Here is a 72,089-nt window from a genome sequence, read left to right as displayed (position 1 = left end):
TCTACCGAGTCTAGGCATTGCTTTGGAAATGGCACATATTTCTTACCTTTTATTGTCCCTGTCAATCATCTGAAGAAGGTCAAGGCAGAAGAACCATGGACTATCCCAAGGGCACACAAATAGTAAGTGGGAGGGAGGGTAGTTTTTTAGGTTGTGAGATGCATCTGAAGGGTTTGCCTTCCTCTTCTCCTGCAACTTTGCTTCCTTTTACCCTTCCTTCAGTAGTTCTTCATTTCCTAGGTGAATTTGGGAATCTGTTTCATCACTAGAAGTCTAATGTGCTGTCCATTGTGTGACAGAGCCACCTAAATTTGGGAAATCTGGTTTTTTTGTGGGTTTTTTTTTTTTTTCACTTTTTAGGGCTGCACATGTGGCATATGGAAGTTCCCAGGCTAGGGGTTAAATCAGAGCTACAGTTGCTGGCCTACACTGCAGCAATGAGGGATCCAAGCCACATCTGTAACCCATACCGCAGCTCACAGCAAAGCTGGACCTTAACCCACTGAGAGAGGTCAGGGATTGAACCCAGGTTCTCATGGATACTAGTCAGGTTTGTTACTGCTGAGCCACAACAGGAACTTCCTCAACTTGGGAAATCTGATGAGGCTTGGTATTCAAGTGATCAGGGTGACTATCCATACAAAGAAAACACTGGGATGATAACAGCTTGTCTTTCTTTCTCTCCTCTCCCTGTGCGTCTCTCTTCCTCTCTCAGACTTGAGTGTTATCAGCTGGTAAGTTATGATTTGGTCCCATGGGGTTGGAAGAGACCTCTGTCTCCCAGGCTTTAGGTGAACCTTTTATTATCCAGGTAAATTTATCAGATTTGGTCCCAGGGTGTTGGAAGAGACCCCTGTCTCCCAGGCTTTAGGTGAACCTCTTATTATCCAGATAAATTTACCAGAGAACTCTGCATGTGGCTTTAGGCACAAGCCCAATAGTCAAATTCTACTGAGTTTCCCCATTTGTCATTGTCCTTTATGAGTATCTCTCCTTTGGGATGGAGCCAGGATGCTTGGATCTGAACATTCCTTTGGGTTCCAAAGACTAAAACTTTATGATGAATTCTTGAACATCACGTCTGGCAGGCTTCAAATCCAGTGCTCTGAATGTACCAAACTTAGTATAACACAAGGCATTAAATGCAGCAATAAAGGCCTTTCCAGCACTGAACAAAGCCGAGCTCTGATGGGATCTCCCATGTATAATAAAATGTTAAGCATTTGCTCAAACATGCCTTTAATCTCAGAAAATTCTATCCGCACACTTCCTCTGGATATTCTACAGTGGCTTCAAGTTTCTTAGGTTTGGCTGAATAAAATACCATCACTTCAATAATGGGAAATACAAAGCGTTTTCAAAGGAATGTGCTGTACAAGAAGCGTTCGTTTTATTTTATTTTTTAAACTCCAACCATGGACTTTTAATATCTGATGTTTGAATTTGTCATTAGGGGACTTTTTTTTTTTTATCATCCTACATTTCCGTGGCAGAAGAGAGAAGAGAGACTTAGGTTTATTAAAAGAACAGTAGGAGTTCCTGTCGTGGCGCAGTGGTTAACGAATCCGACTAGGAACCATGAGGTTGCGGGTTCGGTCCCTGCCCTTGCTCAGTGGGTTAAGGATCCGGCGTTGCCGTGAGCTGTGGTGTAGGTTGCAGACGCAGCTCGGATCCTGCGTTGCTGTGGCTCTGGCGTAGGCCGGTGGCTACAGCTCCGATTTGACCCCTAGCCTGGGAACCTGAACAGTAAAACGTCTTGGAGAAGCTGTTCTGTGTTGGGTTGGTTAGAAAACGAGGAGGCAGCAGGTCCAAAAAGAAAGAGGTTATTCTACATCTCAAAGGCACTACCCTTGGCAGAGGCAGGGGACTCACCCGTTCTTGTGGAGAGTTCCCTCCAAATATGTCCCTGGATTCACCCTCAGCAACAAGGTTCATGCTGGTTCGTTCACTCAATCCACTTTTCCCGTTTTACTCTGTGACCCACGTTTAGCCCTTGCTTTTCTGCAGCACATCCATCAAACTCAATTTCCTAAGAGATTTCAGATAAGCTCTATTCCAGCTAAACACTCATCTTGATTCTGGCCTGAGTCCAGATCCTGCTCCCTTTCGTATCTTGGGAGAGGAGAGGCTGGTGGGAAGAATGTGGAGCTAAAAGGAAGGTTCTGGCGGTATCTCAGCCCACTCCTGTCCTGACTTTGGGTAGGGTATGACTTAGGGTGATAACAGCTTGACCTCTGTGTTCCTTGTTATTGGGTGGTCTTCCAGGCGGTGACTCAGGCACTCAGGCTCTTCCCCTATGGGGCCTCCAGCCTCTCCTAGGTCCTCAGGACCCGCTTCATTCAATCTGCAAACTGGGCCATTAGAGGATAGAAGAGGTGTAACACCTTATTAGCCAACTCAGCCTGGAGGTGACACACATTCCATTGACAAGATCTTTTCAAAGGGCCCCATGAGATGAAAGGAGAACTTGAAATGTAACCTTTGGCTGGTCAACTACCTTGAAGCAACAAGCTGTACCATTGAAGAGGTAAAACTCTTTGGTGGGTGGTGAGCTATTTCGAAACCTCTCTCAGCCTCCACTTCCTTCTCCGAGACATGGAGCCCCTAAAGGTGTTAAATAAATAATCCAAGGTCCCACTGTTGGTTGAAAAAAAAAAATGCAGTTAATACTAAAAGCATTAATACTGGCAGCACAAGCATCTCTCAGCTCCTATTCCATATTATCACCAGAACACCTCTCAAATCACAAAATCTTTTCACGTCACTGCAGACAATGTCCTCTCCTCTTTGTCCTCATGCCCTAGTAGGAAGCGTAGGAAAGAGCTATGTCGAGTTGACCAACATCTAGGTGTCTTTATAAAACAGAGAAATAGATGATGGGGTCCAGGAATGGGTTGAATCGTATCACAGCAAAATCCATCCAGAACATCAGAATATGACCAAGTTTGGAAATAAATATATAGTTAAGTCTACCTAGATGAGATCATCTTGGATTCAGGGATGGTCCCACATCCAATGACTCATAGCCTTATAAAAAGAAGAGAGGACACAGAGACGCAGGGAAGAAAGCCATGTGAAGATAGAGGCAGAGATCGGAATGATGCAGCCATAAGCAAGGAACAGCCACAGACACACTAAGTTAGAAAAAGCAAGGGAAAATTCTTCCTTAGAAACTTCAGAGGGAGCATGGCCTTGCTGATAACTTGATTTGGGACTTCTGGCAGAACAGGGAGGCAATACATTTTTTACAGTATATATATATGTATATATATATTGTTTTTTTTCCTTTTTAAGGTTGCACCTGCAGCATATGGAAGTTCCCAGGCTAGGGGCCGGATTGAAGCTGCAGCTGCAGGCCTATGCCACAGCCACAGCAATGCTAGAGCCAAGCTACACCTCTGTGACCCATGCCACAGCTTGTGGCAACACCGGATCCTTAAACCAGGGATCAAACCCGCAACCTCCAGGATAATAGTCAGGTTCTTAACCCGCTGAGCCACAATGGGAACTCCTGGCAGTGCATTTCTTTTGCTTAAACTTACAGCCACAAATGTGTGGCAACTTGCTATCATAAGTCTAGAAAACCCATACGGATGCTTCCCAGGAAAAAAAATGGGGGAATCTTCCATTTTACCCAAAGGGGAGCTGGAAACAGAAACTCACTCTCCAAAGCAGGAGGCTTCCTCCCGAGTCAAGGAAAGAACAGGACACCTGTTCATTCTGTGCTGAGTCATGTCCATTTCAGTGACCCTTGGTCTCAAATGAGGAATTCACTTTCCTAGGACCACAAGTCTGGGAGCCAGTCAACTCTTGGGTCCCTGGATCCAGCATCTTAAGCTGTAGTACTTCTACTATTGCTGAAAGAATACACACTTGGAGGGAGGCCTGGGTTCAGATCTGAATTTTGTCACCATTCTTTTCAATACGATCTGAAGTCAGTCAATTTCTTCACAAAGTGGCGCAATCTCTACCCCTTCCTTGTAGAATTAAGAGGATACAGGACATGCGAAGCATCCTTCAGAGTATTGGCACAGAGCAGGCACACCTCTGCCAAGGTTATGATCAACCTCTCTGTCCAAAACGTCGCTCCCTTTCCTGTTCATCATGGGTCCCCTTCAAGGGTGAGGGGCGTCAAGGGAAACGGGGCCTGAAACTGCATACAAACCTCTGTGCCCTTGTTCTTCAAGGCAAAGCCTCTTTGCTTTAGTCTCCCAGACCTCCCTTGAGTCTCAAAAGGCTGGCCCAAGAGTTAATGAGTAGGGAATGTGAAGATGTGGAAACAAAGCATACTTCTTGGGCCTGGAAACCGCTAACAATCTAGACTAAAAACCAGCCATGTAAGCAGAGTTACCCGACGCCCAGGTCCCTGAAAGATATAAAGGTCTGACGTATATTCCTAAACTGCTTTTATAGAAAGCAGACCCTCAAGAGATGAAAACTTCTGATGGCAAGCACCTTGACCCCAGCGGTTGAAACCAGGAGACTGGTGATGCTCAAAATTTCACCTTGACGCCAGCTAATCTGAGAATCGTGCCCGGGCTGATCCTGCCCCCTGTAGCCCCTCCCTCACACTCCTTTGTCTACTGACGACAAGTTGGAGATGGGCTTAGAACCTTAGTCCACCATCTTCCCAGGTTGCTGGCCTCTTTTTTTCTTTTTTAATCTTGAAAAGCTTTTTAAAAAATTATTGTTATACCTGATTTGCAATGTTCCTTCTATTTCTGCTGTACAGAAAAGTGACACAGTCATGCATATACATATATGTGACATGAAGACAATGAAGCACTCTGGTCCTGAGAACCAGCAGCCCTTGACAATTAATATATATATTATATATATTCTTCATATATATTATATATATTCTTTATATATAATATATATTCTTTATATATATAATATATATTCTTTATATATATAATATATATTCTTTATATATAATATATATGTGTGTGTGTGTGTGTATGTATTCTTTTTCTTTTCACACCACCTTCCATCATGTTCTAACCCAAGGGATTGGACATAGTTCCCTGTGCATAAAGCAACTTTCCTTTCTACCCATGTCGTCTCTTGAGTATTGGCCTTTCAAGCGGCCAGCAACTGAACTTGGGTTCAGTACCAGCCTTGTCCAGTTATACTTTCAGCTTCTTTTCTTTCCTCACCACTTATCTGGGCCCCTCAGTTTAACTTCAGGCTTGCCCATTTCCGATTTTCAATAATTTTTAAGATTTTAACCTCTATATGGATAAAGACTGTGTCTATATAGGTCATGACTCTTTTAACTCTAGCACCTGACAGTCCTGGTGGGGTCAATAATCGAATTGGCCTTGCCCCTGGTCTAAATTCGTAAATAAGCCCTACTGTTTTATTTATTTTGTATTCCCTGCAAAGTTTTCTTTGAATGGGACAAGAAAATATATATGCTTAGGGGCTGCTTTGATTGAATTCTTAGGGGAATGCTTAGAGGCTGCTTTGATTGAACTCTTAGGGGAATGAGTGAGAATGGGAAGAAAGATCTTTGGATCCAAGAGGAGAAGAGTTTGAGATGAATGCATTTTGGGTCTTTTCATTGTCAAGGACGGCTGGTTCTCAGAACCAGAGTGCTTCATTGTCTTTTTAACTTGTACATGTCTAGATGTATGAGAGCTTGTTTCAAGGAATGCATTCCGCATCCTTGATGCCAAAGAAAAGGGAGAAGCAACAAGACATATTCTATTTGGAAGGATGGATTAAAAGGTCAGGGCTTTTCAAGTCATTGAAAGAGTGCTTTTTCTCTTGCTCCCTTTTTCTCTCTAGCTCTCTCTTTGCAAAAACTTTCTGGGAAGAAGAGTCCAGGAACTCGCTGGGACAGAGTGAGCATGGCAGCATGTACTGTTCTCGGAACCTTGGGTTCTGACTTCGCGTCTCCTGGAGTGTCGTTCTGGGCCCCCTTGTCTTTCCCTGCCTGGGGCCACGTGCTCCTGTCCGTTCCACGTGCCCCCTAGAAGGCTGTGGAACTTGGCAGTCACATGAGGGGCTGCTGACTGCTCGGCAGCCACTGGTGGGGAAGAAAGTGGGGTTTCCTCACCAGCTAACCCAGCAGCTCTTGGGATGGTGAAAATCCCTGAGTTGGTGTCAGTTGGAATTTGATCCAACTGCATTCTCCTACCTTTGAAATAATGACTATGTTAATTCACTTGACTTTACTAATCCCTTTACAACGTATTACATCAAAACAGCAGGGAGTTGCCATTGGGGCTCAGTGTGTTAGGAACCCAACTAGTATCCAGGAGGATGCCGGTTTGATCCCTGGCCTCACTCAGTGGGTTAAGGATCTGGCCTTGCCGCGAGTTGTGGCATGGGTCACAGATGTGTCTTGGATCCAGTGTTGCCGTGGCTGTAGCATAGGCTGGCAGCTGTAGCTCTGATTTGACCCGTACCCTGGGAACTTCCATATGCCATAGGGATAGCCCTAAAAAGAAAAATTAAAAAAGGGGGGAAAAATATGAAATAAAAAAGGGAGTTCTCTGATGGCCTAGTGGGTTAAGGCTCCTGCATTCTCACCACTGTGGTTCTGGTTGCTGCTGTGTATCACTGATTTAATCCCTGGCCCAGGAACTTCCACATGCTGCTGGTTTGGCAAAAAAGAAAAAAAAAAGGAAAAGAGAGAGAATCTGAAATAAACGTTGCAACTCTCAAAACCAAAAAATGAAGAAACAAAAAATACATTGTATACCTTACATACCTACAGTGTTTTCTGTTTTGTTTAGTGTTTATCAAGTATACCTCAATATTAAGCTAGAAAAAATATAGTGCATTAACAAACATCTATTGTGGTCCTACAATGTGCCAAGCATGATGTCACGTGTATTAAAGCACCTTTTTTCATTTAACCCTCATAATTATCCCCTGAATTAAGTATCATCACTATCCTTTTTCATAATTTTATGGATAGGAATCCAAGGCTCAGAGAAGTTAAGTAACATGCCCAATGTTGCACAGCCCAGAAGGGAAAAGGCAGAACTTGAACCTAAGTGTTTCCACACAGGGGCGCTGAGAGGAAGAAAGGGGCATCTAGGTGCCAGGAGCTAAGCCCATCGCCCCGAAGACCCCCATTCAAAAGGTGTCACTTTCTACGAAATGATTAAACGGGAAGAGCCAAGTGGACCCTCCCTCTGAGCATCCTGATGGCAGCGGGGGAAGGGAATACATCAGCACAAGTGGGATTTGGTCAACTTCACTTCTCCCCTTCCTTACTGACCTCTTGGTTGTTGCACGATGTCCTCATTTGAAGTTAAGCACATTTCCTGGGCCACCGTATGCTGACAATGTCTTTAATAACTTCCCATTCTTTGTCCCCTACATCTTAGGCCATTTCGACCTCAAGCTTGTCTGCCAAAAGGGGGTTTCAAAAGGTCAAAGTTGGACTTGTCGTTGTGACGCAGCAGAAATGAATCTGACTAGTAATCGTAAGGTTGCGGGTTCTATCCCTGGCCTCGCTCAGTGGGTTAAGGATCTGGCGTTGCTGTGAGCTGTGGTGTAGGTGGCAGATGTGGCTCGGATCCCGTGTTGCTGTGGCTGTGGCTGTGGCTGTGGCCAGCAGCTGTACCTCTGATTCGACCTCTAGCCTGGGAACCTCCAAATGCCTCCGGCGCAGCCTTAAAAAGCGAAAAACAAACAGACAGAAAAAGTCCGAAGTTGAAAATTCTGGGGACTCAGCATTAAGATTAAGTCTGACTCTTTCTTTTGTATCAGGTTGGAGTCCCAAGTTTCATGACTCAGGCTTCCAACTTCATCTGGAGAGAGTGAGGTTCCCAGAGCAGTCACCCATGATATGATCTAAATAATTCTGGGTTGGGATCCTGCTTTTTGACCTTTACTGATGTTTCTTTACCTGGGTCCAAACTCTTCTCTAGCCAAACTGAAATCCCCCTGCAGCCTCTGAGTTCTACCTCTCTATACAACCTGGAATGCAGATTAAGATTCTTAATCTTCACCCACTTTGCCACTTTGGTGCCAAAGGTTAAGGATTTGAGGTTGTCTTTGAGGCAGCATGAGTTTGATTCCCGGCCTGACACAGTGGATTAAGGATCCAGCGTTGCTGCTGCTGAGGTGTGGGTTTCAGCTGCAGCTTGAATTTGATCCCTGGCCTGGGAAATTCCATATGATGCTGGTGCAGCAGAAAGAAAAAAAAAAATGGAGCAGGTCTTGGGTCTTGTTGGGGTTAGAAGTATTTAAGCTTATTTTGCGGGAAAGAGTTCTGTACATCACCTGTCCTTCTTTCTTTTCTTTTCTTTTCTTTTCTTTTCTTTTCTTTTCTTTTCTTTTCTTTTCTTTTTTCTTTCTTTCCTTTTTTTTTGCTTTTTAAAGCTGAACCTGTGGCATATGGAAGTTCCCAGGCTAGGGGTTGAATCAGAGCACCAGCCTGCGCCACAGCCACAGCAACTTGGGATCTGAGCCGAATCTGCCACCTATACTACAGGTCAGAGCAATGCTGGATACTTAACCCACTGTGCAAAGCCAGGGATCAAACATTCATCCTCGTGGATGATGGGAACTCCTGGGTTCTTTCTTGATCCTTCTCCCTCCCATTAAACATTGCAGAAATGCTATGTAATCAGCTGACACAGGACTGTGAGGCAATCCCTTCTGAGTCTCTCCTTTCATAACCTGGCTCCTGCCTAGGGAAACAAGTCCTGCACCTCCTGAAAAAGACCTTTCAGAGAACAATGAGCTCTTCTGGGTTTTAGAGGGGTCAGCCCAACCTACACCACATGGGCATTTGGGGGTGAGATTAGGTTCGCTCAAGAAGGTTCATGGGTAGTAAGCTGAGAGGGGATGTTTAGAAACAGAAGGAGTGGGAGAGACTGTGAAAGCTCAGAGGGAAAAGGGCTGTTTGATATGAGAGGAGATGTTTGCCGTTTATCTGTGTAGCCCTCAAAATCTGTGACAGAGTTCCCTGCCACCCACAACAGGGCCACTGGGTTTGCTTCTATTTCTTTTACTCAATCCTGGAAGGGCGATGCTACCACCCATGTAGACGTTGGTTAGAGAGGCTCACTTTACCTTCTTGGCCACTTGGTCTTTCAAAGGATCTTGCCCTGAGGTCTGGTGTTCTGGTCACAACGAAAGGGAGTGTTGATGAACAAGAAGAGGTGGTGGCCTTTGTGTTGGAGTATCATGACTTCTCTGGGGCCATATTACAATTGCTACCCTGGCCTAATCCCTGTCAGGGAGTTTTAGGGCCCCACTCTTCTAAATCCTTCTATCATTCTCTGCAGGAGTCCATGAAAGTGCCTCATAGGAGTCAGCAATGGCTGCACCCACCATTTCCTTTCATTGCTGGCATCTGCTAGCTCTTCCTCCCTGGATAAAGATGACCACCAAGGCACCCTTTAGCTGAAGGCTTATCCTCACCTCTGCTACTGAGGTGAGATAATACCCCACCTCCCTAACAGCTTAAAAAATTTTTTTCTGTCCCCAAAATTGTCAAGTGAATCCCAAGGGATTCACCTTCCATTTTAGCCCTGTTGCCTTTGCTCATTGGATCATACTACTTTGGTCTCTATCAAAAGACACAGAGATATAGCTATTTCATCTGATGCAACTTTATTGTACCATCAACCACTTGACATTAGTTCAAGTTTCTAAACTAAGTCACTGATTGTTTCTATAGGAGCCTTGATTCCCATATTTCTTTGATGTTCACTCATTTCTTGCTCCCAATTTCTATAAAGTAAATCCCTCTCCAATTTCTTTACCTATCAGGGATGCCAAGCCCGAATATATATATCTATGGTTAAGTACTTGGGTGAAACTTCCGTGAAGATAGATAACCATGTTTATTACAGTAACCTTATATCCCCAAGCATTAGCAGGGTACCTGGTACCTAATATAGTCTCAGCAAATACATCTTGAGTAAAGTAAATATTTCCCCAGATGTTCTTCTTCCTCTTAATTATTCAGGGGACGAATTCTCACTCTGCGATACTTGAGCTAAGCCCCATCTCTTCCTGGAAGGCTTCCCTCAGTCCCCTGAGTCTGACAAGGATGATTCTCCTCTGAGTCATCATAGTAACATGCTTGCTGGCAGTGTGCAATTTGCTCCAAGAACATATGCATTTATTTACATATCTGTCTCTTGAAAGCTCCTTCAAGTCAGGGACAATCTTTTATTTGTCATGCTTGATAAATGAAAAGTAAAAAGAATGAACCAGTGCATGGCCTTGGCCCCTTATCACATCACGGGTTCAATCATTGGACCTCCCGTGTACTCCTTGGAATCTCTTATAAATAGATCCTCATCTGGAAATGTCTAAAAATTTAGGGGGTACAGAGCTCAAGATGTCGTTCCAAGATTCCCTTCCATAGCACATGCATATCCCATCAGTTACTAAGGCAAGGACATGACTTGTTTTGAACTCAGTAAGCATCAGATAGCTTTCTTTTTCGTGGGGATAGGGCAGACACAGGACACAGAAGATGGAAACTCCTGAAGGTGGAAACTCCTAACCACCTGGAGGAGCAGCCTGGTTGATTCTGAGGCTTATAGGAGGCTGGTGGGGAGTTCCTTGGACTCAGCATCAAGAAATTTTTCCCCTGGACCTTTCTGGCCCCCACTGACTCCTCTTGGGTCAGTGTGGCTCAGAAACTTCCTGTAGCCTCGTTCTCATCCCTGTCACAGCCTGTGGAAAGAGCGGCTATCACTTTTAATTTTTTATTTATTTTTATTTTTCTACATTTTTGAAAGATTACTTTCCACGTACAGTTGTTACAAAGTATTGGCTATATTCTCCATGCTGTACAATACATCCTTGAGCCTATCTGCCAAACAGTTCTTTGTACCTCCCACGTCCCCCACCCCTATATTGCCTGCCACCTCCCACCACTGGTAACCACAGTCTGTCTCTGTATCGGTGTGTCTGCTTCTTTTTTGTTACAGTCACTAGCTTGTTGTATTTTTTAAGATTCCCTACATAAGTGATATCGCACAGTATTTATCTTTCTCTTTCTGACTGATTTCACTCACCCCAATGTTCCGGAAGCATTATTTAAAATTGCCAACATGTGGAAAAAACCTAAGTGTCTGTAAACAGATAAATGGATAAAGAAGATATAAATGGAAGTTCCCGTCGTAGCTCAATGGTTAACGAATCTGACTAGGAACCATGAGGTTGCGGGTTCGATCCCTGGCCTTGCTCAGTGGGTTAAGGATCTGGCATTGCCATGAGTTGTGGTGTAGGTTGCAGACGCGGCTCGGATCCCGAGTTGCTGTGGCTCTGGCGTAGGCTGGTGGCTACAGCTCCAATTAGACCCCTAGCCTGGGAACTTCCATATGCCGCAGGTACAGCCCTAGAAAAGGCAAAAAGACAAAAAAAAAATATATATGTATATATACACATGCACACACACACACATTTATATAATGGAATACTACCCAGCCAAAAAAAGACTAAAATATTTGTCACTTGCTGCAGCGTGAATGGACTTGGAGGGCATTATGCCAAGTGAAATATGTCAGACAGAAAAAGGCATTTTTTTTTCTTTTTTTTTTGTTCTGTTTTTTTGTTTTTTTGCTATTTCTTGGGCCGCTCCTGCGGCATGTGGAGGTTCCCAGGCTAGGGGTCCAATCGGAGCTGTAGCCCCTGGCCTTCACCAGAGCCACAGCAACGCAGGATCCGAGCCGCGTCTGCAACCTACACCACAGCTCACGGCAACGCCGGATCGTTAACCCACTGAGCAAGGGCAGGGACCGAACCCGCAACCTCATGGTTCCCAGTCGGATTCGCTAACCACTGCGCCACGACGGGAACTCCCTCAATAGTTTCTATGTCAGCACTTCCAGGTCGAGACTTTCTGACGGGGAAGGTACCCAGAAGCGTCATCATCTCATGGTCATCACTGGGATAACGCGGGATAACGTTAACCATCCTTTATGTCTTCAGGGAGTACCGTTTCTGCCTTAGCATTTTCAGCTTTTTAATTTTTTTTCTTATTTCACTCTCAAAAGAACCTTGAAGAAAAGGAAGGGACAAGTGGTTTCACTGTGGTCCAGTGGTCGAGTGGTACTGTTCTTTTCTACTCTCTGACTCTGATGATGCATCCTCTCTACCTGCAGGCACTGTCCTTGCCTTACTGCTCCGCACCGCCTTTCATCTCTCCAAGCCATCCCCCTCCACCGCAGGCTACTCCGCTCCCTTCCAGCCCGCTCCACACCAAAGCTTCTTATTGAAATAACAGTCATGCATTAGAAAAGCCACGAGCTTTGATGTCAAACTTAGGTTCAAACTCCCGCTCTACCCGTGATGTGGGGATCAATACACAGTCCATAGGGGATGGTGAGAACCGAAAGATGGATGCTAATGAAAGCTTGATGGAAGCAAAGTTCATACACACACGTTGTGATCATTATCATTATAATACGGAAAGCACGGGGGCAAATTCAAACATTAGATTACAGGGTCTTATAGAGGCTTGCGATTTATAAAAGGGGGTGACATTAGTGCCCTTCTTAACTGCATATCCTAAGATGTCTTAGGATAAGAACAAAAGACAGTGAAAGGAAATTTTACCTCTAACCTGGAGGGTGTGTGTGTGTGTGTGTGTGCGCGTGCACGCTCCTGCGAGAGACTGCACACATGTATCAGAAGGAACGTCACAGAGAGGGGAGGTTTTGTGTGGGGCCAGAAAGTAAGGCAACGTTTTCTTTGACAGGCAGAAAGTGGCAGCAGAAACTTTGGATAAGTGACTTTACTTCTCTGAGCTTCAGACTTCTCAATTGTAACTTGGGGAAATAATGTCCTCCCCGTATTCTTGAACAATAATAATAGTGAATGCTCATGCAGAACTTAATTTTGCTTGGACCTGTTCTTAATGAAATATGCACATTATTTCATTTAATGCATATGACATCGTTATGGAGCAAGGACTATTTTAATCCCAATTTTCTAATCAATGCAACAATAACACCAAATGGTTAAATCCATGTCCGCGGTTGCATAGTATTATGGAAAACTGGTATATGAATGTGAAGTGTTTATGCTAGGCCTGGATGCTCCAGAGAACCATGCTGCCTTCCAGCAGCACAGAGATGGAGAGGGTGCTGGAAATATCTTTGGATTCCCAAAATATACTCATTCATACTCTGGTCACACAAATTTTTAGCCTCCCCCAACCTGAGTTCGGAGCCTTATTCCAGGGTCTGGGGTGGTCTATCAGCAGAAGGAGTATCTAGAGAAATCGTTTTCCTAAACCCTTTGAAAATGTGCGAGGGCTTCCTAATCCTGATTTACCATTTGAGGTCATCTAAGAAAGAAGGTACCTCACTGCTCCTTAAATAAATGAGTTCTGTGAGCCATTCTGAAGCAAAGTGGAAAAGAGATGAAGTGGAATCAATTGTCCCAAACTCATTCCAGTCATAGTTACCCAGGGGTAAGAAATTGGAACCCACTGGGAAAGGAAAAGGAGCCCCATGGAAGAGTTCTGCTTTGTGTTCAGATACACTGGCTATTTCCTTTCCTCCTGTTCCTGGGTTAAGAGAAGCATGTTTATGGTGAGAGAGACTGTAAGTGGACTCGATCAGAAATCGGTTGCAGATAACAGAGAGTATAGCAGATATTTTCAACAGGAAGTATTTTAATGAGCACATTAGGAACCTACAAAATCTTTGGAAAGTTTGGAGGAGTGGCTGGCAGTCTGGAATCCTGGAAGACCCCAGAATGACACTGTAAAACCAACCCACCACGGAGCTGCTTCCTCGGCCACTCTTAAGAATTTGGGGAAGAAGTTCCAACACTAGAACTATTGGCTCCAGCAACAAAGCAACTGAGCTACGATCCACAGGTCAGGAAACTGGCTGCAGCTGCTACTTCTAAGCCTGTTCAGGGGAGCTGGTCCTGATGCTGGGCAAACTGTCCTTGAATGTCGTGAAGCCCTGCCATCCAACCTTGACTACGCTACTCTCTTACATGTGACCTGGTGGAAGTTACTTCCCTTCTCCAAGCCTCCGACATCTCTATGGAGCAAGGACTATTTTAATCCCACTTTTCCCACCTGTGAAGGGTGGATAATCATCCTATTCTCAGGTTTTTGTGAGACTTCGGTGTGAAAATTCATGTAAAGAGCCCAGCAGGTATCACCTCTTTTTGCCATCCCATCACCTGACAGTACAATGGAGTTTCAGCTTTGTTGGCCAACAGTCCCAAATCCTCAAATCCTCCCCTCTGCTAGTCAGGAGGCTTACCATTTCCGTAGGATGCTCATGGATTGTTAGAGCCAGAAGAAAATTCATCAGGATCTCATCATTTTTAACACCCACGCAGTGCTGTAGCTATTTCTGCCCTGGGATCGAATGTTTCAGAAGGCTGTATATAAAAGACTGCATCTGTTAAGTAATAATTAATTTGTACTCATGCTTTTTGAAAACCAAAGACATTCCACAAAGAGACCTTCTCATGGGCATGAATTAATCCGTTTGCCTACACTGAATGAATAGAGTTTAAAAGTTTAAGTTTTTTTTTTAAAAAGAAGGGAGTTCCCGTTGTGTCTCAGTGGTAACCAACCCAACGAGTATCCATGAGGATGTGGGTTCGATCCCTGGCCCTGCTCAGTGGGTTGAGGATCCGGCGTTGCCATGAGCTGCGGTGTAGGTTGCCGATGAGGCTTGGATCTGGCCTTGCTGTGGTGTAGTCCAGCAGCTGTGGTTCTGAATCGACCCTTAGCCTGGGAACTTCCATATGCCACAGGTGCGGCCCTAAAAAACCAAAAAAAAAAAAAAAGAAAAGAAAAGAAAACTTGACATTTTGGTTTGCTTGAGTGACCTCACTTTGGGTACAGGTACAATTTCCTGTAGCTCGATGCACACACACATCAGGTGCAAACCGAGGGCCTTGGAGCTGCATGGGCTTGGGGTCATGTGTCAAGCGAGGGGAGCAGATGAGACGTGGGGACTGGTGAGGGAGGGAAGTCTTCACATGGAAGGTGAAGTGTGGTTAAGGTAGGAGGAGCACTGGGAGGCCAAAAGCAACAGAGGCTGAGAATTTTTTAGAACTTTCCATTCAGTCTTCACAACAAGCTTGGGAGGTTGTCACCATTTTACAGATGAGAAAACGGAGGCTGAAAGAGGTCCATGTCGGCACAGCAAGGTGGCATCCGAGCTGAGCCTCCCGGCCCTGAGGCCAGGGTTCTTTCCATAAGCAGATGCTCTGCTGGGGTGCTCCGGCCATCAGCCTGGCCTCCCTCAGCTCTCTCCCTCCTGGAATTCCTCCTCCCTCCTCCCCCTTCATCTCTAGGCTCAACCTTTTCATGCTACAGCGCCCCCCAGGGTCCAAAGCACTTCACGACAGAGGCATTGCCCAAACAGAGATGCTTAGAATCCACCATAGCTACAAGCCCGACAGCTTCCCACTGCGGGCTGGGAAATAATTATTGTCAGTAATTAGAATGAAATTACTCTTGTCAAAACACACGAAATTGCAGAACCAGCGCTGAGTGTCTTGGATCCTTTTGTCCCAGTTCTCTCCCCACCCCCTTCTCTGCCAGCCTAATGGAGATGCGGGTGGCAGCAACCAATTTCCTTTCAATTCTGGGCTCCAGGCTTGGGTCACAGTGACTTCAACCTTAGACCCTGTCTGCCGCTGTGAGATAAGGAGGTTGGGTTTCTGAGCTCCCGTTTCTCTGGACTGGGAGGCAGAAAGAAAGCTCGTGATCATACCAGGGGTTACTCGTGGGAGTTAAACAGAAGGAAACAAAAATGCAGCTTAAAGTGTAGTTGGAATTCGGGGACCTCATATTTAGTGAAGGCACCCTGTAATTATACAGAGCTGAATACACACAGGGAGAAGGAAGAAAAGAAGGAAAAAAGACAGAGTGTGAGAAAGAGGGAGGGAGGAAGAAAGAAAAGAAAGAAAGAAAAAGAAGGAAAGAAAGAAAGAGAAAGAAAGGAAGGAAGGAAGGAGAGCAAGAGGAGGCCTTTCATTATTTCCTTTCTGATTATTGCAATAATACAAATCAGCCTTAGAGAAAAGGGAAAAGAATAAAAAAGAAATAAAAATCATTCCAAATCCCAATTTGTCAAGGCAATGGGTATTCATATTTGGAGTATTTTCTTTTAGTTAAATTTTTGTTCTCTCTCTCCCTCCCTCCCTCCCTCCCTCTCTCTCTCTCTCTCACACACACACACACACACACACACACACACACACACACCCCACCAGCAACAGGGGATTCGAGGACTAGCTTGCTCTTTAGGAAGTACCAAGTGTGTATTCTTTGCAAATGGGGGGTCGAATTTCACTTGCCACAAACAGGGAATGAATAAACAAATGTTTTCCCCCCAAGGTGGGCTTTAAGGCTGCAGCTCCAGTGAAGAGGAGCCTTCCAAGCCTCTGCAGAGGGAGCTGGGGAATGGGCCTGGAGGGAGAGAACAGCGGTACCCACATCATTTTGTGTACTGATTCTGACCCTCTAAGCTCTCCAGTGACCTCAGAGAGAGGAATGATCTACCCACTAATGTCCCTAGAAGCCAGATTCCATCTGGTTCAGAAAAAGAACACATTCTGAAATATTTTATAACCTGAAATTTGTGGAGTAAATTCATGCTACCCTGGTGACCTCATGCTGAATGTACAGAGTTTGTTCTCTTGGCTGCTGCTTCTTCTTTTTTTTTTTTTTTTTGCTTTTTTAGGGCTGCACCTGCAGCATATGGCAGTTCCCAGGCTAGGGGTTAAATGGGAGCTATAGCTGCCAGCCACAGTCACAGCTACAGCAACGTGATCTAAGCCACCGGTTCTGCGACCTACACCACAGCTCGAGGCAATGCCAGATTCCTGACTCACTGAGCAAGGCCTGGGATAGAACCTGCATCCTTATGGACACTAGCTCGGGATTCCTTGGGTGGACAAACCTCAGAAGATGGGCTGGGCAAGGCTTCAGGAAAAAGGGGACCCTGGAAGGCCACTTGGCCTCACTAGCTTTGGGTGGGAACTGCCTGGGCTAACAGATTTGCTACTAGAGAGAAAGCCTAAGGCTGCTGCTTCTTCCTCAACAAACACCGGCTCCAAAATTACTAGCAGGGCAACCTTGTAAAGTTTACTTGACTTCTCCATGCCTTAGTTTCCACTTTTGTACAATGCGAATAATAAGAGGGCCAACCTCAGAAGATGCGTGTGAAGGTTAAATGAGAAAATACCTTCCATGCATGGGACACAGTAAGTGCTTAAGAAATGAGAACAAATGAAACTGACATAAACCATCGCACGCCTGGGACATGCTGATGAGAATGACCAAGGAAGTCTGTATTTTATGGGGCCTGCTTGTCCTTCTGGCCCTTTCTCTGCCACCACCACAGTATCCTCTGCCTCCAGGCCATTCGGTCCATGGCCTTCCAACCTCCCCCCCCCCCAGTTATGTAGATTCCTGTAGATTATAAGTGTAATTTCCTCTGTGATGCCTTTCTTGACTTCTCACCCTCCTTCAAGACGCTTGGGAGGTGCTCTCCCACCTCCTCCCAGTTCTCCCCATTACTTCCTAACATGAAACGGTCCTTAAGGAAATCATCGAGCTATGATTTCCTGAACACACTGGACAGCAGAACTACTGCCATAGGAACCACTTTATTTTTCTTACCATTAAATGCTCACTGCCAGGCACAGAGCGGGTGCTGAAGAGAGAGTTAAGTGCGTGGTATTGAACTGCAAATGAGAGGAGCCGTTATTGTTAGAAAAGTCCTGCATCTTCTATTTATAGAAAAAGGGAATGGCCTGGAGACTTTGGTCCTTGAATTATTAGGAACCAATTAACTTTGCATTGAAGAATCTTACATTGAAGCATCTATGCTCCATGCACGCTTCCTTTTCTTTGTCTTCTTCTACTTAAATACTCAATACTGGTTCCAGAAGCAGAAACTAAAAGTCCTCTCCCTTGGGCGAGAGAGACAGGGCGCAGGAGAGACTGAGGGGCTGTCAGAGGAAGTAGAGTGTGGCCAGCTGAATGAGTGTTGGTGCTGGCTCCCTGCTGACCTTCCTGCTCCAGAGCATCCTGGGCAAGGGCTTTCTCCTCCCTCTTGATACAGATGTTTTTGCCCTGCTGAACTGCAAGTCGAAGGTTATTACACAGAAGCAGCTCCTCAAGGCACATTAGGCTGGGGGAGACGTCCCTGGACCGCAAATTATTCCTCTAATTAGGCAGTTGCTGATGCAAGAGGCACGGACTCTAGTTTACAGGCTTCCTCAGGCCAGAAGCATCTTCAACTGTAAGTGGTTTGAACTCATGTGCGTGGGGGGAGGGGAGGAGATGAGGACAGGTGGAGTGGGACCATTAAAGGAGGGGAAGAGATGGAGTGAGAGGAAAGATAAAAGGAGGAAAGAAAGATGGAAGGAAGAAGAGGAGGGAGGGAGAAAAGAAGGAAGGGGCATTTCCTCTTCATAGTCTCTGAAAGAGCACCGGATTTCGGTTCAGCAGGCTTGAGCACCCATCCTTGGGGTAGTAACTTTGAAAAGCTCTTTGGCATTATTGACTAAAGCTGAGCATATGCCAGATCTATGACCCAGGCCATTCACTCCAAGGTTTATATCAAGGATAAATAAATGCATATCGCCACCAAAAATACGCACAAGAATATGCATAGCAAATCTGTTCATTTGGGGTCCATAATGGAATTACCCCAATGTCCCCCAAAAGGAGAAAGAAGAGATGCATTGCAGTGTTTCCTATAGCAAAACGAGACAGACACAGAAAAGGACATTTTGTAAAATCCCACTTTTGTCAAATTCAAGAACAAGCAAAGCTAAACCAATGAAATAGAAATCAGAATAATGGTTACTTTTTGTGAGAGAGGTATTAACTAGAAAAAGCCACGAAGAAGATTCTCGGGGGCACTGAGAGTAAGTGCTCTGTATCTTGATCTGAGTGTGGTTGTGTGGATGTAAGAGCTGCATCTGTTGAACATTTGCATGCTTTGGTATATATAGACTATAACTCGATAGAAACATTTTTAACAAGAAAAAAATGTATTTACCAAAGCAAAAGGTGAAAAATGCTATCTGATAGTTTCGACTTTCATTTCTGTGACTAAGTAAGGAAGAAAACCTTCTACATGGTTATCTGTCTGAAGCATTTCTTTGGTGAATTTCCCAGGCATATTCGAGACCCAGGTTTCAATCAGAATTTTTCCTCTTCTCTCACTAATTTGAACAGTTTGCTGAGTAGCAGTGTATCTGAATCCCCAGCTTGTTGTTTGTTGCAAATCCTTCTCCTTCAGTTCATCCTCTTACTTATGATGATTTTATTTTTTCAGCGATGATTTTTATGTAAAGGGGGTTTAAAGTTTTATGTAATCAAGCCTATCGATCTTTCTCTGAGCTTTCTCTTTCCTTGTCTGTTTTTGGTTTCTTCCCAATCTTCTTACTTTTGGGAAACTGATGAGAGCAAGGTAGATGGAGCAGGAGAATGAGGGAGAGGAGAGGAGAGGAGAGGAGAAAATTTGGGATTGGAGAGGCAGTGGGGGATCGGATGAGTTTTTGGATTTTGGAGCATAAGTGCAACAGATTCCTGGAAGGGAAGTGAGGAGGGTAGCCATGCAAATGAGTTTGCATGTGATGAAGGTCACTGGCTGCTGGGTGGGGATGGATTGGAGGGATGAAAAACCCCCAGACCCCTGGAGATACCTAAAGTGGTCCAGAGGAGACTGGTCTGGGCAGGCAAGGTGGTGGATGAGATGGAGAGATGTAGAAGCTTGAGAAACAGGCTGTAGGGAGTTCCTGTCGTGGTGCAGCAGAAATGAATCCAACTAGGAAGCATGAGGTGGAAGATTCGATCCCTGGCCTTGCTCAGTGGGTTGAGGATCTGGCATTGCCGGGAGCTGTGGTGTAGTTTGCAGACATGGCTCGGATCTGATGTTGCTGCAACTGTGGTGTAGGCTGGCGGCTGTAGATCCAGTTGGACCCCTAGGCTGGGAACCTCCATGTGCCTCGAGTGCAACCCTAAAAAGAAAAAAGAAAAAAAAAAGAAAGAAACAGGCTGTAGCACTCAGTCCCATGGGACTTGATGAGGGGCTAGGTGGGGTGGGTTGAGGAGAGAGGCAGGGTTTGATGAAGAAGATTTAACTGTAGACAGTTGAATATCTCCCTCTGGATTTTTGGCTTCTGGGTTTGTATATTTGTCTGTTTGTTTCTACTTTTAACTCTATCAGCACAGAATTTCTTTGTAGTGCCTTGGCTGAGGCTGCAATTTTATTTCCTGATACTGAATGTTCCCACTAAAATACTGGGAATAATCTCTCACTTCTTCATTGATTTGTGAGGTTTTTGTACTCAGTTAAAAACCAGTCCTATTTCTCAACCACCCTCCTCTAAAGATCTTTCTGCTGCTTTTATCACAGACTTTTGATGGTTGTGTGTTTTTTGTTTGTTTGTTTTTTCTTTATATGGCCACACTGAGGCATATGGAAGTTTTCAGGTCAGGGGTGGAATCATAGCTGCAGCCACAATGATGCTGTGACCTACCCCATAGGTTGTAGCAATGCCGCATCCTTAACCCACTGAGCGAGGCCAGGGATCAAACCAGCATCCTCACAGATACTATGTCGGTAATATCATAGTATTAACTCCTTGAGCCACAATAGGAAGTCCTGTGTATTTTGATTCTTTTTTTTTTTTTTTGTAAGAAAATTCTCCTCTAATCATTCTTTCAATTTCAAAGCCAATCTTATGGTTACCATGGGTGAAACCGCTGGGGAGAGGGAAGAATTGAAAGGGTGGGAATAACACATAAACACTATTGTATAAAATAGATGATTAACAAAACCCTGCTATATAGCACAGGAAAATCTATTCAATGGCTTGTAATAACCTATATGGGGGAGTCCCCGTCATGGCTCAGTGGAAACAAATCTGACCAGGAACTGTGAGGATGCAGGTTTGATCCCTGGCCTCGCTCAGTGGGTTAAGCACCAGCATTGCCAGGAGCTGTGGTGTAGGTCGCAGATGAGGCTCAGATTCTGCATTGTTGCTGTGGGTGTGGCCTAGGCTGGCAGCTGTAGCTCTGATTTGACCCCTATCCTGGGAACTTCCATATGCTGCAAGTGTGGCCCTAAAATCAAAACAAAAGCAACAACAAAAACCTCAAAAAAACTATATGAGGTAGAAGAATGGATATATTTGTATGTGTAACTGATTCACTTTGCTGTATCCCTGAAATGAATACAACATTTTAAGTCAAGTATAGTCCAATAAAATTTTTTAAAAAGTTCTCCGTAGTTTTCCTGTTAAACGCTTTTGTTTGTATTATTGTTGCTTTTTCCCCCAGGAGAACCTATGAATCCAATAATTGAGTTCCAAACAAATTCCATTAGGAATATAACTGGGATTTCATTAAGCTCATAAATTAATTTCAGAAGAATTAATGTATAAATCTTTCACAAATGAATATTTTTGCTTGTATATTAAAATTGTTTATTGTTCTTTCTAGAAAATTTGGGAGCATGTCCCATAGATCTGACCTATTCTTCAAGAAAATTTTTTTCTCGGAATTTTGTATTTTGGTTACCATGGTAAAATATCTTATTTGTCATTCTCTCATGGATTCTCTCATTGATGTGCATTAAAAAAACAAAACAAAACAGATTTTAACAATAACTTCGATGAAGTTATTTTACAGAACCAGAAGGATATGTTTTTTAAAATTGATTCACAGGAGCTTTGTAAGAATATAATTGCAACATTGTACAAAGTGATACTTTTGTCGTCTTTTCAATAATCATATTTCTTCTTCGTGTTTTGTGCTAATTGCATTGCTGAGAATTTTCAGAACAGTGCTACATGCTAACGATCACAATGAGCATCTTGTTTGCTTGCTTTTGCCTGTGATCTTAATAGGAATTCTTTTTAGTTTTTCACTGCGAAAGATAATGTTAGTCGTTAGTCTCAAATAGAAAGTCTTACTATGTTAAAAAAAAAAAACTTCGGGAGTTCCCGTCGTGGCGCAGTGGTTAACGAATCCGACTAGGAACCATGAGGTTGCGGGTTCGGTCTCTGCCCTTGCTCAGTGGGTTAAGGATCTGGCGTTGCCGTGAGCTGTGGTGTAGGTTGCAGACGCGGCTCGGATCCCGCGTTGCTGTGGCTCTGGCGTAGGCCGGTGGCTACAGCTCCAATTAGACCCCTAGCCTGGGAACCTCCATGTGCCGCGGGAGCGGCCCAAGAAATAGCAAAAAGACAAAACAAAACAAAACAAAACAAAACAATCTATTCTTAATCCCCTCCCCGCAAACCCCCCCACAAATTTTGGGATTACAGAATGTACTTTCAATGTTATTGACTTTTTTTTCATCCTCTACTGAAGTCATTATTCCTCTTTTCTTCTTAAATATATTCACTTGAAATGTTGCATTAATAGATCTCCTTATACTAAGTGATCTTTGCATTTTTAAGCTAAGTCCTATTTGGTCAGTGTGAATGATTCTTTTGATTTCACTGCTGGATTTGGAAGCTTTGCAGTAAATTCTGACATCAAGACATGGAAGTCCTCCCACTGCAGTCTTCCTGCTCAAGATTGTGTTTGACTTTTCAGGGTCCCTCAAGATTCCACATGAATTTTAGGAAGCATTTTTCTATTTTTGCAAAAAAAAGTCATTGGGATTTGATAGGGATTGCACTGAATCGTAAATCACTTTCTTTTAGTTTTAAGTAAATTATATATTCAGTTGTATATTATCTGTCTGATAACTCCTGCATCTCTACTCCCTGTGGATATGATTCACTGTTTCTCTGCCTCTCATTACAGTGGCTTGATTTTTCCCCATAGCTCCTGTGATTTATGATTATAAGATGATGTTTTGTGAAGTATTATCTGTGGGAATTTTTGAAGTGTGAATTTAAGGTGCATTTCTCCAGAGAGAAATTCACTTGCTACTTCCAGTGGCTTGTGGCAGGGGAGGGGCTAGTATTCCAGGACACTTCACATTACATTTTGTGTTTTATTATTGAGGAAAACTGTCAGGGTAGTTTAAACCTCCAGTGAGGGTAAACTTTGTATGAAGGATTCCCTGGGTGAAATCTCTTGTCTTTTGCTTTGTTTTTATTGTCATTATTTTTTCACACGTAAGCACGAGTCTAGTGCAAGAGAGATCAGAATCCATATTGTCTGTCTTTCTCTGAGTGTGTATGTATGTGTGTGTGTGAGATTTCAGTTTACCAAGAATGGCAGTGCCCTTGGGGGGGTTGGCTTTCTGCAAGGGTCCCCCATCTGTGTGTTCTAGATTTTGTCTTCTGATTACCTGTCTTGTCCCCATCACACGTGGAATTCTTTAAAAATCACACTCCAGGCCACAAGAGAAGGACAGAAGTCCTGAGGGCAAATGGCGCTACAAGTCTCACTTACCTTGCTGCATTTGTTCTTTTTAAAAATTTATTATTATTGGACTTTTAAGATTTGTATTTCTTCCTAGCCAGCTGAACCATGTATTTAAAAAGTCAAGTCCCATATTTTATCCAGCACTTTATATGTTGTTCCGAAAAGTCTTTCTGGACATCTAACGTTGTCATATTCTCATTATTTATTAGACTCTTGGAATTACTTACAAAGTTTAATGAAGAATTCTGTTTTATATACATTCTTTTTCACCCAACCTCATATATATGTATGACTGGGTCCCTATGCTGTGCAGCAGAAATTGGCACAACACTGTAAATCAACTATATTCTCATAAAAATAAATACATAAATAAATCTAAAAATTTTTTAAAGGAATTCTCTTGTTTACTTGTAATTCACAAGTATCTGCTTTTAATGTTATCCTTTCCTCCTTTCTTGATGTTGATTTTGGTGTTATTTTAGTTAGTTTTTAAAAATTAAGTGTCTAGTGATTCTAATGACATTATTTTGGGTTTAATAATGAAAGCTTTTTTTTTTTTTTTTTGGTCTTTTTTCTATTTCTTGGGCCGCTCCCGCGGCATATGGAGGTTCCCAGGCTAGGGGTCCAATCGGAGCTGTAGCCACCGGCCTACGCCAGAACCACAGCAACACAGGATCCGAGCCGTGTCTGCAACCTACACCACAGCTCACGGCAACGCCGGATCGTCAACCCACTGAGCAAGGGCAGGGACCGAACCCGCAACCTCATGGTTCCTAGTCGGATTCATTAACCACAGCACCACGAAGGGAACTCCAATAATGAAAACTTAAATTTAAAGGACTTGACTTTAGGTAAAGGGTAAACTTGTCCCATTGGTTTTGATAAATATTGTCCTCATCGTTGCTATTTTCTAAATAACATGTAATTGTACTTTTTATTTCTTCTTTGAACCAATCCTTATTTAATAGAATGTTGTTTAATTTCCAAGTGGTTTTCTCACATTGTTTTGATTACACTTTGTGATTAATTTCTAGCTTTAATGCAGTGTTGCCAGCAAATATGGCCTCTAGAATTTCTACTATATAATTAAATTCTGCAAATATCATATGAATAGCTACAAAGGTGTTTTGTTCGTTTGATGTCGAAATAATTGTACATATACTTTATTAATTTTATCATGCTGTTTAAATGAGTAAATCTTCTTTCTCATTCTCTTCTGTTCAAATCCTACTTTCCCAAAGGCTGAGAAAAGTATAGTAAAGACATTCACAAGAAATGTTTTTATCAATTTCTCATCTAATGTATGAGTTTCTCCATATCATTGCCTTATTTTTGACCTTTAAATGGTACGATTCTTTTCTCTTAACTCTGGAGTTAATAGTTTATCCACCTATAATGACCTTTTGAAAATAATTGTTGCCTTGAATTATTTTTCTGACATTACGAATTATTCTTCAAGCATTTTTATTTGCTTGCACTTTCCTCTTTTTTCCTTCAAGATGTAATTTGCATATCATACAGTTTACCTATATAAAGTGTACAATTCAGTAGTTTCAGTATAGTCACAGAATTGTGCAACCATCGCCATGATCTATTTTATTTTATTTTACTTTACTTTTTAATTTAATTTAATTTAATATATTTTTTAGGACCGCACCCTTCAGCATATGGAAGCTCCCAGGCTAGGGGTCAAATCAGAGCCACAGCTGCCGGGTTACACCAGAGCCACAGCAAAGCGGGATCCAAGCTGTGTCTTTGACCTACACCACAGCTCACAGCAAAGCCGGATCCTTAACCCACTGAGCGAGGCCAGGGATCAATCTGCATCCTCATGGATCCTAGTCGGGTTCGTTAACCACTGAGCCATGAAGGGAACTCCCACTGTCATCATTTTAGAAAACATTCATTAACCTAAAACAGAAGCCTCACACCCATTACTAGTCATTCCCCATATTCCTCCCCTACTTCCACCCCTAAGCCCTAGATGCCACTTATCTATTCTCTGACTTTAGATTTGCCTATTTTGAACATTTCGTATAAACTAAATCATAAAATATGTGGTCTTTTGTGGTTGGATTCTTTCACGTAGCCAGTGTTTTCAGGTTTGTCCACATTATGGAATATGTTGGCACTTCATTGCTTTTTATTATGGAAGAATATTCCAATGTGTGGACACCGCATTTTGTTTATCATTATTTGGTTGATGAACATTTGAGGTGTTTCTACTTTTTGGCTACTATGAATAATCGTACTTGAATATTTGTGCACAAATTTTTTCATGAACGCTTGATTTCATTTCTGTCTAGCCATGTACCCCTACCATATTGATTTAATCAGGAAGGGTTTGCTTTGTCCTGTCACAGGTATGCTTTTCCTTTCCTTATATTTTTGGTTACTGTTTACTTAGAGAACATCAGCTTTTTTCTTTTTCTTTTTAGGACCTCACCTGCAGCATATGGAGGTTCCCAGGCTAGGGGTCTAATCAGAGCTGTTGCTGCTGGCCTACTCCAGATCCAAGCCATGTCTGCGACCTACACCACAGCTCACGGCAACGCTGGATCCTTAACCCACTGAGCGAGGGCAGGGGTTGAACCCACAACCTCATGGTTCCTAGTTGGATTTGTTTCCACTGTGCCATGACGGGAACTCCTAAACAACATCAACTTTTATTAAGTCCCGTTAGTCCTACCTCTTGGTCCCATGTTTCTCTGATTGGTTTCCTGCCATATTTCTTCTTCCATGCATATTTTCACAAAGAGCCTTTCAAAGACAAACATTGTGAGAACTTAAACATCCATGAAGATATTTTATATTAATTTTAACTGACAGGTCAGTGGAATGTAAAATACAAGTTCAAAATTCCCATCACACAATGCTTTAAAATACTGTCATTGTCTTCTAGCATCTGGTATGAATTTAAAAATTCTTACATCAGAGTTCCCGTCGTGGTGCAGCGGAAATGAATCCGACTAGGAACCATGAGGTTTCGGGTTCGATCCCTGGCCTTGCTCAGTGAGTTAAGGATCTGGTGTTGCCGTGAGCTGTGGTGTAGGTTGCAGACACGGCTCGGATCTGGCATTGCTGTGGCTGTGGCTATGGCTGGCAGCTGTAGCTCTGTTTAGAACCCTAGCCTGGGAACCTCCAAACTTCCACATGCCACAGGGGCAGCCCTAAAAAAAAAAAAAAAAAAAATTCTTACATGAAGAATAGCAGTAGGCACTTACATGCACTTACATATCCCTTCATATGTGCCAGGTACTCAATGTGGGTTTTTTGTTTTTGTTTTTGTTTTGTTTTGGTCCTTTTTAGGCTGTACCTATGGCATATGGAAGTTCCCAGGCTAGGGGTCAAATCGGAGCTGCAGCTGCTGGCCTATGCCATAGCTACAGCCATGCCAGGTCCGAGCCACATCTGCAACCCACTCAGTGAGGCCAGGGGTTAAGCACGCACCCTCAGGGATGCTAGTTGTTTTCGTTACTGCTGAGCCACAATGGGAACTCCCTCAACGTGTTTTAATTCACCCACTGTTCATAATGATCCTCATAAAAATAGTATTACCTTTACTACCTTTTTATAGTCAAGGAAACTATAGTCAAGCCATGGCACAGATAAGTTAGTAACTTGTCCAATATCATGCTGCTAATAATTGGTCCAGCTGCATTTGACTCAGAGAGTCAGGGGCTAGAGTTCTCCTACTACACCATAGCGTTTTTTAAGCCAATTGTTATCCATTTTCACTTGGTCTGATGTTTTTCTCTGTAAGTGCTTATATTTTCCTCCTTGACTTTAAATGCTCAGTTTTGCTATAAATGTTTAGTTGAGGATTTCTCTGTCCTACCTTGTTTGATATTACACGAAGTTTTTTTTTTTTTTAAATATCTGGTTTTATTCTTTCTTTGGGAACATTCTCGCACCTTGTGATGGTTAATTATATGTGTCAACGTGACTGGGCTGTGTAGTAGATGGGGTAAAGCAGGTTGCCCTCCCTAATGTAGGTGGGCCTTACCCGATCAGTTGAGGGCCTGAATAGATCAAAGAGGTGGAGTCTTTCCTGAATAAGAGGAAACTCCTTCTGCATGACTGCCTTTGAACTGGGACTTCTTTTTTTTTTTTTTTTCTACCTTCAAACTTGAGCTGAAACATTGACTCTTTCTGAGTCTTGAGTCTGTTGGCATTCGGATTAGACCTACACCACCAGCTCTCCTGGGTCTCCAGCTTGCCAATAGCAGATCTTGGGATTTATCAGTCTCTGTTATCACATGCATCAGTTCCTTATTCTATGTTATGCCCTTGTTTCTATTTCTTTTTTTTGTTTTTTTTTTTGTCTTTTTGATATTTCTTGGGCCGCTCCCGCGGCATATGGAGGTTCCCAGGCTAGGGGTCCAATTGGAACTGTAGCCACTGGCCTACGCCAGAGCCACAGTAATGCGGGATCCGAGCCGCGTCTGCAACCTACACCACAGCTCACGGCAACGCCGGATCGTTAACCCACTGAGCAAGGGCAGGGATCGAACCCGCAACCTCATGGTTCTTAGTCGGATTCATTAACCACTGCGCCACGACGGGAACTCCCCTTGTTTCTATTTCTATAGAAAACCCTGACTAATGCACGCTCAGAGTTTCTCCAAATATTTTCATTCCTCTGTTTCTTATTTAAGCTCATTCTGAGATTTCTATTATCTCCTCTTGATTTAGTCAATAATCATTATATACATTAATGCTGCATAAGTCCACCGTAAAATGCAGTGACATTTAACAGTAAGCATGTTATTTCTCACTCAGATATTTGCAGATAGCTCTGCTTGGGGTTGTGCATCCACACTCATGCTGTGCTATTGAGGTGGCTGGAGGCTGCTTCTCAATGCCTTGGCGTCTGAGTGTTGGTCAGATCAGCTCTGTTTCACATATTTTTGGCAGGGCACAAGTCAGAGGCATGCTTTTTTTGTTGTTCTTTTTTTATAGCCGCAACTGCAGCATATAGAAGTTCCTGGGTTAGGGGTCGAATTGGAGCTACAGATGCAGGCCTATGCCACAGACACAGCAATACCAGATCCGAGATGCATCTGCAACCTATACCGCAGCTTGTGCCAATGCCGGATCCTTAACCCACTGAGTATTGCCAGGGATTGAACCTGCATCCTCATGGGCACTATGTGAGGTTCTTAACCCCCTGAGACACGGTGGAAATTTTAGACATATTCTCTCTATAGTGATATGATTCAGAAGCACAAAAGGGGAAATCCAAACACGTAGTCATCTTTTAAGTCTTGAAAATGTCACATTAGTTAATATTCCATTGAGCCAAGTGACGCCAAGGCATTGAGAAGCAGCCTCCAGCCACCTCAATAGCACAGCATGAGTGTGGATGCACAACCCCATTGCAGGGGAATGAAGTCTCTTGGCTAATGATTCCATCTGTGACACCTGCCTTCTTGGTCACCTACGCAAAACACACTCACTCTCACTCCAAAGCCCCCTCAAATTTCCTTTCATCTGACATCAGGCTCAAAATTCTTGAAATTGCAATCTCTATTATTGGAACTTGAAGAGTACCTATGAATTACAACTTTGTCTTCATACTCTGAGTACAGAATTGATGGAAAATTGTACAAGGAATTAGAAATATTAGCTTCATTTCAAGCAGAGCTGGACTGGGAAATATGGCTTCAACTAAGCTTTCCTTGGGCTCCTTTAAAAAATTGCATGCCTTACTATAGAGGAGTAAGGGTCTGTCCCACACAGTTTACCATGGGAAGCTGACTGCAAAGAAATGTCTCTGGAAGCTGGTAGGACCGAACAGGGGAGAGAGGCACCACAAAGCCTGCCATGCTGTAACCCAGTGGTTCTCAAAGTGTGGTCCCTGGGCTGGCTGTATCAATGAGAACCACCTGGAGACTCATTAAAGTGAAAATTAATGGGCCCCTTTTCAGACCTATAGAATTAGAAATTTGGTGAGTAAGGGCCCAGGAATCCTCCGAATGATTTTGCTGCATGCAAAGTGTGAGAAGTAACATTATTAAGTCCAGTGGTTCTCACCCCTGGCTGCACTTTGGAATCCCCTGGGGACTATTCTAATCTATTAGAAAAATTCTATGGGAAGATGTTTGTATCCATCCTGGTGTTTGCTCCTTGGTAGGTATCCTGTTTCTTTGTCTTCCCTGTGGTCAATGAGGCTGATCCCTGCTTTCTCCGATAAAGGAGCCCAGAACACAATCCTAATCATCCCCAGTGTCCTTAAGTCTAGTGGGGACAGTAATGGTGAGCAGAAAGGGCTCTGGGTTTAGAATCAGATGGCTTTGCCCTTCGCTGCCAATGTGACCTCCTGCCATTCACCCAGTGTTAGGGTCTTGATTTCTTTGTCAATAAAATTGCCTACTTTCCAGGGTAGTTGAGAAAATCAAACATGAATCAGCCTAAAGAAAGTGCTTTGCCAAGTAAAAAGTGCTTAATATGTGTGTAAGCGGTTATTTTGTTTTATGCAATAAATCTGATGAGTCAGCAGCTTCAGGGCAGGCACAGGAGCCTTGGCCACAGAGGCCTGCCTCCCCAGATCACTAAAGACTCCTCGGGGAGTTGCCTGCTTGTTCTCCTAATTTGAAGGTAGCCCCAGGGTAGCTTCTGCCACTGTGCCACAATTCACCTTTCCCTCTTATTACAGAATCCTCACTGGGGCTTTTAATTACTCAGCCTCCTTTCATCCCTGCTGGCGACTTTAGCTTTGACTCTGGTGGGTTATTGCTGCTGGTTTAAGTACTGAGCTGTAGCTTAAGTCCTCTTTGTGTGACTGCTGGGTGTTGTCTTGGCAGATCTCTCTCGTCTTACCTGTTGTGTGCATCACTCTTAGGGAAGTCAATAAGAGTGTGCTCTTCTCAAGAACCCCATCCTCTGTGAGATGGCTGGGACACCCCCACTGGCACACCTCTCAGAGTGTTACTGGACAGGTGTCTTCTCATTGTAAGAGTATTGTATGGACTGAATAGTAAGCGACTGGTCCAAGGCTCACGGCCGATGAGTGTTTAGCCAAGAATTGCACTCAGGTACTTAGGCCACCGAAGTCCGGGTCTCTACTTCCTGTCTTCTTCTTGCTGGGCCTCTCTAGGCCTGCGATTTGGTGTAGGGACCAGGGTTCATATATCCTCAATCATTACCCCCCTGGCAAGGGGCAAGCCCAGGATAAGCAGCTCTCCTTTCACTGGGCATGGTTATGATCACTCTGGTGGGATTTCTGAGCAGGGCAGCCGTAATTCATGGCCAAATGTGATGCAGTAGGTGCTTGGTAATCATCCTCCTCTGATTAGGTAGATGAGATAATCAGCATCTTTTCATTCAGTGGACATTTATTTATTTATTTATTTTTAATTATTTATTATTATTTCTTTCCCACTGTACAACAAGGGGGTCAGGTTATCCCTACATGTATACATTACAATTACATTTTTCCCCCAACATTCAGTGGACATTTATTTACCCAATAGTAAGAGCAAATCAGGGTCCTGGTGAGAAAGGGGTTAAGAATGTGTAAGAAATTGACCTTGACCGTCAAAGGAAAGATATTTATAATAGATCTCTCTCTTTTCCTCTCTCTCACACACAAATGTCTATGTATACATACACATATTAATAGTAGTTATGTTCCCTTTGTATACACACATACAGATGTGTGTATGAATAATGAGAATTAACATGTGCGTACAGAGTTGATTCTCATTATTCACAGTAGTTATGATATATAAAAATATATTATATATATATATACACCTATAACTATACAAACACACATACATACATGTTTACATATTATATATACTGTATATATACTTATATATACTGTATATATGATGGGTGTACACATATGACATACATGTGTATGTATTTGTATCCATAGTCAATTCTTGTTATGCCTAGTGCTTATATTCTATAAAGTCGCTCTAAACACTGGATTAGCAAATACTGAACCACTGCTCCTAGAGGAAATATAGGATCTGTTCGGTTCCTGTAGACCTTTGGTCACATTTTCATCAACTGATCAACACATAGCCTTGTTGTGTGTGTGTGTTTCGGCTTAAAGACACTCTGTTTAATGTACACAGTCAATTCGTTAACACTGAACTCCTGGCCAACAGCACGGCAGCGCATGTCTACATGAAGCTTATGTGATAGACCTATTTCCTCCACAAGGCACATCACAGCCTTCTTGTGCTTAGGACTCTGGAGAGCGCTTCAGCACTGCGGCACTATGTTTGGCGGTCACTTTAAATAGCAAAATTACCGACAAAATATGAAAAAGGAGCACTAAATAAACTGTGAAAATGACATTCGTTTACGGTGTGAGCTGAAACAGGCAGGCAGACCAATGCCTTGTCCAAAGTCATGCATATTGGGAAACACATTTTTTGTCTTTCTACATGGCTGCAAAAAGCGCCATGAGTATTGATTTGGGGTTGCAAATAATTTTAGCAAGTTGACAAATTTGTTAATATGGAATCTGTGACTAATAAGGATTGATACTCTCCCTCCCACCCTGTCTCTTTTATATATATATATAAAAGAGATATTATACTAGGGGTAGGGAGATATTACACTAGGATGCCAGTTTCCTGAATTTAGGATTACTAACAAACCCGTATATTGAACTTAGGAGGACAAAAATAGAATTTATTGCAAGGATGCCTGTTATCAGCTGAGCTACAAAATGCTGCTTCCACTTTCAGAGTTTTTCCTTTGCATGTTTCATGCCTGAAGCTATCACCTGAGAGTGGAGAAAGGATGGGAGGCGTGGTTTCATGATCGACAGGCTTGAACTTGACGTAATCAGGGAGATGAGGTTTGTAAGAAGATTGTGGTACCCATTTGAACCCCATGACTGGAATTGCTGGAGGAGAAGCTCCAGGAAAAGAAACTGCTCTTTCCAGTGGAAAGGAGAAATTCTAGGAAAACCTAATAATTTATGTTCATGATAGGCACAATCAAAGTGCCCTTAAAAAGACTGTATATTTGAGACAGAGACATTGAGAAGATTTCTCTAACTGACTACAACCCTGGCATGTAAAAGAGCAAGAGATATGTCTATCTGGGGCCAGAGGAAGCATCATGGAAGAAATAGCACAGGACTTCTCCTTGGTCAGTGAGCAACACGTGACGAGGCACCCTCTCATCTCACAGTTTAGAAGAATGATATCTTGGAAACAGAAGGATTCAGGGCAACCAACCAGTCTCTAGGGTTTGAATCCCATGTGTGTAATCTACTAGCTGTGTGCCTTCAGGTAAGTATTTACTAGTCTGAGCTTAAGTTTTACCCCTTGCCACTTGCAGGGGAATATGGCTCCCTCATGGTGACTCTAAACAGGTGAAATAAAACCAACTGGAGTTCCCCCTGTGGCTCCAAGGGTTAAGAACCAGATATAGTCTCTATGAGGAGGCGGGTTCAGCTCTGGCCTTGCTCAGTGGGATAAGGATCCAGCGTTGCCACAAGCTGCTTCACAGGTCATAGATGTGGCTTGGATCTGGTGCTGCTGGGGCTGTGGCATAGGCCTGCTGCTGCAGCTCCACTTCGACCCCTATCCAACTGGGGAACTTCCATATGCTGCAGGTTCAGCTGAAAAAAGGAAAAAACCCAAAACGAAAAACACGTACTTAGCAGTCTGGCAGAGTAAGCATTCCATAATGCTAGTTCTGGAGTTCCCATTGTGGCGCAGCAGAGACAAACCTTACTAGTATCCATGAGGACGTGGGTTCGATCCCTGGCCTCACTCAGTGGGTCACGGATCTGGTGTGGCTATGACCGTGAGGTAGGCTGGCAGCTGTAGCTCTGATCTGACCCCTAGCCTGGGAAATTCCATATGCTGTGGGTGAGGCCCTAAAAAAAGCAAAATAGTAATAATAATAATGATGATGATGATAATATGATGCCAGTTTCCTTCTGGTTCAGGGTTTGTCCAGCCAGTGAGAGGCAGATAGGCGACTCGAACCCAGCACTCGTGACTTAGAGGCCCATACGCTTTCCATGATTAGCGTGAAAAGTCACTGCTTTCTCCTGACCTGATCTGCTGATCGGCTCTTACTGTACCCTGGGGGACACCCCGCCCCCGGGCCCCCCAGGAGTTTAACTGTCTTGAAAGGCATATCAGGCTCTTTCCTTGCCCCTTTCCTCCCTCCCATGAGACGCATCAGTGATGGAGCTGGAGAGAATGGAAACGCTGAGCCTTGAGGGATGGCTAATGAATTCTGGGCTGGTGCCATTACCACCTTTACCAATCAATGCAAGACCGAGGGAGGACTCTTTTGCACACAGAGGTCGCGTCTCTCTTGATTAAAGGTGATCACGATGAAAAAATGATTAGGATTCTAACTCCACTCGCATAAAAAGGAGACCTGCCCACTTAGGCTAATTCGGCATTACGCTAACAACGAGATGAAAAATGGGTGAGGTGTCAGGGCAGGCAGATGCCAAATTGTGAAATGAGTGTTTGCATTAAGCTGCATAACCTCACTGGGCCTCATGGTAAAAAATAAGAACAAGAAGTAAAAACAAAACAAAGAAATAACAAATCAAGGGTGTTCCCCGGTGGCCTGGTGGTTAGGGCTCTGAGCTTTCACCACGGTAGTCTAGGTTCGGTCCCTGACTGGGGAACTGAGATCCCACATCAAGCCACTGCACACTGCAGCCAAAACCAAACAACTCTAGATAAATTTTGTTGAAACCTCTGGAGAGTCAGAAACTCAGGGTTTTCCACCCATTGTCTCATTTTATACTCTAGCACCCTATGAAGTGGGGGGCACTCTTTTCTCTTCTTCCTTTTTATTTTTTTGTCTTTTTAGGGTCACACCTGTGGAACATGGCAGTTCCCAGGCGAGGGGTCGAAGGTGGAATCGAAGCTGTAGCCCCTGGCCTGTGCCACAGTCACAGCCACAGCAATGCGGGATCCGAGCCGCGTCTTTGACCTACACCCCAGCTCACGGCAACGCCGGATCCTTAACCCACTGAGCAAGGCCAGGGATCAAACCTGTGTCCTCATGGATACTAGCTGGGTTCGTTAAATGCTGAGCCACAAAGGGAACTCCACTCTTTTCTATTATCCCCACTGCATGGATGAGGGAGGTGCAAGGGGCCTAACCTGTGAAAAGAGTCAATAGAGGACCGAGGACCATTATGTCCACGAAGGGTGTGTGGAAGGGTCTTAATTCTTGTTTGGTGGTACAGTCAAGGTGCTGGTTTCAAGGCTACGTCCAGAAAGGAAGCTAGGATGCCCTTCCCACGCCCACCTGTACTGTAAGGGATCTCTGAGGGCCAGCCAGTGTCTGGGGACGGCTTTAGTGTTCCATCAATATAGTCTAGGTTCCTTTCCTTTAGCCAGTGTCTGCTCACAGGTTAGAAATCAGAAGTACAATTGGCCCTTGAACAACATGGGTTCGACCTGAGTTGGGTCCATTTATACACAGATATATTTTTTCAATACGTATGACAGTACGATACCATTCGGGGTTGCCCGGATCTGCAGATGTGGAACTGCAGGTACGAAGGGCCAGTTGCGGGCTTTGAGCATCTGCAGATTTTGGTATCTGTCAGGGCTCTGGGAACCTATTCCCCTTGGACGGTGAGGGGCGACTGCGGTTGTAATTACTGAGGGTGGTTTTTGTAAATACACATGTAATTCTCCTTTTTCCTCTGCCTGTATTCCGAACCAATGGAGACAGCAAAAGGGATCCAGTGAATGAGCAGCATTAGCACGGTCAAGGCTGGATCAGCGGCCTGGATGAATAGCTACCGTGGGCATCCTGATACTAAGCTTCAGAATGGGACAGGCTCACCATCTACCCAAGGCACAGGTCGGGGTGGGAAAAGTCTCTCCAAAAGGAGGCAGGGCTTTACAGGTAAACTTACCTTGTGGTGGAGAGCAGAGCATTCTCAAAGAGATGGCAGGAATGGAAGAGGCAGGTTTATGCGTACTTGGTTCTTCTTCTCAACTCACTCCCAGAGCGAGCACTGCCCCTCACACGCAGAGGAGGAGGGAGTGAGGCCATGTCGGCAAGAGGCAGAGGAATCACACCAATGGATGTTTTTTTTGTTTGTTTGTTTTTGTCTTTTTGCTATTTCTTGGGCCGCTCCGGGATCCGAGCCGCATCTGCAACCTACACCACAGCTCACGGCAACACCGGATCGTTAACCCACTGAGCAAGGGCAGGGACCGAACCCGCAACCTCATGGTCGGATTCGTTAACCACTGCGCCACGACGGGAACTCCCACACCAATGGATGTTAATTCGCGTGCAAGGAAACACCAGGTCACAAGAATAAGACTTCCTTTCTAACAGTTCTAAAGTGGAAAGGGGTGAAAGGAGAGCTGCTGATGCTGCTGTTACTGTGTGTGTGTGTGTGTCCTTATACATGGGCACAAGTGAATATGTACCAATATAATATGTATCAATATTAACTGATAAATACTAGCACTACCTAGGCAGAAGCTTTACTCATATTTTAGCTTGACAAATTACAGACATTGAAATATCATCACAAAAATTACCTTTAAAGAACACAAAACTCTTTTTCTCCTTTTTAAAAGTTTTATTGAAGTCTAGTTGATTTACAATGTTGTGTCAATGTCTGCTGCATGACAACATGATTCAGGTATACATATGCACAAATTCATTCTTTTTTAGTTTCTTTTCCCGTATAGGTTATCACGGAACAGTGGGTGGCATCACCTGTGCTATCCGACAGGTCTCTGTTGACCATGCATATTGTACTGGACTGCCCGTGCGGCTCTCAACATATACTGTAGACTATGTACACCAAACCCACACTCCCGATCCATCCTCCCCCCACCTTTCCCTTTTGGTAACCATAAGTTTGTTTTCAAAGTTAAAGAACAGAAACTTTAAAAAAATTATCTGTATGGGGGAGTTCCTGTCGTGGCTTAGTGGTAATGAACCCAACAAGTCTCCACAAGGATGTGGGCTCAATCCCAGGCCCTGCTCAGTGGGTTAAGGATCTGGCATTGCCATGAACTTCAGTATAGGTTGCAGACATGGCTTGGATCGGGCTTTGTTATGGCTGTGGTATAGGCAGGCGGCAGCAGTCCTGATACAACCCCTGGCCTGAGAACTTCCATGTGCCGTGGGTGCAGCCCTATATATATCTGTATGGGTCATTTGGAAGAATTGTTGCAGCATATAAATAGTCTCTCTTTTTCCTCAAGATTTAGCATCTACCTTCGTTTGAGCTAATGTCTAGATAAGCCAGCTAGTGCTGATACCTCTAAGAGTTTGACTTAGGCCTTCATATTTTTGGCACAGGTCTTTTGGAAAGATCAGTGGACTCCACAAGAATCCACAGGAGTATAACAACTTCACTAAACCACATGCGGAACAGATTGGGTTACAATGACCGAGATAGGAAAGGGCAAAGGGTAAAAGCATTCGTCCTCTCCCCCTCATCTTGCATCCCTGGAAAGAAGGCTGTTATGTCCCTACTCTTCATTGGAATTAAAGCAGTTTCAGGGCCTTATGATGGATTCTTAGGAGAAAGGAGTCTCAGCTGAAACACTCACTAATTTCAATTAAGTGAAAAAAAAAATCCATAGTAATGCGATGTTAGCCTTGCGGTAATGTCATCATTGCTAGAAACGGGAAAGAGATACTCTTCCCAGAAACCCCATCTCCCTCTTGATGCAGCTTCTTAGAGGCAAATTTGAACAGGCAAAGAGGAAAGTTCTCCTTTCTCAGCAAGAGGATGATAAAATTGAATGTATCTGTCTGGAAGTTTGCTCACATTTCTCCCTATCTGCACACCATGAGATGGAAAAGGTGCCAGGTTGGAAGTTGGGTAGAAACGGGCTTGACTCCTTCCCAACTCTATTGCTTGTCAATCAGTACCTTGACTCTGAACTTCTGTTTCCTCATCCGTGAAATGAATGTGATGATAACAGCATGTTTTAAATGGACACATTTCTAAAGCCAAAATAAAACAAAATTAGCAGAGACCCAAAGGCCAAGCAATTGGAAAAGAGAGAAAGAAAGAAAGAGGGAGGAAGGGAGGGAGGAAGGGAGGGAGGAAGGAAGAAAACTTGCTTTGTTTGGTTAAATATTTATGATGGCTTGAATTGGATTTCATTATCAAAAATATCGTTGAGAAGAACATTACAATGTTAATGTATTCTTTCTTCCCTTGATGGATTTTGATTAAACACCTAGCTTTTGTTTAGCAGACTCTACTATAAGGGATACTATTTGACTTCTAAGAAGAGCTCAAAGTTTCTCCTGCCTCATTTTACTCCAAAGGAGAATTTCCTTGTTTGTCAAAGACACGGTCTTGAGCTGTGATCTTGGGCATAAGGAGGGCGTGGAATGGAACATAGAAAAATCTATTTCTTATTGTGTTTGGGTATCTTTTAGTTTTGTGATTTCTTGGTTCAAATTTGGGAAACTTATGATGCTCTTTTTCTTGTTCTGCCTTAGACGGTTCTCTCTCTCATCTGAATTTTTCTCTTTTTTCCTTCCCATGTGACTGGCTTGATAAGAAAGGTCAAAGCATGCACCTATTTGGGAGGAACTTTCATCCTGAGGGACCCAGGCAGGAACCAGAATGTGGTTTATAGAAAAGGAAGCTTCATTCAGGCTGTTTAGATCTGCCCTCTGGTCTATGGTAGAGGAAACAATGAATGAACCTTGATAACTAGGACTGGGGACAGTAAGACATCAGTCAGGTGATTAACAGGGGCTTCTGACCTTGTAGGAAACAGAATTCACACGTACATCAAGCTCTTCCTGGATTCAGAACTAATGATGAATAAGAAGAGGGTTAATTAATACTTGATGAAGACCAAATGAGATCTATTGCAAATTCTTTTTTTCTTTTTGAATTTTATTAGAGTATAGTTGATTCAATGTTGTGGCAATTTCTGCTGTACAGCAAAGTGACTCAGTCATGCATATCTATCCATTCCTTTTCTTATATTATCTTCCATCATGGTCTGTCCCTAGAGACTGAATATAGTTCCCTGTGCTTTACAGTCAGACCTCATTTCTTATTGAAAATTCTAAAGCTTGCAAGTGACAGGTCAGAAAGCAAAGAATTAGAGAACACTTGAACTAAAAGGGAGCTTAGACATAAATTAGTCCATCAACTTGTATTCTTTATTGCTTCTGCTGCTATTTTGTAGAAGCGTAATTTGAGGCCCAAGAAGAATGAATGCCATTCATTTGGCGGCAGTTAGTGATTGGCAAGTCTCACAAACCAAGTTTCTTGAATTGCCCAGCTTCTTGGTCAAAACTGCTTGCATTCAACCAGAACTCTATCAAAGTTTTTGACTTTGAGTGATTTATTGAACTTCTCAGCAAGCCAGTTGCCTCATGTGAGAAGGGAGAAGATCATGAGAGTATTTAACCAATCAGGTTGTTGTGATGTTTAAGTGAGTCAGTAAGTGACATTTTTAGAACGGCACCTGACACAGCAAAGACGGGAGTTGCAGGGTTCCCTTCCTTTTCTTGTTTCTTACAAAAAACCTCTTGGTTTCCTAACTCCTCACCCATCTGCGGGTCTTAACGGAGCATCTCTTTGAGTGCATAAGTTCAAAATCATTTCTTTTTTCCTTTAGCTCAACAAGGATTCTATGTCTTCAACAAGGATTCTCTGGAGGCTGTGTTTGATGTTTGAAATTTTAAATAATTCCAGGGAAAAAAACTCTGTTTGAAGAAAGTACCAGTTTAAGACCAGGGAATGGAACAAAATACCCTCTTCATTGACCTGAAAAGAAAACCTCTGGGGACTTCCCTGACTGGTCCTCACTCACAGTCACAGTAACTTAAGATTCACTTTGGAGAACAATGACGGAAGAGAATTCTCCTTTTTCTTTTTCTTCTTAAAATCCTTCCCTGCCAATTCTGACTGACTGAGTTGGGGCTAAAACAGAAAGGCTTTTGAACCATAACTGGCATGTCCACTGCTGCAAACTTGACAATAATAAACCTGTTAAACTGAACGAGAGGTGCGAGTTGGCAGCTTAGAATAGATTTCATTTTCACTCTTGTCTGCTGCCAGGAACATGGCTCACCTGCCTTCTGTGCTTTATTTCCTGGTGGGATTCAAAGCGAATGGCCGTCCACTCCATCTGCTTTTCCAATCCAGAAGCTGACTTTCTTAACTCCTCTTGGGCTCCTGGGACGTGGCCTAGGTGTGGTTGATCGGGAACCAGCTGGCCAGTTTTCCCCTGGCACCAGCACATTAATAGCATGGTGTCGATGGGTGGAAATTTTGTGTAACATTGATGTTGAAGAGGTAGGATGGGAGAAATAAAACATCACTACTGTTTGGAGTGAGACCTGGCTTTAAGTGTTGGTCCCACAGCCTTGAGCACAAAACATAGCTTCTCTTTGCCTAGTTCTTTGCTATAGCGAAACATCATAACCTACCTCGCTGCATCGTGTAATCATTAGAACAGTCAGAACATTGAAACATCTAGCTCACAGCCTGGCACTGGAGTTGCCCTCAGCAACAGCCTCTGTGAATGGTTTTCCAGTGTCTTTAGAGTAAGAAACCCTTGCAGAGAAGATAGGAAGGGGCCTGCTTGATAATAGAGTACTTGGTGTGCATTATAAAAATATGCAGTCTCCAGGTGACTACTCATTGCGCACAGTCTCTGGTTTGGAGAGACACACGAGCTGGTTTCAGCCCCCACTGGTCCCTACAGCTAGGTGACTTTGGTCAGTGCACAACTTCAACAGTTATGCCTGGTCTTTCTGAACATGGGTATCAGCATTGTAGCCAGATCATGGTTTTAACTGCACTGATATCAGGAAAACAGAATCAAGTCCAGACTTGCTTGGCAGTTAAGAGCTTTTAGGATGTGACTTCCAAGTTACTTCTTCCACTGGAACATTTACTCCAAACAAACAGGAATTCTTATTACCATGAACTTGCACAGGATGTGCTTCTTGCACATGATGTGCCTCAGCTGCAATGCCTGCTTGACCATGAGGGGGCAGTATAGCATAGTAGCTAAGAGATGAACCTACCTGCCTGTGTTAGTTATGCCTCCGTGCGGTGCCATCTTGGCCAATACTTAATCCCTTTGTGCTTCTGCTTCTCATCCCTATAACGGGGAGAATAATAATACCTACCTCTTTGAGTTACTGTAAGGATTTAAATGGTAAATACATGCAAGGCTAAGAACAGTGCCAGGTACGTAACGAGCGCTCCATTAATAGAAGCTATCATTACTGTCTCACCCTCTTAGCTCTGCACCATCTGTAGACTGAACCACATTCTCAGATATCTTCAGATACATGTCTTTCCTGATGGGAAAGGCTCTCATTTCAGATTTAAGCATGAAATTCCTAGGGAAGCATTCTGGTTGGCCCATCTTGAGTCAAGGTTTTGTTCACTAACTAATCATTGTGATTAAAGTAAGCACTGGCCCCAGACTTTTATTTTCTCCTACTGTTTCTTCAGCGTCCACTTGGAGGGATGCATTTACCCATTAAAAGACAATACCTGCCTTTATCTATCAGTAGTTCTCCTTGAAGAAGATAAAAAGAGCAACAGAACTTTGAAAAAAAAAAACCCACAAAAACAAAAAAACAAAACAGAAAACAACTTATACAACCCAACAGCAAAAAAGCCAAACAATCAATGGAAAAATGGGCAAAAGACCTGAATAGACATTTCTCCAAGGAAGATATACAGATGGCCAGCAAACACATGAAAAAATGCTCAACATCGCTGATTATAAGAGAAATGCAAATCAAAACTACCATGAGATATCACCTCACACCAGTCAGAATGGCCATCATTAATAAATCCACAAATAACAAGTGCTGGAGGGGCTGTGGAGAAAAGGGAACCCTCCTGCACTGTTGGTGGGAATGTAAACTGGTACAGCCACTATGGAGAACAGTTTGGCGATACCTTAGAAATCTATACATAGAACTTCCATATGACCCCACAATCCCACTCTTGGGCATCTATCCGGACAAAACTCTACTTAAAAGAGACATGTGCACCAGCACTGTTCACAATAGCCAGGACATGGAAACAACCCAAATGTCCATCGACAGATGATTGGATTCGGAAGATGTAGTATATGTACACAATGGAATACTACTCAGCCATAAAAAAGAATGACATAATGCCATTTGTAGCAACATGGATGGAACTAGAGAATCTCATCCCGAGTGAAGTGAGCCAGAAAGACAAAGACAAATACCATATGATATCACTTATAACTGGAATCTAATATCCAGCACAAATGAACACCTCCTTAGAAAAGAAAATCATGGACTTGGAGAAGAGACTTGTGGCTGCCTGATGGGAGGGGGAGGGAGTGGGAGGGATCGGGAGCTTGGGCTTATCAGACACAACTTAGAATAGATTTACAAGGAGATCCTGCTGAGTAGCATTGAGAACTTTGTCTAGATACTCATGTTGCAACAGAACAAAGGGTGGGGAAAAAAAATGTAATTGTAATGTATACATGTAAGGATAACTTGATCCTCTTGCTGTACAGTGGGAAAATAAAAATAAAATAAAATAAAATGCATAACTTGTTAAAAAAAAAAAGAAAAAATATATAAGGTAAGCCGATAGTGATTCACATAAGAACGAGGTGGTATGGAAAATGTTTGTGGAAACAGCTTGGATGACTGGAGAGATGGCGATGCCATCGACGGAGGCAGGGAGCATGAACGGACTGAGCTGGTGCGGGAGGTGGTACCAGACAAGCTCCACTTGGATCCTCTGGGTTAGAACTATAAGTAGGGCATTAAGGTCAATGGATCTGAGGGCAGTTGAAGAGATGAGTTCAAGAATCAGGGAAGAGCTCTGGACTGGAGTTCTAAATTTATGGACATGAGGGGGTGTGGAGAAAAGGGAACCCTCCTGCACTGTTTGTGGGAATGTAAGCTGGTACAACCACTGTAGAGAACAGTATGGAGGTACCTTAGAAATCTATACACAGAACTACCATTTGACCCAGCAACCCCACTCTTGGGCATATATCCAGACAAAATGTTCCTTAAAAAAGACACATGCACCCACATGCTCACTGCAGTACTATTCACAATAGTCAAGACATGGAAAAACTCAAATGTCCATTGACAGATGACTGGGTTAAGAAGATGTGGTATATATACACAATGGAATACTACTCAACCATAAAAAAGAACAACATAATGCCATTTGCAGCAACATGGATGGAACTAGAGACTCTCATCCTGAGTGAAGTAAATCAGAATGAGAAAGACAAATACCATATGATATCACTTATATCTGGAATGTAATATACAGCACAAATGAACCTTTCCACAGAAAAGGAAATCATGGACCTAGAGAATAGACTTGTGGTTGCCTAGGGGGAGGGGGAGGGAGTGGGAGGGATTGGGAACTTGGGCTTAATGGATGCAAACTATTGCTTTTGGAATGGATTAGCAATGAGATCCTGCTGTGTAGCACTGAGAATTATATCTAGTTACTTATGACGGAGCATGATAATGGGAGAAAAAATAATGTATACATATATGTGTAACCGGGTCACTATGCTGTACAGTTGAAAAAAAATTGTATTGGGGAAATAACAATAAAATAAATAAATAAATTTATGGACATGAGGATATAAGAAATAGTTTTTCAATATGCAGAGAGGACTTTTACATCTAAGTAACGTGTCACAGGTTGTACCAGGCTCACATCGCCATGGCATTAACCAGGGGAAAAATATTTTGGTAAATTTTCAAGCTCATATTGTAAAAGATATATGAGGTCTGTGAAAGCAAAGAAGAATAGATGAACAAAAATTCCAGAAAGAGAAAAGCCTTTTCTAGGTTAGCTGACAATTTGCCAGCCACTTATTCCCCAAGGGTTCTGCCACTCGGGATACAGGCTGAGGATCAGGCTTGTCAGACACTTCTTGGGGACAGACTAACAGAGCATGTGTGTGTCATGCAGCCTGGTACAATTGACTGGAAACTAGAGATACCTCAAAAAAAAAAAAGACAATATTTTCCCCGTGGGATAGACTATTAGAACTATACAACTAATAGATGCCAAATTTTATCCTAAGAGTTCTTAATCACAAACTACACTCAGGTGGAATAAAACTAAACTATTACACAGAGGGGGCCTTCACACTGTAGTGTTTAGAGTCCTAAATAGATGGAAATAAATGAGATAAATGGCCAACTAGAGAAGCTGCAAATAATATATGTGCAAAAGCCCAAAGAGAGTAGACAGAAGGAAATGATAAAGAAGAGAGCATGGAAGGATTAAATAGAATGCAAATGTATAAAAAAGAAGATAAAGTTATTCTCTGTAAACAATAAAGCATCTGTCAACCTCTGGCAAGGTTGATATGTCCTCCCCAAAAAGAGGAGCTGAAGATAAACAATATTGTAACAAAAAAAGAGCCATGACTAGAAATAAAACAATGACTAAAAAAATAATATCATGAGGAATTTTATGTGATACATTTTAAAACTTAAGTAAAATCACCAAAATTTCCCCCAAATGTATATTACCAAATCAACTAAAAGAGAAATAATGCCGAATGATCTTCTGACCATTCAAAAAATGTGGGTAATTAAAATACCCCCACGGAGGCTCAAATGGTCTTATATGTGAATTCTACAAAACATAGGAAGAGGCTGATCATTCCAATCATTAATAAAAACTGTTTGAGAGTAAAAAATTATTGACTTTTGGTATAAGCTGAGATGAAATTAGTAGCCTATCTTAATAGCCTATCTTTCAGACTGATTACAACTAAAAACTCTAGATAAAACAAACAAAAAAACCCAACTACCAGAAGATTCAAAAAATAATTAATCATGGGGCAATTGGAGTAGGAAATCAAAACGAAGAATGACCAGTACTGTAAGGGTAACAAAATATTTTCATATTATATGTAATATGTTATATATATATATATAATTTTTAAACAATAAGAAAATAACCTAATTTAAAAAAAAACGAGCAAAAGATCTGAATAGACACTTTACCAATGAAGATACATGGATGGCTCATGGAAAGATATTCAACACCATTAGTTGCTGGTTAAGATACCACTGCACATCTATTCATACGGAGGCTGAAATATTGAAAAACAACAATAAACCATTCCAAATGTACATCAAAAAGAATGAATTTTACTATAAGTGTATTTAAAATAAAAATTTTAAGGTTAACGAATCCAACTAGGAAGTATGAGGTTGCGGGTTCGATCCCTGGCCTTGTTCAGTGGGTTAAGGATCTGGCGTTGCCACCAGCTGTGGTGTAGGTCACAGATGTGGCTCGGATCCCGCGTTGCTGTGGCTCTGGCATAGGCTGGCAGCTCCGATGAGACCCCTAGCCTGGGAACCTCCATATGCTGCGGGTGTGGCCCTAGAAAAGACAAAAAATAAAATAAAATAAATAAATAAATAAAATAAAAAATTTAAAAAGTAAATTAAATCATGAAAAATTTCACAGAATTCTTTGTCTTCCATGACACAGACATCAAAACGGTACCATGCTATTATAATAACAGAAAATTACAGAGCAATTTCCCTTCCGACTATTCATATGTACTCTCAATTCAACAATATATTAACATAAAAATACATAATGTAATATAATCAAGTTGAGTTTCTTCCAAGAATGCCTAGCTTTTTTCAAAATTAGAAAAAATTTTTATCATAACTATTATGTTCCAAGAGGAAATTGTTAATAAATGATCACCCCAATGGATGTAAAAATGAATTTATCAACATTCTACACCCATTCATAACATTAAAACTCTTCTCAGATTTGGAATTTTAAAAATATTCTTTCTACATATACACACAAACCCTGAGGCAAATACCATACTTGGTCATAAAATATTTAATATATTCCCTTTACAATCAGAAAAAAAATGAGAATGATAGCTATCTCCAGTTATTTTCAGTATTTTATTGGAAATTTCTAATGAACAGAATAAAACAAGAAATGGGAATAAAAGGGGAATCCACTGGGAACCAAGAATCAAAGTGTCACTATTTGAAAATGAGAGTTTCAATATCTAAAATTCCAAAGAATCTGCAGAAGATTCTTACAATGCCTAAGAGCATTTAGCAAATTTTACAGATAAAAGATCAATATACAAAAGTCAGTTGCATGTCTATCAATTAGCAACAGTCAAGTTGAAAATGGAATATCCAATATTAACAAACATTCAAGTCATCAAACTATATAAGAAGTTGTCCAAGACTTTTATGGTGAAAAGTATGAAAATGTGATTTGAAAGTCATTAAAGAAAATCCAAACCCTAGGAAAGAGATTCTCTGCTAGTGGAAAGGAAAATTTGATGTCATAAATATGACAAAATATGAAAAAATTCCAGGAAGAATCTTCATGGAACTCGATAGATTGATTCCAATAATTATAAAGGAGAACGAATTTGTAGTTAAGATGCTCCCAATGGAGCCTCATCCTGCCAGGTATCAAGACTCACTATTAAGCTATAATCGTAACTTGTTGTACTGGTGCAAAAGAGGCAATTACTCCAAAAGAACGCAATAAAGTACCATAAACATACCCTTACCTACATGGAGTCATGACATATGATGGAGCTGATGATACAGATCAACGGAAGCATAAGTCTTCTTTTCAATATGTATTGACAAGTGCTTATTCATATGGAAAATTGGCAATGGATATTTTCTGCACATCAGACATATAAATCACATCCGGGCAGATCTAATATTTAAATGGGAAAAAAAAAACCTTTTTTTTAGCTGTGTCTATAGCACGTGGAAGTTCTCGAACCAAGGACTGAACCCACAACACGGCAGCAACCCAAAACACTGAAGTGAAAACACTGGATCCTTAATGCACTGATCCACCCAGGAACTCCAGAAAACTGACTGCAGCAGCTCAGGTTGCTGTGGAGGCATGGATTTGCTCTCCAGCCCAATGCAGTGGTGAAAGGATCCGGCATTGCAGCAGCTGCAGCATAAGTTGTGGCTGCACCTAGGACTCAATCCCTGGCCAGGGAACTTCCATATATCTTAGGTGCAGCCATAAAAAATCAAAATCAAACAAAACAAAACAAAGCAAGCACTGTCATGTTTTATTGGTCCAATAAATGTGTTACAGGTATATTACCAAGAACCATTCTTGCCTTGGCAGCCTTACTGGTAACAGCATATAGAATTAGGTAGAGTGTTGGGTTTCAAATCTTACAGAAGAGAAGAATTTATATTGACTGTGCATCTGGAGGAAGAATCCTACAGTTAGAGACGTGCACAAAGAATGACGAGTAGAGGATGGGATCTCACTGTGCACAGTACATCAACATGTCACTGGACATTTGGTTGGATGTGGCTGGGTCATGCAATGAGGATGGAATTTGAAAGAAGGAACTTGTTCAAAGTGCTGTGTAAAATGGGTGGTGGAAGCTTGGACATACTTTCCAGATGTTGGGAAGGAGTGAGAACAGGTGTGGCTCTCCTACAATCAACATGAGGGGATACCAGGTATCTAATTAACCCCCCAAAACTATCCCATCACTCAGGATAAATGGGCAACGTTTCCCTTGAATCAGTGTTGTATAGAGGTACTGTCATGCAGACCTCAAGAAGCCTGTGCCACTATTTGGAGAAGTTTTAGTGGTATGACTCTCATATTTACATTCCAATTGGCATGGACAATTACCTCCTTGGCCATTGCCTAACTATTGGCTGACCCAGACCAGCTAAACTGGTTGGTGAATCCTTAAGACATTAGTCTAAGGTTTCCCCTACCAGTCAACCAAAGACCATTAGTCAGATTGCCACAAAAGGAAAAAAAAATAGTAATAACCCTTGTATTGCTTGGCAATATGATGTATTTATTTGAAAATTCTTAGAGAACTATGGCAGAAATGGAATATGCGAAAAAGAAAAGCCAATGCTACATTACCCATGTTTTTTTTTTTTTAATCACCATTTTCATCCTTTAACAGAGATAGAAATAAAGGCTCTGTGAAGAGAGAGAATGCAATGTCCAGTGTCAGGATTTGGATATCATACGCCCACTCGAGAAGGGATAGGAAGAGAGCATCTCAATATGCTGGTGCTGAAGGAGAGGGAAGGGAAACCCTGGATGGGTTAAAACAACACAGAGGAGAACTAAATGCAGCACCACTGCAGGGACTTCAGAGAACTCTCCCTGACAGCCACGAAGAAGAGGTTCTGCTAATGTTACCAGAGAAACAACTTGGTAAAGAGGCAAGTAAATGGAATTCAAAACAGACATGGAACTCCAAACCCAACTTCATTGCATGGAATTGAAATTCCAGAGGACTATAAAATATTCAGACATAGAGAACCATTTATTATGCATAATCCTGGTACTTAATATGACAAAATAATTCTTATTTACCCATCCTATGATAATATTTGATATTTAATTTGAAATGCTGGAAGCACCAGTATCATATTAGTCAGTGATGGCATCTTCAAGACGGCACTGACAGAGTTCACTCAGTTATTTACTGTGCATGGTGTACTAGTGGGTTATATTAGTCCATTGATTTATGTGTTAAAATGAAAAGGCTGGAAGACATTTGCAAATATGAGTACTTTTCATATAAATATATATATATGCAAATATAAGTACTTATACTGGCATGACAAAGAAATCTCAACATTAACCCTTCCTTTGCGCATAATGGATTTTAAGATTGCAAATATGAATGCAATTCAACTACTCCTACCAAATGCACAAGTAAAAGGATGCTTGTTTCACTTTTCACAATCACTTTTGCAATAAATATCTTCTTCTGGGAGTTCCTATTGTGGCTCAGCGGGTTCCAAACCCATTTGGTATCCATGAGGATGCAGGTTGGATCCCCGGCCTCGCTCAGTGGGTTAAGGATCTGGCCTTGCCACTAGCTGTGATGTAGGTCTCAGATGCAGTTCAGATCCCACGTTGCTGTGGCTGTGTCATTGGCCAGCATCCGCAGCTCTGATTTGACCCCTAGCCTGGGAACGTCCATATGCCACAGGTGTGGCCTTAAAAAAAAGCAACCCCCCCAAAACAAAACAAAACAAAACACCAACAAAAAAGCTTCTTCTAACATGAAAGTATATGACAACGGAAAGTAAAGTCCTGAGTATGTTTCGTGTTGTTTGGATTTGCCTCTGTGCCTTTGGAAGATGTAAATGAAACTCTTGAGTGGAGAATGCAGAAGAAATTTTAGATGACCTAATGGATTCTGCTAAGACAGTGTCTTTTGTGGAAGGTGTGGCAGAAGCAAAGAAATGCTGGAAGCGCCAAGATTTCCACCAGAAATGTGTAATGTTTAGACATCGGTACGGAATGGTGATCAAGGGCAGACAACACAGCAGAAGGCTGGCATAGCAGATTTCAGAAGCTAAGGGTCATGCGTCATCCTTCAAGTTTGTAGATTTCAAAGATGAACTCGGAGATTGTTAAAAGATGGGCAGCAAAGCAGTGAACAAATTACACCTAAGTTTTTGGTGGTCATATTCAAATATGGTCACTGACTTCACGATGGTATCAGCAAATCAAATTCTTATAATTGAATTGTTAATAGATATAAGAAATATAAAGCTAATAATCAGCGAGTTCCCATCGTGGCACAGTGGTTAACGAATCCAACTAGGAACCATGGGGTTGCGGGTTTGATCCCTGGCCTTGCTCAGTGGGTTAAGGACCCGGCGTTGCTGTGAGCTGTGGTGTGGGTCGCAGATGCAGCTCGGATCCCGCGTTGCTGTGGCTCTGGCATAAGCCGGCAGCAACAGCTCTGATTAGACTCCTAGCCTGGGAACCTCCCTATGCTGCGGGAGTGGGCCTAGAAAAGGAAAAAAGACAAAAAAATTTAAAAAGAAATAAAGCTAATAATCAGGTTGCTATATACGGGAGAGCAATTGCTCATCAACTTAAGAGTAACCCTGCTGAACTTCATGTGAGGAAGAGCACGAATAAATGTGAAATCCAAAATATGCCTTGTAAAATTCATGTAAAAATGTGAAATTCATCACAAATTATAACGAAAATAAAGAAATAAAAATGAACAGTGTTAAAGGTTTGAATTATTTAGCAAATCATGGACCAAGTGGACATTTTGGACAGGACTGTATGTATCAAGAACATTTTGGTGTGGACAGAACGTCTCAATGGACGTTTTGAACAGAACCAAGTATCTTGAAAAGTCTAAAATTTACTGTGACGATTTTGTATAACTCTGTGAATACCTGAGAGCCATTGAATTGTGGACTTTAAATGGGTGATGTGTGACATATGAATTCTATCTCAATAAAGTTGTTCTAAAATAATGTAGTTGATGACATAGAGAAATTTAAGTAACTAAGTTAAGTAAATTAAAGAGAATTTTGAATGAAGGAAGGAGAGGATAGTGGAGAAGCTTGAGGGTAGTGTGGAGTCAAAGAAAGGCTGTTTTTAAAAGTGGAAGTTTAGGATTTCTGTCGTAGCTCAGCAGAAACAAATCTGACTAGCACCTGAGGATGCAGGTTCAATCCCTGGCCTCGCTCCGTGGGTTAAAGATCCAGCATTGCTGTGAGCTGCGGTGTAGACTGCAGACACAGCTCGGATCCCTCGTTGCTGTGTCGGTGGCGTAGGCCAGCAGCTACATATGCTGAGGGTGTGGCCCTAAAAAGACAAAAAAAAAAAAAATAAAATAAAACAAAACAAAAAAAAGGAAGTTTGGCTATAGGCTGAATGAATATGCTAATTGAGGACTTAAGAAAAACCAATCTCATGTGACAGAGGACTTTCTATTAAAAGTCTAGGACTCTTCCTCCTTTATAAGGCTTCCTCCCAAATGACTCAAGTTTAAAAGTCAAACCTTCTCTGAGTCAGTGCTCAGCCCTCCCCAAGCATGAGCTTCATTAATATTCTTTGGAATAAACTTTTAGAAACGTGGAGTCCTGGTGGTTATGCCATTCTTGCAGCCTGCATGATGAGATGTATTGAGCCATCACCTGGAACTCTTAACTTAGAAACTCCAAACAGGTTGGAGCCCTTCAATGATTCGGGGAGATTAGATACCACCATAGGATGGGATTTGGGAATGGACAAATGAAGAGGCAGTGGCTGGATGGCACCAGATCTGTGTACTTTCTAATTGACTCACTCCCATAAAATCCCCTCAAGGACTACAGGTTTGTTCTGAAGTCTGGGGACCCCCAAGTTAATTCTAAGCCTTTACAGATGATAATATAGACCAGGTACATGTCAATTAGTGATGAAATGAGAAAAGCATCCCTATCGTCGGTGTTTTGACACCCACACCTCACTCACCCTGGAGAGAAAAAAATAGAACCAGTAATACATTGGAAGTGAGCAAATAGCAGAAGAAACACCCTGGCATGAGAATCAGGAAAAGCCTATTTTAAATATAGCTCCAGTATGTCCAACTTCCTCTTTAGTCTCCCTCATTTGTAACCAGGTTGTAGGACATCAGCTCCTCATTCTACTTCTTTTCCCTTGTGCCACAGCCATCACCTTTGGGTAGCATTTTCTCCATGCACAGCCACGGAATAGGCCCTGACTGGTCCAAGCCAATCAGGTTAATCCCACCTTGCTTTTCACAGTGATTGGTTGAGAATATCATAGTTCTAAGCCAACTGGCACATGGAATTTTCCTCATTGCCTGGATTGGTTCACACGTGGTCCATTCATCGTGGAGGGCAAGATGTTGTCTGATGATTGTGAAACGGAATTCTCTGCTTTCTATTGGACAGAGTATTGTTGCTTGTCACTATTCTGTGCCTGTGATGGGAGGCTGGCCCTAGGATGCAGCCCACACTGGAAAGCAGAGCTGAGACAGACAAGGTCTTTAATGTTACATTATGGAGCTACTAGGTTAGCCCACACTGAAACCTGGAATGTTCCACTCTTTCCTATCACATAAGCTAACAATCTCCTCTTCTGTTTAATCTAGTTTACATTGCCATCTTCTATTCCTTGCAATTTATTTTTTAAAATTTATTTATTTATTTATTTATTTATTTTTGTCTTCTGTCTTTTGAGGGTTGCACCTGCGACATATGGAGGTTCCCAGGCTATGGGTCTAATTGGAGCTGTGCTGCCAGCCTATGCCACAGTGACAGCAATGCGGGATCTGATCTGCGACTTCAACCTACCCCACAACTCATGGCAACGCTGGATCCTTAACCCACCGAGCAAGACCAGGGATCGAACCTGCAACCTCAAAGTCACTAGTCGGGTTCGTTAACCACAGAGCCATGACGGGGACTCCCAATTCCTTGCAATTTAAGACTCTTACTGCTTCTTGGACATGATGATAATTTGCCATATCGTTTTCATGGAGTACTTCAAGTCACCAATAAGAGAGAAGAACATGTGAATTGTATGTCTTCAAACAAGTGCAGCTCTCCTTTCTTCAAACACTTGATGAGCGTGCAGGGTAAAAAATAGATTCAGAAGAGGATGGAGAGCATCAGAAAAACTAGCATTTAGGACATGCGTCTTATTATGATGCTGTCCCTTGTCTAGCAGATTTTATTAAATCCACCCCAACAAATTACTCTACATTTTCTCAAAGTCAGTCTCCCCATCAGTGAAAGGATTACTTAAACGGTATCTAGGGTCATTTAGCTCTATCAACATCTAAATTGAGGGCAAGATGGGTGTCTTATTCATATATTTGAAATAATGATAATAATAATAACAATACACTAACATTAACTGAACTCAAAAATTATATCATGCACTGTGCTGTTTAACACATTATCTCATTTAATTGTCACAGCAATTACTGTTGTTGTGTATTATAAGGAAACTGGGGCTAGTGGATTAAGTAACATGTCTAAGATTTTAGCTGTGTGATAATACAGCGATTCAAATTTGGCTCTTCCGGAGCCAAAGCATGTGGTTTTAACTGCCAAGTAAGTAAGTTGTAATTTTATTCATTCATTCAGCGGGATTTATGGAGATCTGTTCTATTGCCAGGCCGTGACTTAGATCATAAGGATAGAGAGATGAATGTTTGACATAAATGATTTCAGAATCTAGAAGGAGAGATAGCCTGGAAAAGAAATATATATGTTAATATATATTCATGTCTTATATCCTTCCCTTAAACAGAGCAGCCACTTAATATATATTTCATGAAAAAAAAGACAAATGAATAAGAGATAGGCTATTATAATAAATACATGACAAATGAAAAGTTTCTGAAACTATAATTAAATTCCTAAGACAAAACTCAATCTTGAAAGAGTAACATAACATTTAAGACCCAAGAGCTCGGAGAAGATTTTTCGTGACTTCCATGAATTCTCTGGCTTTATGCCCAAGATCACTGCTGCTCTATTGCCAGGAATGCTCCCTGGGGTAACAAGGACTTCAGATGGATAATTCAGTGGTTTCCAAGATGCCCTAAAGTCTCTACTTTCTTCTTTAAAAGCCAAAGAAGGGATAAAGAGAAGCAAAATATTCAATATAGTCTGTCCTGCTGTAACTGAGCAGGGCCCTGTGGGGCTCCTGGGCATGGAAGCCTTTCTGTGTCCCCCATTTCTTGTTTTTAGGGAATGTGCTTTAGGCGCCATGACCTTCCCTGAGTTCCAAAGGGCAGGTTCAAACCGTGGCTAATCAGGGAAGGGAGGGGGTGCAGGGATGGACAAGGGAGGAGCAGTCAAGAGACAATAGCGCAACCTCGGGGCAGGGTCCTGGTTCCCCCTCATGGAATAAACATAACAATATCTTTGAGCCCTTCTGCAGAACTAAAGCCCCTCAACAAAAGGAAGATGCTAACTACCTGATGGAGCATTCTTCACTGCAGAAAGAAGGACAGCCTAGGGCATAAAGGAAGAGTTCTGTGTTGCAGGTTGATAAAGCTGGGTTCAAATTCAGTAGCAGTCCTGGGGCCAATCAACACCAGCTTTGAAAGACAATGCAATCTTGCCTCTACCCTGATCCTTATCTGTGGCCTTCCTTTCCACTTCCAAAACCCTAAAACCACCTCCTAGTTTTACCTAATCTTAATCTCTGACTAAGGGGGCATAGTCTTCAAGGCATTAGCAGCCTGCTGTGGCCTCCTTTGCCTGGCAAAGCAATAAAAGCTATCTTTTTCTCCTTCCCCCCAAACTCAGTCTCCACGTTTCTATTTGGTACCAGGGGACTGAGGTCGCGTTTTGGCAGCACTGCCAACACAGTTCATTGACATGAGTTATCTCCTGTGTGGTCCGTGAAGAAGGACCTGGTGTCTGTGTAACGCAGAAATCATGGCAGTTCAGTCGCAATATTTTCCCTGGCACCTTAGTGCTTTAATGTGATCAGGACCAAGTTTTCTAATAATTAAAGAAGAGCTTACAATCGAAGAGACCTTGCAACTGTAGGACAGGCATGGGCTAGTTTGACGCTTTCCAGAACTGCTGTGCTTTCTGCATGTTAAGTTTTCGAAGACTCTGGGAAGACATTACCCCCATAAGAAAGGGATGGATTCAGGAAAAAAACTTACACCCTGGGTTATATTTTTAATTTCGATGAGATTGTTAGCCACAGGAGACATAAGGCCCAGGGCAAAGCTGCTGAGGCCGCTGGTCTGTGTTATTTGCTGGTGCGAATTGACCTCTGTCAGTACTTGTACCGGGGTTGTGGTTGTCTTCTGAGGGCTCTGGTCACAGATGGTTTTGAATGATCTTCCTCACCCCGTTCTTTCCAGGAACTCATTTATTTTTAGCACGCCGTTTTTACAACTGCAGGGCATTAGAGAAGGAATGTTTTCATGAGGGTTTAGTTTATAGATGTCCCAGATTCCAGCCAGACTCTTCCTATCTCGTGTGATCTAAATGAGATGTGTTTTGGCCACCATCCTAGTCTCCGGAAATTCAGAGTACCAGCCCTGTATTTCTGACAATTCCTGGGGGCTTTACATTTCTCATAGCTGCTTTTGGCACTGGATTTTGGCTTCCTGGCTGCACAGAATACACCACCCCCCTGGGGCGTGGTGTATCGTTCCATACACGGGCAGCCTAGATAGGAGCTCAGCCTTCTGCCCTCCACGTACCCTCGCACACAAGAGGCTCAGCCCTCTTTTTGACAGCTGACGTTACTGAAGACATGCATGGAAGAGAGGAAAGTTGGAGCACAGTTTAGATCTCAGGAACAACATTTTATTCTCTTAACCATCTTTCTCTTCTTAGGAGCAAACAAGATTTCTTCTCCTTTGCATGTATCTCTTTTATCTCACGCAGAATGGCGTATTGGCTCCCAGAGCTCCTGCTTACATCCATGCTTTCAGAATCCTACCTTCTACCCCAGGAAACTTCCTAAAGAATTTCCCTTAAGAAAGACAGTTTCCTTCCTTAAAAAAAAAAAAAAAAAAATCTGCTGCTGGCTCTTAAGATTATGCATTTTCACTCCTGCTCCACTTCCATAGACTTTAGCTTTCTAGGAATTCAGATCCAGTGGTACCAACTCAGATCAGAACCCAAAAGGTCTGAGGTTCTGTTTCTTTCCCTGAACTGCTGGGTGTGTGAGTCTTCATGCTCCTGTCCTTGCTGTTGCCAACCCTGAAATCTTGTGCTGAGATGGTGACATCAGAGGATATAGTAGAGCCTCTATTAGCCTGGAGCCTGGAGGATTCCAGGGAAGAGATTCCCTCTAAATCAGCACTGTACAGATAGCAGGAGCAGAAATCAAACTTCGTTAATTTAAGCCATGAAGTCTTTATGTTTGCTTTCTCCCCCACAACGCAACCTGGCCTTACTTGCCTGAAACACTGTCCCTTGGCAGCCATATCTTTGCTTCGTTTCTGTGTTTTCATAGGTTGCTACATAGCAAGCCCCTTTATTCTAAATGAGTTTTCACTGGATGCTAAGCTTTGCAAGAATAAATCCTTTCCAGTGTTTTTGCACATGCTTGATGATGGCATTTCCTGTTTGGACTATTCTACCACCCCTTCCTCAAAGTGTCGTTTGTTCATCCAAAAAGTATTTCTCTCTTGTCTGTTAGAAGCCTAAAATTGCGGTAAGCCTTGAAGATTTAAAAGAAGACATGATCGATATTCTTACAGGGATCTGATGTCACTTCAGGGTTTGTTGGAGATTTTCAATTCATGGATTGAGGCACTCATTATTCGAAATCTATTTAGTCTTTGATGTGCCATTGGGAGCGGTCGTAATTTAGCAGTAAACAAGACAGACACACTTGCTGAACCTCTCAGATCTTGAATGTCAGGGTAAATGCTGACATTGAACAAATAATTCCAAATGCCAAAGTGCAATAAAGGAAAATCACAATAATAATGGCTACTACCGATAGTTACGGAATTCTATTACTGGCAGGGACTGTTCTGTGTGACTGATATGCTGTAACTTGGTTAATACTCACAACCTTATTCTTCAAATTTAATACTAAAAGGGAACACTGAAGCACAGAGAGGTGGAGTAATTTGCCTAGAGACCACAGCTAGTAAGTGGTAGCCGTAGGTACAACTCTAGGCCTAGGGATTCCAGCTCCAACACTCTTAATTATTCTTCTATGACAAAATCTGAAGATCAGGGGAGACTTTCTGGAGGAGGTGATTGTTTGGCAGAGATCACAAGTCTAGGTTGAAATGGCTTAGAGGCAGAGACCAGAGAAGAAAATATTAAGTCAGGAAGCTCCTGAGACCAGAGAGAGTATAAGATGTTTGAGCCTCTGAGGGAAGTCCCAAGTTCTGGAGTCCTGCTACCCACCTTGCAATGCCCAGCACCTCCATTCCCCTCTTGGCATCTCTTTGGGGAAACTACACCTTGTTCTCAGCAAGAATGCGCAACGTCCCTTTCAGTCCTAGTCTTTTGTTTTGTTTTGTTTTGATTTGGTTCTTTTTGGCTACTCCTACAACGTATGGAAGTTCCCTGGGCTAGGGATCAAATCCAAGCCACAGCGGCAGTGATGCCGGATCCTTCACCCACTGTGCCTCTGCCAGGCCAGGGATTGAACCTGTGCCTCAGAAGTAACTCAATCAGCTTCTTAATCCGTGGCACCACAGCGGGAATTCCAAAATTCAAGATGAAATCTTTTGTTTGGTTTTGGCTACACCTACAGCATGTGGAAGTTCCTGGGCCAGGGATCTAATTCAGCCCTAGTCTCGAGAGCATCAGCAAAATCCACTTCCAGAAAAGGGCTCAGAGTCCCCACTCACCTGCAGTCAATAAGATGAAGCGCTTCCAGTCCCGGGTCACCTCTTTCAGTGAGAGCAAGGTCTGCTAGAGGCACCAGGGGAATTTGTGGGGGACAGTCTAATTATTGAGGTGACAGATCAAGTCCTTTCCTTGAAAGATCCATCCCCAGAGGAGCGCCCAAGCTTGTGACTTAAAGTAGAGAAAACCTCTCCTTTTTTTCCACTTCAGTGGAGATTGGATAGTTTTGAGGACCCGTGGGAAAGAGCTGGAACATGTAGGGAGAGCAGAGGGAGGCCAAAGAGATCTCTGTTTTCTTTCTTTTTGAATTGGAGAAAAACGTGTGTCAAACCAAAGAAGGAAACCGAACAGAGCAAGATTCTGCTGCCTTCCTCCTTCTTTCCTCCTGCCTCTGACCCTACCCTGACCCCCATGTCTTCTTCATCAGCCAGGCAACCATTTGGACATTGAAAGTTACTTGAGCTTCTGCCTTCTAAGACCCCAGGCACCCACCTGTGGCTCATAAGGGCTGTGCAGTTTTGTAGAATTTGTTGGTATGATATAACCAGGACTCCATGGCAATGTTTAGGCTCCATTTATTTATTTACTTTCAAATGCAAATGTTCACATAGTTACTCTTGCATTCATTCATTCTGTGGATACGTTTTTGGAGTGGAGTCTTTGTTCAAATCAAAAATGTGTGTACTTTTTTTTTGTCTTTTTTTGGCCTTTTTCCAGGGCCGTACCCATGGCATATGGAGGTTCCCAGGCTAGGGGTCCAATCGGAGCTGTAGCCACTGCAGGGCCACAGCAACGCGGGATCTGAGCTGCATCTGCAACCTACACCACAGCTCAGAGCAATGCCAGATCCTTAACCTGCTGAGCAAGGCCAGGGATCGAACCTGCAACCTCATGGTTCCTAGTCGGAGCCATAATGGGAACTCCAAATGTGTGTACTATTTTTAAACTGTAACTTTGGGCAAGTCACATACCTTTTCTGAGCCTTGGTTTGGAAAATGGAAAAAAAAAAAAAAAGACCCCTCAGGATTCAGGGCCAAATTAAATGACATAATTTACATATGCCAGTGTTCAATCAATAGTAGATGTCATTGATGTTATAGTTATTATTAAAACTAAATGCCAGGTTTTAAGACTGGTATTAATTCAACAAATAATTATTCAGCAGCTGCTTTTGGCCAGGGCAAGGCTAGGTCCCACAAAGATGAGAAAAGAAGGTTCCTACGCTTCAGAAGCCCCCTGTCTAGTGAAAGAGGGAGACCTCTGTGCATCACAAAAGCACCCAAGAAAATCACAAGAATTAAATCAAGCCTCCTGAATGAGATATAACTGGAAATGGGGGGAGGAAGCAGAAAGCTAAAGAGAGGTGCCTAAAAGTTGGGGTGAGTTCTCTGAAAGAGTATCTTCTTATACAGATGGCCAAAACACACATGAAAAGATGTTCAGCATCACTCATTATTAGAGAAACGCAAATCAAAACCACGATGAGGTACCACCTTCCACCAGCCAGAATGGCCATCATCCAAAAGTCTACAAACAATAAGTGCTGGAGAGGGTGTGGAGAAAAAGGAACCCTAGTACACTGTTGGTGGGATTGTAAATTGGTGCAACCACTGTGGAAAGCAGGATGGAGATGCCTCAGAAAACTAAACATAGAACTACCATTTGATCCAGCAATCCCACTCCTGGGCATCTATCCAGAGAAAACCATGACTCTCAAAGGCACATGTACCCCTATGTTCATTGCAGCACTATTTTCAATAGCCAAGACATGGAAACAACCTAAATGTCCATCGACAGAGGAGTGGATCCAGAAGATGTGGTACATATACACAATGGAATATTACTCAGCCATTAAAATGAATGAAATACCAGCATTTTTAGCAACATGGATGGACCTAGAAATTATCATGCTAAGTGAAGTCAGCCATACAATGAGACACCAACATCAAAAGCTTTCACTGACATGTGGAATCTGAAAAAAGGACAGACGGAACTTCTTTGCAGAACAGATGCTGACTCATAGACGTTGAAAAACTTATGGTCTCCAGAGGAGACAGTTTGGGGGGTGGGGAGATGTGCTTGGGCTGTGGGATGGAAATCCTGTGCAATTGGATTGTTATGATCATTATACAACTACAGATGTGATATATTCATTTGAGCAAAAAATAAAATAAAATAAACACCATGAAGTTAAAAAAAAAAACCCACAAAATAAGAATTCTAATAACATTTGGATAAGTGTATCAGTTAAGTGCCAACTGCACACTGACAAAGTATGTTCTTTCTATATCATATTCCACACTATCTTGGATACCAGTAGGTGATAAAGCTTTCTGAGAACACACTGATTTTATACTCAGGCATAGTATACAGCTATGTAAAAGGAAAAGTTTTCAGTTGTACAAAACAAAGGAGGTTCTGATGAAATTCTCTTTTCTTTGACCGTACTGAAATGGTTGAAAGATATTCAAATTTTGTTTTAGAAGAAAGCAGGTCTGAATACTGTGAGATGGGTAGATTTTTAAAAATTTTTTTGAACTTCATTGTTTCCCACCTGTAGAATGATAATAATCATAATAACACCTACATTGCAGAGGTGTTGTTATTGTCAGGTTGGACATAAGGCAAGAACCTTATAGTTAAAAAATATGGAAATGTAAAGATCAAGATAGAAATAAAATTTTCATATTGGATCAAAAAAAAAAGAAAAAAGAATGTCTTTTGCTATGGAGGGCACTGGATTTGCTCCATAGAACTAGGGGGGAAAAACACCCAGAGAATGGAGCCAGTGTCTGATACATGAGAACTTGCCCAGTGAGGGGTTGATCCCATTTGGAAAGCTTTCACGGCACGGTAAGAAAAATGACATCTGCTGATCCAATTATGAAGCATACTTTGAAGAACCATGCTGGCGGCTTAATGTGGCCTCTTGCATGGGAGATTTTATGACGTGGAGAAAGAGCCTTAGGCGCTGTGGATGCCAAGCCATAGCACCTTCAAGAGCACTTTCCCAGCTGGGAGGACACAAGCATAGGGCTCCTTGGAGCAATGGTAGGGATGTTAATTTACAGAGTTTTGGAGTGGTTTTGTTGTTGTGGAGAGAGTTCGGGAGGGGATTCAGCCTCATGTGTGGGAGCCAAGACAACAGGAGTGCAGATAGGCCAAGTCTTACTTAGAACACTTCAGGAAACATTTTTCCATTTTTTTTAAAAAAAAATTTTTATCAAAGTATAGTTGATTTTCAGTGTTCTGTTAATTTCTGCTGTACAGAATCACGACCCAGTCATACACACACACACATTCTTTTTCTCCTACTATCTTCCGTCATGTTCCACCCCAAGAGATGGGACATAGTTCCCTGTGCTGTGCAGCCAGACCTCATTGCTTATCCATTCTGGATATAAGAGTTTGCATCAACCAACCTCAAACTCCCTGTCCATCTGATTCCCCCCCTCCTCCCCCTGTGGCTTGTCATTTTTTTCCATTTCTTATTTATTTATTTGTGCTCCGATGTTCACTGCAGCACTATTTACAATAGTCAAAACATGGAAACAACCCAAATGTCCATCGACAGAGGAGTGGATCAAGCAGACGTGATACACATACACAATGGAATATTACTCAGCCCATTTTTTCCATTTCTTAGGCCACGTTTGTGTTTGCCCATCCACGCATTCATCCATTCGGCAGAGAGCATCTGCTTAAAGGTCACAGAGAGGCTTGTGAATGGGCTCACGGTCTATTTGTGGAACATGAACAGGTGGGAGCTGAGCTGTGCAATAATACATTTACTGTGCTTTTGCTCCGAATACACTGGGGATGCTAATCCTATACAAGGAGTAACTACACCACAATAAGATGAACGTAATGGACAGTAATGCAGGTAGCCACAAACAAACAAACAAACAAACAAACAAAACAGCTGAATGACTCATTTGGCCTGTGGAAAATGGAGACTCTGGGATTAATTCCAAGACAAGGAGACACTTAAGCTGAGACTTGAACAACAACAAAAAAATTAGATTTGCTTGGTGAATTTGGGTATTGCCGGCGTGGAAATATCAAATGTGAAGGCACTAGGGTGAGAAGAATAAGGTGCATCTGGAGAAGGGTGAGCATTGTGGTCGTGATGGGATTTACAGTGCTTTGGAGGAAGTCGTGAGAAAAAAGAATTAGGAAGTAAATCAAATCTTGGAGGCCTTAAGTTCTAGTCTCAATAGCTTGGATTGAATCAGGAAAGTAATAGAGAGATACTGGATATGAGAGAGAAGGGGAGAGAGAGAGAGAGACAGAGAGGGAAATAGTCCTTGCTCATGAGAGGCCCACAGTTGAGTAGGAAAGAGGGATAGACTGAATGCAGGAGCATAATGTGACCAGGGGGGTCCACAGGTCAATGAGCTTAGTCACCCCCCCCCCCAGACAATCTCTGCTCCTGACTTGTTTCCATCTTTAGCTGATTCCCAGTGCTTTCCTACCACTCTCAAAGTGAGCGACAAAAATATTCAAAAGTGGAGATGCTGGAGTTCCCACTGTGGCTCAGTGGGTTAGGAACTCAACATGACACAGTGTCCATGAGGATGCAGGTTCAATTCCTGGCCTCGCTCAGTGGGTTAAGGATCCAGTATTTCCACAAGCTGCAGTGTAGGTTGCAAATACATCTCCTATCTGGCATTGCTGTGGCTGCAGTGTACGCCAGCAGCGGCAGCTTTGATTCGACGCCTAGCCTGGGAACTTCCGTATGCTGCAGGCGAGGCCCTAAAAAAAAAAAAAAAAAAAATAGGGAAGATGTTAGGGAAGGGAATGGAGATTACTAACATCTCTGTTAGCTATTTCTGATATCTTTCCCCAAGGTCTGCTTCCTTCCCTATTCAACCTCCTTATATCTCTTCCATTGTTAGGTTCATTTCCGCTCTTCCCCATAACTTGCACATCCCACACGGCACAAAAAAACTAAGGGGCTTCCCTAAATTGTCACAAACTCATAGGCTTTCTAAGAGTAGGCAGTTAAGATTAGGTGTTAGGGTGGGGGGTTGTAAATCAATAGGGCATGTGGAGACAGGGCCGGCATCCTCTAGGAAACCGACAGCTCCCCTACTCCATTGGATCATTGCCTTTGAGAAATGCTGGCCCAGGACGGCCACATGTTCCCTTTGTTCAAGGGAAGAAATTTAAACTTTTAGCTAACTCTCCAGGTTATGTTCATGGTTAACATGCTAACTAATTTATTCTTTTAAAAATGCTCTGTGGGGAGTTCCCGTCGTGGCGCAGTGGTTAACGAATCCGACTAGGAACCATGAGGTTGCGGGTTCGGTCCCTGCCCTTGCTCAGTGGGTTAACGATCCGGCGTTGCCGTGAGCTGTGGTGTAGGTTGCAGATGCGGCTCGGATCCCGCGTTGCTGTGGCTCTGGCGTAGGCCAGTGGCTACAGCTCCGATTCAACCCCTAGCCTGGGAACCTCCATATGCCGCGGGAGCGGCCCAAGAAATAGCAAAAAGACAAAAAAAAAAAAAGTGCTCTGTGGGTCAAACACCTCTGAGGGCTGCATCTGGCTGCCAGCCCTCCAGTATATAAACTCAGAGATATCTCCTCCTCACTCTTCACAGAGCTTGCTCCTGGGCCTTCAATTTATCCTGTCATGCATGCTCTAGAAATATTGCCTTGTGCAAAAGCTTTTAAGTTTAATTAGGTCCCATTGGTTTCTTTTTATTTTAATTTTCATTATTCTTGGCGGTGAAGCTAATAATGATACAAGGGAACTTATTTATGGAGTACCTACTGTGATCGGTGGGTTAAGAATCCAACTGTTGCAGCTTAGGTCACTGTGGAGGTACAGGATTGATCCCTGCCTGGCCCAGCACAGTGGGGTTAAAGAATACAGCATTGCCACAGCTGTGGCATAGGTCATAGCTGCAGCTCGGATTCAATCCCTGGCCGGTGGACTTCCATATACTGTGGATGTGGTCATTTAAAAAAAAAAAAAAAGTTATTTATAAAACAGAAACAAACTAACAGATTTCAAAACCAATCTTATGGTTACCATAGGTGAAAGGGCTGGTGGGGAGGGAAGGAGAGGGAGGGTGGGAATAACATCTACATAAAATAGGTAATTAACAAGAACCTACCACATAGCACAGGAAAAGCTACTCAGTACTTTGTAATCGCTTATATGGGGAAAAATGAATGGATGTAGGTGTATGTATGGCTGATGCATTTTGCGCTGTACACCTGAAACAAATATAACATTGTAAGCCAGCTATACTCCAATAAAATTAAATTTAAAATGAAAAAAAAAAGAGAGAGAGAAATACTGTATTGACCACATTGTGGAGAGTGAATTGCAGCAGAGAGCTTTCTAAGAGGCTTCCCCATGACCCATGAGAGAGAGAGGACCTGTGTCCGGCTCTGGGTCCAGCAGTGTGAACCTACTCATCTGAGTGATGAAGAGAAAGAGCCCAGAGTTGGGAGTCTTGGGCTCTGATTCTTATCCTGCAGGGTCACTAGAGTTGTGCTAAAGAAAAAAAGAACATTGTCCCACTTGTTAAAATGGTAAAGCAGACTATTTACTAAAATGGTAAGTTCAGAACTATCGCAATAGGGGAGAGGGATTGGGCTCCTTCCCAGCGAAGGTACTGGGAATTTATAGTCAATAAGCAGAGGTGAGGGGTCAGTGGATAGAAAATTACTGAGAGGAGACAGGAAGGGTAGGGCGATTCTTGCTAAACCTGCTTAACAGGATTCTTGCTGAAGGCAGTCAAGGGTTTACACATCAAAAGTGAGGGATGAGGGGACTTGATCAGATTATCTTTGGTGATCAGATCATCAAGGTTAGAGGACTCTTCACAAACCGACTTAGCAGGATTCTTGCCGAAACTGGGCCATCCAGGCTTGCTTTAGCATAGGATGGGGGCCAAAGTTGATGCTTACTCAAGACGACAGCTCAGAGGATGCTGACTAAAGTTCAGCCAAGGAGAGTATCTTTGTTAGCAGAGAGTGACCCTCCTTTCGGGCTTTCAGCTCTTCCATCTGTGGAAGGAGGGCATTGCCCTGGGATGGCTTTTTCTGGTTTTATAACCAAAAGTCTCATTCAGTAAACTCTCCTTGATCTTTCCGACTTTCATCTTCCAGCTGCCCTCTTTGGTTCAAGTCATCACCCAAACAAATTATTCTCCCAACGCACCCACCAGTAGAGCCCCTGGCAGCAGGTTTTCTCTATAAGAGACCTCACCCAGGCTTTTGCTTGTAATCTATTCTGGCTAAAGAATGGCACATAACTTACATATTTTTTTTCAGCTTCTCCCTAAAAAGTGGCCCCTTCTTTTTTTAAAAAAGAGGTTTCAATGCTGATTGTATGAAAAAGCAAATTTTATAAAGTATTAGACTTTCCCAAGCTCTCCCATATCTGTATTCCTCAGAGTCCTTCATGATTTTCTCACTAAGATGTTTACTTGAGTTTTGTCTACATTCTCGAAGAGGGAGTCATTGATTTTCTTTCCTTTTAGCCAAAGAGGTCACATTGTCCTGCACCTACCTCTACAAAGTCCCCCTTTCTAAAACTTTAGTCTGAAGAGTCAGTCCAGGGGAAATCACAGGAGCTCCTCCATCTCAACTGGAGTCTTCATGTTTGAAAATCTTCAGGCTGGGAATCCTTCTAATCCTCATCCTTTTCTTCCTTCCATACCTAGAGTTTTCATAGTCATTCCACGGCCAGGTGTATTTTATTTTATTTTATTTTATTTTATTTTATTTTATTTTATTTTATTTTATTTTATTTTATTTTATTTTTATGGCCACACTCATGACATATGGATGTTTCCATGCCAGGAATTGAGGCTGAGAAACAGTTCTGACCTACACTGCAGCTGAGGTAATGCTGGATCTTTTAACCCACTGCACCAGGCTGGGGTTGGAACCCAAGTCTCCACAGCAACCTGAGCTGCTGCAGGCAGATTCTTAACCCACTGTGCCACAGTGAGAACTCCAGCCGTATATATTTCAAACGTCCCCTTGGCTCATATATCCCATTCAGCACACACAGAAAGCCAAATAGTTTGCCCAGTTGTTGCCAATTAATATGCCTTTAAAGATCAGGCGGTTAAAATAATCAGGGTAATCACGCTCAAGAAAGAGAAAGGAGGCCACCAAATGAGATTCGTCTTCAGAAGCACTCAACATCCAGTTCGTGTGTGTCTGTGGTCATCTGTGCAGTTAGAAAGTCCATGAGAAGAGTGATCACTTCTTCTGCCATGAAATCCCCTCAGGGTCTAGCATTTTATCTGAGCAATTGTAGGTGCTCCATAAATACTTGTTGAATGAACATACAGCCATTGAAAATCACTCAAGGGACAGATGGATTAGGAGTATGGATTTCCAAGGATTCCAGCTTCAAGCCCAGATCGGTCTCTCTGATTAGGTTTTAAGTTCCTATAGTTGAGAGATACGTCTTACAGTGGAGCCAGTTAACAGCTTGCACGATGTATTACTGCTCATTATAAACCATTTTCTATTTTACCGCTTACCACAAGAGATATTATTGTAGTTATTTACAGATGAGGAAACTAGAGCCTAAAACGGGGAAGTAATGTAGGTAGGTCCAAGGGTTTGTTATTGGAGAGTTTGAATTTGAACCCAGCTTTATCAACCTGCAACACAGAACTCTTCCTTTATGCCCTAGGCTGTCCTTCTTTTTGTCTTGAGATGAATTTGTAGCTTTAGGTAGTAGAAGAAGGTGCAGAGCCCAGCTGGCTTCTGTTCAGACCCAGCCTTGATGTTCTAATGACCTTGCATCTTCCAAAGACAGGGGTTTGGAGTAAGAAGCAGTAGACAAGACTCATGTGTCTGCCCAAAGCATTTCCACTGTTCTTCCATTGCTATATATTAAGTTCCCATCTTGGATGGTCCGGATTGAATCACCGCTCTCTCTCAAAGCCTACTATCGTAAAATTTATTTCCCAGGTGACCTTATTATTTTTTCTTTTGTGCACATATTCGAGAATAATCAGAGGTGAAGTGTTAGGCTAGATTTCAAGGATAATTGACATTTGCTTTGGAAGAAATGTCAAGAGGAAGAGGCTGACCCCTGAAATTACTTAGTTTATTGGAAGTTATAACCTTCTCTAGATCCTCAGCTTCATTTATTCATTCAACAGACTGGCTCAGCCGCCTCTAAAAGATATGTCTCATGTTCCTAATTTTACACACTTGAATACAGGCTTGAATACAGACTTTATATTCCTCTTGGCCAACATCATCAATTTATTCATTGTATGGTTGTAAAATATCTTCTATGCACAAGGCTGTGGTTGCATGTTGTGAACAAGATATGACATCCTAATATAATGACCACTAGGTGTGGGGAATGGGCGTGGGTTTTTAGATGTCCCTTTTTATTTTTTAATTTTTTTTAAATTTAAATTTTAATTTTTGGAGTCTGTTTTGGCATTTCTTGGGCCGCTCCCGTGGCATATGGAGGTTCCCAGGCTAGGGGTCGAATCAGAGCCGTAGCCACCGGCCTATGCCAGAGCCACAGCAACGCGGGATCCGAGCTGCATCTGCAACCTACACCACAGCTCACGGCAATGCCGGATCCTTAACCCACTGAGCAAGGCCAGGGATCGAACCGGCAACCTCATGGTTCTTAGTCGGATTCGTGAACCACTGAGCCACGACGGAAACTCCAGATGTCCCTTTTTAGATGATTAATTATTTTGCAAAAGTTTCTGTTGTCTCCACACTGATGTTTAGGGCCGTGAGATGATGTGTGGGTGTGTAAGGGGTTCCTTCGGATCAGAACTGAGATGTCCTTCCAAACCCTGAAGTTCAGATGAGGGTTATTCACTAAACTACTCCTGGAGTTTGCCCCACGGTCCGTGTCTGTAAACAGGAATACTGAGGATTCTGTTGAGGTAGAGCTACAAACTGCTAAACTCTAGTCTTGCTGTCTGAGTCATCTCTCTATTGTTGTATCATGTGGGTCAATATTTCACCCACTTATGTCTACAAATATAAGATCTTTATAGGGTGGAGGGAAATCTTAATATCTGGGCAGTTAAATCCTCTCTTCTCCATCCCAGGAATGCCCCCAGGGAACATGTGAGACTAACTGTGCATGGTAGGAAAACTGCGTTCTGAGGATAGCAGTTCACATTCAGGAAGCCAATTATAAAGCACATTAACAAACACAAATTCAGAAAGGATGGAAAGATACCATGTCTCCATGTCTGGAGCTTTCCCTGCTCTCACAGCATCATAATGCAAGAGGGAAACAGTTTCTTCTACACTAGAGAACACTTCTCCTCGGGAAGCTTAGAGAAAACAAATTTGTTGGGACTTGCTCATAGAAAAGGAACTCTCTCCTTGCCCAACGTGTATAGTTTCCATCCTTGAAAAGCCCATAGTCTGGTGGGGGATACAGATAAGCAAACAGAGAAGTTCCATATGTTATGTAATAGGAGAGGAACTGCGTGCAATGAAAACATGTTTTAGAAAAAGTTTACACAGGATTGGCTGAAAGCTTCCTACTGGAAGTTGCATTTAGTGCTGAAGGATGACCAATGACCAACAACTAACCACAAAAAGCAAAGGAGGGATGGTGGTAGTTTAAAAAAAAAATAAAATAAAAGAGTCCAGGTCGGGGACATGGCATGTGAGCATGTGCAAAGGAGCAGAGATGCAAGTAAACATGGGGAAGGTAGGGAATGTGGTTAGTTCCATAAATACTGATCAGAAGATAGGGTTGAAGTGAGGCAGGTAGAAGACTGGATGAAGGATGTTGGTGAGGTGAGTGGTGAGGGGAGCCTAGCTAAAGATAAAACCCGACAGTGACCGTGGCCCCAAATCATGCAAGGTTTATATCCTATGTCTTTTCCCACACTGATGCAGGGTTTGGTCATGTGACTTTGGCCAATAGAATAGTAGCAAAATAATAAAAATTGCTTTCACATAAGGCTTACCCTCTATTTCGTGCTACTTTTGGGACTTAGCCACCATACGAAGACATTCAGACTAACAAGCTGGATGGTTAGAAAAACGTGGCCCAACTGCCCCCATCACCCCAGGCAGTCATCAGGCCTCCAGGGAGAGCCAGCCTTCCACTGATCCACCAAACGATTGCAAACACATGAATGAGCCCAGCTGACACCTTGTGTTTCAGAAATAAGCCATCCCGGATGAACTCTGTCCAAATTGCCAACCCAGAGAATGAGAGCAAATCAATGGTTGTTGTTTTAATCCACTAAGTTTTGGAGTGGTTTGATGTGCATAATAGAAACTAATACGACTCTCATTTCCATCAAGTTCCAAAGGAAGCAAAACATGCAAGAACCAACAAGGAGGATATGTCAAGATTCAAATTTATCATTAGCAGACCCAGCACCCCAAAACTCCCATGTACAGCCATCCTTTGGTATCCATGAAGGATTGGCTGTAGGACTCCCCACAGATACCAAAGTCCATGGATGCTCAGTCTCATAGAAAATGGTGTGACATTTGCTTGTAACCTACAGAATCCTCTCATACACTTTAAATCATCTTTAGCTTACTTATAATACCCAATGAAGCATAAATGCTACATAAATAGTTGCTGGTATGTGGCAAATTCAAGTTTTACTTGGTAGAACTTTTCTGGACTTTTTTTTTTCAAATATTTCCAGTCCTTGGCTGGTTGAATCTGCAGATGCTGAACCCCTGGATACAGAGGCCTGACTGTATAGATCTCAGATAAAATTTGTACTGAGTTATTATTGGGCTTAGCCCTGGAGGTTCAAGAGAGATTCCTATTTTTCTCTGAATCAAAATCTCAGGAGCAGCATATTTCTAGTCTTCTGTGGGGGAAAGAGAAAAGTGACGGGAGGCTAAAAGAGGTCTGACCCGATACAGAATGAAAGGGCAGGTGCAGAAGAGATCACGGGCTCCTGGGATCACTGATGGGGAGGGACTGATGTAAAGCGAAAGCCTTGGGTGCTGACCAATCAGGTGAGCAGCTCCTCCTTTAGGAGTGGTCAGCAGTGGTGAGGAGAGGGTGAAGTTCTTTCCTTCTACAAAGAAGCATTCAGAATACATTGGTTGAGGGCTATGCAATGATCTCTTTTCTTAATGAGCTCCCTTTAGTGAGAAAGATGTAAATAAATACGAATCAGTCAGGGTACCGTCAAGAAACAGAAAGGACTAGGTATTTCAATGAAGAGAATCTGATGAAAGGAATTGGTTAACAGATGCTGGAGAACTGAAAAAGCCAAAAGGGAGCATGGAAGCACCACAGAGGTAGTAACTGTAGGAAGCAGCCGCCACTGCTAGGGCGGCAGGAAGAAAGGGAGAGGTTAGGGATCATCAAAACCTAAGGACTTAGAAGAGGGGCTAGGAGGAGCTGGGACTCAGAGGTCTGGGGAGAGAGTGCCGCCCAGTTAAGGGTGGTACTTCAGAAGTTCACAGGTCCTGGTGGAACTAGGGAGCAGATATGTGGTCCAAGGGGAGAGCACTAGCAGGATACCAAGGAGCATCTCTGAGGGGTGAGATAAAGCTGATCCTGGAAGAGTGGAACCAATGCCCATGCCAGGTAAAAAGCTCTTGCTGGGATAAAACTAACAAAAACTATACAGGCAAAGGAAGAAGAGTTGGTCCCTTCTCCCTCATCATGCCGTGCAGAATCCCAGAAGTGCCTTTGATCGGCAGAAATAAATAAGGACCCCTTCTGTAAGGGAGAAATGTGGTTTGCAGAACCCCAGCCTCAGCATCACAGAGTCAAAAAGAACGAGTTGGGAGCTGAAACACAGGGACTACATCCCTGGCTCACAGGTTGGGTGATGTGTGGAAGCATATCCAGGGCTTGTTTCCTAGATCTGAGGCATCACAGAGCATAATGTTAAGGTGTAGCAAAGGCAAGTTCCCGTGAAACGGCTTTCCCAAAGTGGGGCGCTCAGCACAGGTGGGACTTGAAATGACTTTAGGTGTGTAAAAAATTAATAAACAGAAACCACAATTAAATAGGGTCAGGAGACCTGAAGGGGGAGCTCTCACACCCTGGATGGTAGCAAAGCCCAACAGGAGGAAGAAAGATACCTCTTCTTTCCTGGCAAGGACTCAGCCAATGAAAAGCCAGAGACTTCTTGTTTATTATAGCCCTCCCACTTCCTTTTCTCCTCTATAAAAGGATTTTCCTTCCCTTGCCTTGTGGGAACTTGCACATAGCTCACCATGGTTGCAGTGCCCAAAATGCAGTTCTCTACCGATACCGAATTAAACCCATCTTTGCTGGAGAAATATCTGGGAGTCTATTTATTTAAGGTTAAGGGGAGCTGTGTGAGATACATATTGATGGTGGGTAGCCATGGAATTATTGAGACGTATTGAGACAGTCCTTTTTCAGTTTCCATATTTCTAAGGTAAGCAAGCAGAAAGTCCTAGTTTAGTGTCGGCATATCTTGAGCAGCATTTTGACCCTTGCTATAGTACATTTTAACACAGAGAGAGCAGGTCTTGGGCTCAAAAATCTTTAGCAGACAGCACTTTAGAGTTTAATAGCATTATATTTTCTGGGTAGTATTTATTCCCCAGGTATACCTTCTGGTTTGTGGAAAGCGGTTCTGAATTTTTATTTACAAAAAATAAAATTTACTTTACTAGAGTAAATTTGAATAAACATGAGTAGATTTAAACCAAGATAGTGAGTGAACAATAATAATGAAGGTTTATGAATATGGCAAAGGAGGAGGAATGAAAACCTCAAAAGTTGCATGGAAAAGACCCAAGGCAATCTACAGACAGCCTTTGATTGTAGATTAAGCAGCCATAGGATTAAAGACTGGAGAGTAGTGAATTTTTCATATTAAAAATCAGATGCTTGGCAAGTTACTTTGAGCAGTGGGCTTCTTGCCCTATTGCACTGGAACCCATATTGCCATTTGGCAACTCTCTTTCCCCAAAGCAAAAGCATTTTTGGCCAGATGGGCACAACTTCTTGAGAAATATGACACAGAGAGTTGGTTTTCAGACTCAGACTTCACACGTTCTTCAAGTGGGAGCCAGACTTGTTGGCTTTCTTAGAGTCGATCTGCTAGTAAAATAATAATCACTTCCAACCCCAGTTCTGTGGACATTATCCCACTAGACTATGACCTCATGAATGCCAGGACTTTGTCCATCTTGATCACTGTTGTATCGCCAGGGTCTAGGACAGTGCCTAACACATTGCAAAACAAAATATTCATGTGTGAGTACCTGAATGGAGAAACCAAAAAGTGTAAGAGTTTTCAAAGGCTTAAAATCTTGGGGCCAGTATGGAGTTAGTCTGGACTTTGCGGAGTGAGAGGTCCCAGACTTTATCTGTTTTGTTCCTTTATTCTCCCTTCAAAGGCAGAACTGTAGTGACTTGAAAGCCCATTTTTAAATACTTTTTTTTTATTTTCTATAGTTTTTTTTAAAGTATAGTTGATTTACAATGTTGTGATAATTTCTACAGTACAACAAAGTGATTCAGTTATATATGTGCACATATCTATTCTCTTTCAGATTCTTTTCCCACAGAGAATATCACAGAATATTGGGTAGAGTTCTCTGCACCATGGAGTGAATCTCTATTGGCCAGTCATTTCACATACCACAGTGTGCATACACCAATCACAAATTCCCAGTGTATACCTTACCCCCCCCCCCAACCCGTCCCCTTTGGTAACTACAGGTTGGTTTTCAAGGTCTGTGAGTCCATTTCTATTCTGCAGCTAAGTTCATTTGTATCCTTTTTTAGATTTCACATGTAAGTGATATCATATGATGTTTGTCTTTCACTGTCTGACTTCATTTAGTATGATAATCTCTAGGTACAGCCATGTTCCTGCAAGTGGCATTATCTCACTCTTTTTTATGGCTGAGTGATATTCCGTTGTGTATATGCACCACATCTTCATCACTTTCTCTGTTGATGGACATTTAAGTAGCTTCCATGTCTTGGCTATTGTAAATAATGTTGCAAAGAACATCAAGGTGCATATATCTTTTCAAATTATGATTTTCTCTGGATAGATTCCCAGGAGTGGGATTGCTGGAATTACTGTATGATTAAGGACTTTTTTTTTTTTGTGTGTGTGTGTTTTTAGGTCTGCACCTGTGGCATATGGAAGTTCCCAGACTAGGGGATGAATCAGAGCTGCAGCTGCTGGCCTATGCCACAGCCACCGCAATGCCAGACCTAAGCCACATCTGCTACCTACACCACACCACACCACAGCTCACAGCCATGCTGGATCCTTAAACACTCAGCGAGGCCAGGGATCAAACCCATATCCTCACGTATACCAGTTGAGTTCCTTACCACTGAGCCATGATGGGAACTCTGATTAAAGACTTTTTTAAAGAGCAGTTTTAGGTTCACAGAGGATAAAGAGGAAAGCAAAGAGTTTTCCTATATACTCCCTGCTTGCATGCACAGCTTCCCGCATTATCAACATCATCTACTCAAGAGGAACATCTGTTAACCATTGATGAACCTTCACTGACACATCACAATCCAGAGTCCGAAGTCTACCTCTGGGTTTACTCCTACTGTAGAGTCTATGGATTTGGACAAATGTATAATGTAATGGATCCATCATTATAGTGTCCTACAGAGTCTTTTTGCTGCTCTAAAAATCCTCTGTGCTTCACCTATTCATTCC

Source organism: Phacochoerus africanus, chromosome 7 (assembly GCF_016906955.1).
Source record: "Phacochoerus africanus isolate WHEZ1 chromosome 7, ROS_Pafr_v1, whole genome shotgun sequence".
In the NCBI taxonomy this organism is placed as follows: Eukaryota; Metazoa; Chordata; class Mammalia; order Artiodactyla; family Suidae; genus Phacochoerus; species Phacochoerus africanus.
This window is presented reverse-complemented; position numbering follows the sequence as displayed.